The following is a 70,352-nucleotide window of genomic DNA, read 5'->3' on the forward strand; positions in this document are numbered from 1 at the left end:
CTGGAGATTAGGTTGACTCCCATTAAGTGCACACTGACAGGCTCATTATAGATAATATATTGATGCTCGTCATTCATTTTACATTAATGTTTCAGGAAAGTAGTTTGTTTTTATGTGGAGAAACCTGCAGGCATTGTTTCAGTTTATGCAGAATGTACTTAAATGTCAAAATGTTAATTGATAATGTTGAAAATGTAATTAACCAAATTATGTAATATTCAATCTTCAGATGCTATCAGTTTGTCATTTGTGCAATATAAATATAACATTAACATTATCTATATATTATTGCAACAAATGAACATTAAACATTTACTACTTTACAGTAGGGCAACAGTATGCTTCATTTCTATATCTCAATAAACGGTCATATTTATCTCAGTAATGGTAAATATAGCCATCAAAAGTACATGACAGCTCCTACGTTTGTCTGGATTAATCACACTGGGGATTCTTAAAATGGAGGTCCCAGCAGAGATAAATCTGAGGGGTCACAAGATGAATAAATGAATTAGGCAGAAAAGAAAAAATATTTCTGTTGCACATATTCATGTGTTTTCTTAGCTTTTCTCTTGGTCAACACGAGTTACTTTCAGCTCCTTAGAGCCTCTAAAAATCCTTCAAATACAACAATCTGAGAAGGAAAAACAACGCAAACCCACACTAATGACATGGTCTGACAAAACCCCGCTGGGAACCCATGATTATGACCAGTCAAAGTGTCCGCTTACATGACATTATTTGTTGTAGCTATAACTGCAATGAGTTTAAGTTGGTCATTTCATCAATTTGATGAAGTTTACAGCCGTACTTTGCAGTATGTGTGCCACTATTTATAACTGGTGAGTTGTTCAGTATCACTATAGTTTTCAGCAGCTTACATATTAATTATTAGTATTTACTTACTTTTTCTAAAGCAATATTAACTGATTTTTGGCCACTTGGGGGCAGCACTACACTGACATATTACAACCTTGTAGCTATAGTTATGTGGAGCAACATTAGCATTAATTTGGATTGATGTTTGTGTCCACCTGATGAAAGTCACATATTCATACTCTCCTTATGCTCTGTTTTGGTCTCCACCAACTCCTGAGGGAAATGTGGGGCTCTTTAGCTGCTAAATGCTTCACTGTGGCTATGCCATTTGGTGCTGGGCCGGTAGTGTACAGTGGGTTTATCACAGACTTTTCACCGAAAACAGCTGCCTGCAGCAGCTGGAAACAACTCTGGTGAGAGTGAACCAAAATATTAAAGGGGCTGTAAAACCAAAACTGTTAGCTTAAAGATGCTAAAGATGCTGGGTTTGTCATTACAAGCTGATCAACTCCTTTCGCATTACACATTAGATCCATCTGATTTACTCCAGAGATACATTTTATAAAAGCTTGACAACTTAATACTCTCTGCTCACTTTCAATTTTTTTTAGGAGACACACAAGCGGGTTTTCTTTATGAAACAAATTTGAAAGTTTTCAAAAACAACCAAAAAAAAAGGTTTACTCAACATTTATGACGAGTGAGTTGAGAAGAAATTGCATTGCATACGTAATCATTTTACAGAGAACTTCTTCAGAAGACTTCACAAGATTTTCTGAGGTGGTAATAAACTTTGACATTTAGAAAAATAGGAATCGGGGCAGGGAAGTGTGTTAAAATGTGTGTGTGTGTGTGTGTGGCGGGACAAAGCATGTTTTTCCTCACAGACCTTCAACTATGTGGTTCAGGTTCAGATTCAGGAAGTGAAAATTTAGATGCTGCTGGTGTGTGTGTGTGTGTGTGTGTGCAGAGGACACTCGGGATTTGATGTGTGTGTGTGTGTGTGTGTGTGTGCGGTCGGTCTGATCAGTGCTGACAGGGAAATATGAGGTGCATGGGTGTGTGGGGGTGGTGGTGGTGGTGGTGGGGATGAGTGAGACACAAAAGGGAAGAGGAAAACGATGAGGAAATCAAACAGGATGTAACGTCTACACTTCAAAATCTGACATTTTTCCATTTGAAAACATGACTGTTTGGCTCCAATTAAAAACTACGTCCGCTGCAGTAAAGTGCTGAGGAGAAACCAATGCGGTCCGTCCACAAAAACTACTTATAAACAAGAGTGGGAGTGCTGAACCCACTGCTAGAAATACACACTGTTTGTATTGTAGCAGGGAATATTACAGAAAAGCAGCGGCGGCATATGAGAGAATGGAAGAAGTTTCATTTCTAAAAAGAGATAAAAATAAAGAAGCCAGTCTTACAATGTGACTGAGGAAACAGAACAAAACTCAGGAGCTTAATGTGATAAAGAACCTTCTAGTTATTGCCTGCGAGGTTATCAAGGTGTGTATGTAACCCAGATCTGCTCCACTGACAATAAACAGCAGACTTATTTCCCAGACCCATGGGTGCCAGTTGGATCTTTTCTACGTTATTTCGGAGCTGTGCTTTGGTTGGGACGAACTCTTCATCTCTGACTTTGAGAAACTAATTCAATTTGAGTCACCGAAGGACAAAGAACACACAAAATATATTCTATTATTTATTTTAAGCAACACTAACAGTGAGGCTATACGGATGGCAATGTCTGATTGAAATATCTCAACTACCTGATGGATTGAAATGTGGCACAGACGTTCATGTTCCCCAGAGGAGGAATCCTGATGACTTTGGTGATTTCCTTAACCTGTTTTTTTTTAGCACCATCATCAGGTCAAAATTGTAACTTGTCCAATTCTTTGGTTTCTGACCAAATATCAAAACCAATAATTTTCCCATCAGCCTCAGCTGTACTTTGTGTTCAGTGCTAATTAGCAACATTTTAGCATGCTAACATGCTAAAATAAGATTTGTATGATAAACATTATACCTGCTAAACATTATAAGTAAGCGTTTAGCTCTGTGGCTGCTACTACACCTTTCCCCTGGTTAGGTGTAGGCTCATATTAAGACTATTCTTAATACTACACTGGTATTAAAACTTTTCCTGATGATCAGAAAATCCCAGACAATGTTCTTTTTTCACTTCAAAATCTGTGTAATATTTAATATCAGCTTTTACTTACAGCTATAGCTTTGGATGTATGAGGGCCTCTCCCATACTATTTAATGACTGACTCTAAATGGCAAATAAACACGTATCTGATGATTTACAAGATGGCCTGGAAGTGAAGATTATTGTGTCATCAAACAGGTAACAAAAGCAGAAAAGAGAGATAAAGCTGTATTTAAAGCCGTACGCTTACTATAACTTGCAACTACTTTCCAAAAGTAAAGCCAATACTATACATAAAAATACCTCAATCAAATTTGACTGTAGAAAAGAGCACAAATTCACATCCATGTTTTTTTTTTAAATGTTCCCCTTTCTTTGCCAGCTTCTGACTTGATATGCACCTATGTAAAATGTGTGTGAAGTATACACAAAGAAAAGGCTTGCAGTAATTTCACACACGTTGCATTGTAAAGATCATAAAATCAGTATAAACAAGAATTGTTTGATTCATTACATTTCACATACACGCACAGACGCTGTATAAAATGTCATTGACGACTCTTGAAGGCTGTTTATAGTGTCGAGATCTGACGCTTGCAGACGTGCACTCGGCTTCTCGAGGCACCGGTGATATAAAAGTGGAGGGTGCATGCACAGCTTTACTGTCAGTCTTATAGAGAGAGTGTAAGCACAATTTATTACACGATACGAAGGCTAAGATGAACATCCAAGTATTTTTTTTCTTTTTATATGAAGCCCTTTATCTACCGAACAGCTTCCATCACATCTGTTCTCTCGGCAGACACTCATCGAGGCATTTTCGTCCACTTCGGGTCTTGGTTTTAATCCAAAAGTCTGTGTTTTGCGTTCCAAAACAGCCCTGCTGTCCAGAGAGAAATTCCACAACAACTTCCACAAATGTCAGGTTTGTCTTTCAAATTAACGTCTGTGGGAAGAGGATGTGGCACGATGTGACGCCCACGACTGCTTATGACCGTAGAAAAAAAATCTCATCCATACAAAAACAAAAAGTGTGTGTCTCAGATGAGTTTGCGTACAAAGCGATTCCAGGCGTCAGTTGACTTTAAAGATGCTGAAGACGTGAGGCGAGGCTGAAGGATTGCCCAACGTTTGGAGTCTGAAGGACGAGCCTGTGATGGCCTGCAGCTCCGTGCCTTTGTCCAGCCGCAGGAGGCCAGACACCTGGCAGGGCTTCAGGAAGTGGAAAGGGTGCGCCCCGGCGGAGGGGGTCGTCCCGTAACCCTCCATGCACTGCAGCTTCTGAGGCCTCAGGCCGCTGGTCACTACATCCAGCTTCACATACTGAGACTGCTGCTCATTGAACAACACCTGAGGAGACAGAGACCATGATCTACATCACATCAAGACAGACTAACAGAACTTGTTTCTACTAAACTATTCAAATGAAAACTAAACAGACTGCCTACTGATTTCCAAGGTCCCGCTATCGTTATTCTTTCTTTCTTTCTTTCTTTCTTTTGGCTAGATTTTCTCCAGACCTCTGTCAACTTGACAAGACCAAAGTCTGGCTACATGAGATTACCCGAAACCTGATATCCAGCGCTCCAAAAAACATGACACGTACCAGTACAGTATGACTGATGTTTGAGCAAAATAAAGGCCGCGTCCCAAGACTCTGCTGATTCACTCTAGTTCCAAATATTAAATCGGTCAAAGGTTGCTTCACCACTTCCCCTCAAGAAGGAAGGAAGAAAAATTTAACAGTAAAATCGATTTTTTCCTTTATCTATGTTTTTTGAATTATTGTCCAAATTAAAACATTAAATCACAACGCATGTGACTACTAAAAGACGCTTGTTTGAATTGCTCAATACCAGTACCAAGTATCTGAGTTTTGGTACCGATAACACAATCGCGCTTCCTTCATTATCACATGTTTTTACACAAAACCCTTTTTCCCATGTGACAAAATGGTGTTTCGTTTTGTCTGGCTGCTTATGCAAGGAAGTGAAGTCTAACTTCATAAAATGCAGTCTATAATAAGCACAGTTGTTTATTTTAATTAAGAAACAGTTCTTTCATCAAATATTTCTTAATTGAAATCAACCTCTTTATTAATATTAAAGAAAAAAGGCAGACTGAGAATCCGACCAAGCATTCAGGTTTTGTTTTTTTTAACAAAATATTATTTTTAAAATGGACGCTGAGTCATTTTGTCCTTAAATTGCTAAAACAGCAACGATTTTGCAGAATCCATGTCCTTAATTTTATGGATGATGTATGATGACATTAATTTCCAAAATAAATATATGGGCTTGTGCTATTTAAAGCTGTATAAATCCTTTTTTTTGGCCACTTGGAGGCAGCAGAACAAGTTGTAAACACAACGCTGACATATTGCCCCCTTATAAACTTGCAAACAACATTAGCATTAATTTTGCATCATGTTTCTGGCCACCAGGTGGATGTAAGTCCAATATTCACTCTACTTTTAGCTCTGTTTTGGACTCCTTAGTGTAATGTCTGGCTCTTTAGCTCCGCTACGTTCACCAGCTAGTTGCTAACTTTGTTTGTTAGCTGGTTTGCTTCTGGAAAGGTAGTGTCGCCTACATTGAGTTTTTTTGTTGTTGCTGACAACAGGAAATGCCGCTAATGAGAGCTGAGAGAATGAAGTTGCGGGCCTGAAAACCAAAACAATGAGCTGAAAGATGCTAAAAATGCTCTGTAGAGCGGAGGGGAACTGCAGAGTCAGGTGATAATTCTCTACAAGCAACTCCTTTAATATTACACAAATTAATTTGATCCCTTGTTGATATAAAAATATTCACTAGTTCAGTTTTAAAGTGGAGATCGGACCAGAGGTGTGGCATGTGGGGGAATGTGAGGATGACGAGAGGGATGTTGGTGCAGTTTGGAGCCAGTTTGTAGTTCAACACTGTTAATAAACCACAACTCCCAGCACAAACTCACCTGGCAGAACAGGAAGTAGACGCCCGCCTTCTCCACAGTGAAGGTGCCTTGTTCCTTGTTGTACCTCACCGCTTTGCTCATATTCAACGTCCTCTCTTCCCAGCCCTTTATCACACCGCCCTCTCCCACTGACACACACACACACACACACACACACACACACACACACACACATCCAAGATTAATCATCTCATAGACCACAAATTTCACAGATTATCCTCCATCCTTCATTTTTACGACTCTTACCTTGCTGAGAGGAGACTTTGGTTACTGGTGGAAAGCAACAGAGACATTGAAAGAGAAAGAAAAAGGGAAAGTCAATTAAGATTTTATGTGCAATCGTATAGGGGTATACAGTATGATTGAAACCACTTCAGCAGATGCTACACGAGACGGCTTTAAGGGATCTGCCAAGCCACTTACTCTCAAAATGAGACGCCGCTTTCTTTCCATTTCCATTCCTCCCTCGCGCCGCCCCCCCTTTCGGAAGGCAAGGAGAGACAGAATATGAGTTTGAATGGCAGAGAAAATACGTCTGTGGTTTTTTTGATAAAACAATCACTCCCATCTGTATCTGTCTAATAACATGGTGTGCTAATTTGGAGCCCCTTTAGATTCAACCTGCCTAGTTTTAACGCTGTTAGCAGATGGGCAAAGGATTTCCTTTCACGTGCTTCAATATATTTCCTCAAACTGTTATTTTCAGGCAGACGCGTGTGCCTTTTTTTTTTTTTTTTTTTTCCTGTGGGGGCTAATCTTAATGCCAGCTGGTCGCAGTCATCTAGAAAATACAGAATGCAGAGAAAGAAGAGGAGAGAGATGGAGTGAAGGAGGATGGAGAGCTGTGTGGAGGGGAGGGGAGGGGAGGCAGGAAAAGACAAGATAGACAGGCGGAAAGTGAATGAGAGAGCATTAAATGTGGCCTGAGAGCTAAGATCGCTAAATAAGAGAAATGGAGTGCCGGAAAAAGAAAGTCAAAAAGGTCTTTGGCTGCTCTGTGACCCAAAAGAGTCGATTAAGAACAGAGTGAAGCAACAGCTACGGGCCCCTGCTCGGGTAAATACAATAAATAAAACACAACAGTAAAAGGCCAGAGCTGCAGAATGCCTGCTCTTGTTACTCACTAAAGGTTTATTTTAGCTTCACAATCTGGCCTACGGGGAGTGATTTCGAACACAGATACAACTGGAATACTGTATGTATGAACTGTGAAATACATACGGAGACGGAGCAGCCAAACACCGGGCCCCCGCCGTCATACAGGAATATTAAGTCCCTGCTAAAATAACTCGCAGGTGGGTGACCCTGTAGATTTAGGATTTGCTATGGGCGAGTGTAAAGCCCTCAGGCTGTCCAGAGTTTCCTGACTGAAGCTGTCAGTCATCAGGAGAGAACATAACAGCAGTGTCCTGCTGGAACGCTGCACCGCGGTGGTCAGCTCTCCACAAACTGGAAAAAGCTGTTTGGGCTTCTTTTTTATCATTGATAGCCATGAATTTCTGAACACTGTTTAATGCGTTTTGGAAGACAAAGTCAGATATCAGTTACTGAAGAAAAAAAGCTCATATCTGCAGGATATCAATATAGATGTTTTGGCGCGGCATGCGGCTCTCTAAATGAATCCTTTTGTCAAATTTGGATATTCATCCCTCCACTGAAATCCAGCATAAAAGCGCCTGAGGGTTCACTCTCGGACAAAATGTGAACAATCAAGCAATCCCGTGATGGTGACGCAAGCAGGGGCTATAAATACTGCAATGATAGGTCATCAAATATCACCGCTTTCACAACAAATCATAGCTGTGTCAGTCGTGTGCTCAGGGGGGGGAAAAAATAAATTTCATTGCCCAAAAGCGTGCAACAAGGCCTCACTCCCGCGCCAGCTGGTTTTCTGGGCTCCGAGGCCGCTCTGGTCAGACCTGTAATTTCTGAAGCAGTCAGGCAGCTGCCTACTTTTTCCTGTGTCAACTTTTAGCAGCGGGTAGTGCCTGCGGCCCGCTAGACCCGACCAAAGTGGCATGTGGGCCAAGACTGGCCAGCGTTTGTGTTAAATGTTCTTCCCAAAAAAACAACAGAGTGCAGTTGGTAAGTATTGTGTCTGTGGTGATTTTGGGCGGCTAAAAAGACTTCTGTATGTTGGTGATGCTGAAATCAAGAAAATGCAGCTGTGGAAGACTTTTGATTTGCACTACCATCTCTCTTCACTCTCTGCCCCACCAGCAGCTCTCTCTTCTCCAGAATGAGCTGAACAATGGCCTTCCTCTGTGTATTGACCTGTTGAAAGAGAGAGAGAGAGAGAGAGAGAGAAAACGCACCATTAACAAATGTCCAATAAGCTTATTATGACTTTTTTCTGGCGCAGATCCCACACAGCCACAGACGGCCTCTTCCAGCCAGCCAGCCACATAAACAGGCTCGTCTCTTCCAGTATCCTGCCCCTGCTGCCATGCTAGCTTTAGAATAGGTCTACCACTTCCTCAGAGACTGGTTGCGACACCTAATGCATGTTTTTAGTGCTTTGCATTCCTCACATGTCTTTACTCCCTTTCTGGTGAAAGAAATGAATTTTGTCAAGCCAGCAAAAGTTTGAAATCCTTGGCTGGGGGCCCACTGAGTGACCGAAGGAGGACTATATGAAGTAAGAGGAGAAGTGGATCAGGGAGAGTATGTTTAAATTTACTGCTACTGTGGAAATGGAGGCAGCGAGTTGCTCTTTGCTCTCCAGACGTTCACTCGCTGGCTCTCATCAGGAGTTGGCCAACGGTCAAATGGACAGATCGGGGGCCCCTTGGGGAGGGCTCCAGCGTCAACACTCCACGTGTCCAATTTTGGGGTGTTTGTGTGTGTGTGTGTGTGTGTGTGTGTGTGCAGGTTCTGTCAACATGATACACAGCCAACCTGTCCCCCTGATCTCAAATCCAGTGCAACCTGGTTTTGTAAATACTGTGAACTTGAAACCAGAAGAATTTCCATCAGCTCCTTCTGGCTGCTTTTAGAGAAATCATTTGCCCTCGTGATGCAACCTCACGCTGCTGCAAGTGCAAGAAGTTTCTAAACTGCACTTTGCATGAGATTGCACAGGATCTAGGGCTGGTTTCTGCACATCTAAGCAGTGAAATGATCTGCTCCTGACCTGCAGGAGAAGTAGCTGTGTTGCAAATGATTTACACTTGCCACACTTCATCATCCTCCTCTGCTTCACTGTGCAGCCAGTTGGGTATAAAGCCCTCACATGCCAAATAGTTGAGGCTTTCCAGTAAATTGAGATAAAACTGGAGCACAACTGGCACCAGAGTAATTAAACACGGCGGGGGGAGCCGAGGGGGGTTGGACACAAAAATAAGCTGCAACTCTGCACAACTTGACTGCACTTATTGGTAAGCAATAAAAGTGCCAAGCAGAGAAATGGTGCAATAGAATAGAGTACGTGCAAGGGGGGAGAAGGGGGGTGAAGTGTGGAACTGCATTTTTCCGTATACCCCCCGCGAAGATTCCCCTTAACCGCAGCCACAAAAGAAGTTACATAACAAACACTTGAAGGTCTGTAATAGTTGCAGGCGAGTAAATATTATTGTTGGGACAAATATGCATGCTATTCGGAGAGGGGGTGTAGGGGTGTTTGCAGGCTTGGTTGGTTTTGAAGTATGACACAAACCTGCTCCAGTCGATCCTGCAGGATCTTAAAGGACTGAGACAGGTCCCGCGTTTGTCGCCAAGTCCACGCCGTGAACAGCGCGCTGCATGCGGCCAGAGACAGAGCCACCAGGGCCAGAGACGCCCAGACGACCCGCAGCTTGCGCACTCGCCTCCTCTGCAGAATCCGATGCATAATGGTGCAGACTGCACTGCTACTCGCCGCCGCAGACCATCCGAAACCCCCGCTTCAACTCCATTCCAGCAGGGCATGAGGTCCCTCCAAATGCGTTTCTGTCCAAATGTCCATTTTGGCAAGAAAAGCGCGCGAGTGGACAGCCTACGACTAACTGCGTTTTAAACGCGCAGACCTTCCCGTTTAATTGTTGTTGATTCGTTGATTATCTGACAGCTGAGGGTTTTTAAAGCAACAAAACATCCGATCCTTCCTCCACACAGATCAAAGCCACCATCCTCCGTGAGTGCGGGTCGTCTCCAAACACAAGAAAACTGTGCAACTTGCGCACATCAACTGTTGCATCCTTCTCCTTGTGATTCGTTGACTCAGCTCTCTTGTCTTCCCTTTAAACAGCGTGCTGGGGGGTCACTCTATTAGACAGGCAGACTGAGCACACATGAGCGCGAATTCACACACACACACACACACGCACGCAAGCACACACACACATTGGAGGTGAACTTTCCGCGCGTCCTCGGCGAGCTCTGATGTTGCGATAGCAGCGTGCATCCGCCGTAAAGAACCAACGAGGTGAGCGCAAGAAAAACATACGAGGCGCACCGGGACTTCCTCCGCGTCTCAGGTCACTTTCATCAACTTGCATGCCTTGAAAATATGTGCCATCCACGCGTGCAACAGTCCCGCTTGTAACCGCACGGTGGCTGTAGTGTCTCGGTAAAGATAACAGCAGCCTGCTGCAGCCCTGGACGGTGTGCTCACACTGTGTGTCAACAGGTGAGCCGAAGACTGAGTTTGATCCCTTTGACCAACTTCTTACATCTAAAATCTTAAAGAAAATCCCCCACATAAGCCACATTTATTAGGAGTTGAACCTCTCCTATAGATCCATAAATGCATTAAAATAATAAAAGTTTAAAATCTTTTGGGTTTTTTTTGCTTCAGAAGGCAAATTAATTTAAAAGCCAAACTTCAAATTCAAAGTGTAAAATCTTCTGGCCTTAAGCTCATGTGATATTTCCCAACCGTGTGTGCTTGTGATCTCTTCACACAAAGCAGAGTCTCCTTGTGACCCCTCCTGACAGGGTGCATGTCAATGAGTTGTGAACAGTTCACGTGAACTTCCCATCTCAGGTTGTTTCATTTGAATACTTTCTTAGAAGCCCGAGGGGGGTCAAAGCTTACAGTATTTAACAAGGACCACTGAGGATGTCCTGTCTCTGAAGGTTATGTTTAATCAGGCCAACACTAAACTCATACTGACACTATAGCTGGAAAGACACGCCTTACTTTACCACCTTAATTCAGTGCAGGTAATTAAACATACAATGTGGATTTTTAAAAACAAAGTTATGTTTTCTCACTTAAAGGCATTGTGTGTATCGTCAAGGCCTTAAAATCATTTGCATAGCAGATACTTGGAAGAATTTGAAACCTTCTTTGTCTATATCCATGTTTGTTTGCTAGCAGTCGTCTTTCTTGCCTTTGTATCTTATATCTTACCCCCAACAACTGTCGATCAGTGGAATAACGTGAATATATCACATCGGCGGGAATGTGTATCACACGTGTACATGCGTCCTCATGCATGTGCATGAGACAGTAACTCCATAGCACTCCTAGTGATCAAAAACTCCACAGGGTACCTTTAAGTCATGCAATTTATCGACCAAAGATCAGATAACTCTGATCTATGCTTGTTATATATAACATTTGTAACACTGTGACACTGATGCACCTTCCTGTACAGTTTATTTTTTCATCTCTTTGGGACAGAAGTTCTATCTTATCTCACTTATTTTAACACTTATTGGAATTGAGGGGACAGGTGGTGTTAGTAGGCCCCCTATAGGTAAAATCCAGTAGCACACGGCTTATAGTTTCACCTCTGATTAGCATGATTTATTTCAATTATTTAAGTTCATACTATATATATTTTTCCAAATGTGAATAATTTTAAATTTACATTTTAGTTAAGTTTATGAAAAAATAATCTATACACCTGTTATTAACTTAATAAGATGGATAAATTCACTGAGACTCAAGAAACTATGATGTGGACTCAACACAGCTACACATTCACACAACACAACACTTCTGACAGGTTTTATTCTTCTGTGTCAACAGAACAGAGCAGTCAAAACTAGTGAAGAGTAAACAGTAAAACACTTGGTTTCACACAGGAAGCCTAAAGTACTTTTATGAAACCAACATTTGACTCTCATGCAGGTTCAAGGCTAAATGTGACATGGCTTTTGACATTTTCTACTGCATCAGGATTCCTGGTACACCAAAATGACACTAAACTGTGTTTTTGTTGGGTGAAATCATGGCATCAAACATTTCGCTGGTCATGTGAAAAACCTATGAATCCATTTTTGGTGATTTTAATGTTCCAGTTGAGGAATTTAATGCTCCTTGTGTGGGTGGAGGGGGTTTATTTGATCTTACGAAGCCCTTTTAAAGCCCGGAAAGAAAGTGGATGAAGTCTAAAATGCATTGTGTTCCTGAAAGGTTTACTTTTATGGATTCACAACTATGACCATCTTTATTTTCAGCCATTTCAGAGACAAAATCAGACACTTTAACATGTAATAACTGAACACACTGGAAATATCCCATCATGTGAATGGTACACTGGGTGACAACTAAACAGCACCAAAGCTGTGTAAATGAGCCCAACACATCACTTATACAGTCACAACGTGTGTTCATTACATACACATCCTGCACACTAAAATCTGAATAAACATTTCAAACATTTAACTCTCTTTTCTTGTCTTTTGTATGCAAAGTTGCTCTTCAAAGTCTGGTTTATTGCAAAGATTTGACAGGAATCAGGGTTGAACTTTGATTTTGAAACCGTTTGAGGAATCCACGCTTATAATTTATAGCTCAGGGTTTGGCTTTCTGATGGGAAGCTGCAGACAAGCGAGGTTATAAATATCTTCCTTTTGGATTGACTTTTGGGCTCACATGCTCTGTAACAGCACGATGACAGCCCATTAAATGTACTTGATTTTGCACAATAAAGCAAATATACATGGATATTTTACAACCCAATGTGCCAAAGATTAAAAAACAAACAAAAACTGCACATTCTTTACTCAATTTTTGTAAACAAAGTATGAAAAGAAATGCAAATTGCAAAAGCAACAAAGGAGGGTCAGTGGTTCTTACTTGTTTAGAGTGAGAGAAAACAAACTAAATATAACCCACAACTCAGATTGTTTTTATTAAATTGTTGGAAATGATACAAAAAGCTTTCTTTGTGACTGGATATGAAACAGAAGTGCAGACCAGAATCGTGCCCCTTTCATTTAACAGGACAGGTCCAAAGACACAAACTGAGCCCGGTCCATGACTTTTATTTTTTAAATTCCACCAGATGGATTTTTTTTTTTTTTTGCCCGATTCTAGGCTTCATCCATTTCTTTGAAACCAGCCCCAAGAGTTTGTTGTGTGGCTGCATGGAAGTAGATTTAGATTGAGTCCAACTGATTCTTTCACAATTTCATCACTTTCAACTTACACAGCTTAAAAGGAAGAAAACAGTGCAAATACCAACAGTGTGCTTCACAACAGCTTTACAGTACTCCTCATCTGAAGGAGAGAGGAGAGGTGACTGACTCTTTGGCTGCTGTTGTCATAATCTATAATACATTTAAAGGGATAAGATACCAAAAACTCAAGTTTCCCAACAGTCACATGATGAGTCATACATCTTGGCTTTTCAACGCATAAGGTTTTTCTGGATTTTTGTGCAAAAGAAATGATTTAGTTTCTCGATGATTAATTGTTTTACTGTATGTTAAGACTAAGTCTAAAAAATCCCACCACTGCCACACACACATGCACACTCCTTACAGACCTTTCTCATGCCCGTATATTCCCATATCATTTTCACACTTTAAGCAGAGAGGTTAGATTATCTGATCCATTTAACACTGAAATCAAAAGGTGCTCTGGGTCATAACATATCACAAGGGGAAAACCACAAAACTCAGATTTCAGTGCCTCGGATATGTACTATGTACTGTATCTAAATGTATTGCATAGGCCCCATTCCAATACTTAAAAGAATCCTTGACGCTACATAATAAGCCAACTGACTGTTCGCTAAACCCCTTTTCGAACCATAACAAGGCACAGCAGGTACATGTTGAAGCGGTGTGAGGATGTAGTAAGAGCGACACCTCGTGTATAAAGAGTTTGAAGGGTTGTGTCTTTTGTTTTTAGGCTTACCAAAAACCCAACAGCAAAATTGTAGGGAATGCATTAAAAGTGTGTTTGTCTGCTCTAACGTATGTTGCAAACCTTCGCATGTCTGGCTAACTAGCGTACTATTAGTAGTTGCCTAACTGACCATTAGTTTCGAAGCCAAGGAGCATATAATTTGCTAACTGCATTACTTTGTGGGGGCTGAAACATCCACTGTGTTGGAGCCAAAATGCTGCTATTGAATTTAGGCAAACGTTAGCCTTTAATTACATTTTTAATAATAGTATACTATAATATAGCTCCTTATTTCCATGTCTTTCTGCCTGGAACATGTAGCTTTAGCCTCAGTCCTTCAGCCTTAAATAATTTATATAGCCATCATGTGTAAGGTTGGCTGAGAAATGAGAAGCCTGCTTTTGTTTACCTCTATGTGAAATTGAAGACCCATTGTTTGAAAAATGGTGAATTTCAGGCGGTAAATCCGCCATTGTTATTATTGTTAACTGCATATGTGCTGTGCTAGCATGGAAAAAAGTGATAGTCGTAGTAACAGTGACTAAGGGGGGCAGGGCTTAACGAACAGTCAATTATGTTAATAATTCGTTTTTTGAGAAATCGGCGTCTCGATTGTCATTATCAAGTTTTGGAACGGGGCCACTGAGTGGTGCTCTATCCCTGCACTGTGTGGGTCGACCTCATGGTTGCAAAGGTCATGCCGTCAGGAGCCCAGTGTTGGGTTAGGGTTGGGCCAGGTGCTCCAGCGCCTCTCCCTCGCAGCGCATATAGTGGTAACCCATGTTAGCCGTGATATCGAAGCAGCCCTGGCTGAGGTAGAAGTCCAGAGATGACTTGTTCCAGTCCAGAACGGTGAAGTTGAGCTGGTTGCAGCCAGCAGCCATGCCCAGCTACGAGACAGCAATATGAAGCGGGAAGACAGACATGAGTACTAAAGGTTCACAAGCTCCTTAGTAAGAAGTAAGAAGACCTTCTTTGTATTACGAGAGAAAATGCCCAAAGTCTACAGTACACTTCCTTTTCTTATCAGCCACAGTTAAATAATGGATTGCTGTTCGACTCACCTGTGCTACCTTGCTCATAAGTGCTTTACCGATGCCCTTCCCTGAAAGACAGATACCACGTATTACTTGAATTTTCCTGCACACACAAACATGCAGACAGCCCATTTTCACAAATTTACTTCATAACAACAAACACAATGTACCTCTGAACTCGGGCATCACGTACAAGTCCTCCATATAAACGGTTCTGCCTGACCATGAGCTGTAGGAATAGAAGTAAAGTGCATAGCCTATCTTTGTATGGCCTGAAAGCAAACAGTGAAAAATGTGAAGTCAGTGCAACGGGAACTGGTAGTAGCAGTTGATTTGAGTCAATCAACTTTTAAAAGCAGCATAAAACCTTCAGCCAAGAAAACATTTCTCATATCAAATTCAAATCACTCTTATATATTCCCAGTATGTTTTTTTTCCACATCATGTACATAACTGCATATCATTCCCTAAACATTTTCATTTTCTGTAGTAAAACAAGTAGTCATGATTTATTATCCATGCCCGCACAGACACTGAATAGGTGCAGCCTGGTTGGTTTGGACGGATTACAGATTTGAGTGTGATGAACATTTTGGAAAAAGTAAGGCCAGCATATTCATTAAGCTAAAGGTGATGGGTCATCAGTAGTAGTAGTAGTCATTCATCTATACAATTTTTAAACTTTAGACGTTCAGTTCGACTTCTTGCAGCCGGTCAGATTGATGATTTTAAAACAGTATTTACAGCTAATTACTTTTTTGGGCATCAACGTTGACATATTATCACCTTATAAAGTTGATATGGCTAACATGTTAGCTAAAAACTGTCTATTCACCTGTTACATCACTTGCCTTGTATATTGTATATTCCAGTAGTTACTCTCCTTCCGGCCTGGTCTGGTTTCCAACTCCTCCTGAGGGAAATTTCTGTCTCTTTAGCTGCTAAATACTCCAGTATGTTCATAGCTACTCGCTAACTTTATCTGCGCTGGGCAGCTTGCATGCAGTCGGTTTATCAAAACTTTTTTGATTTGATTTGAGCATTGAGACTGGATCGTAAAACCAAAACAATGCACTTAAAGACGCTAAAATGCTCTGTAGAGTTAGGGATGGGGTTTCACAGCATTTTTGCCAAACTGAATCCTTTCGATGTGTATGTGTGTTGTTTTTATTTCACTCAGTAGCATTTGGCAGGTGTTTCATCTGCTTTGAAATTTTTAAGTTAAGGTGATCCGTCACGTTCAGCTAGTCAGTCTCGTTAACAACTGTGCTGAGTTTGCACGTGTTTGCATAAGTCAACCGTTGTTGTTTGTTCTGTGAATCAGAAAGATTCAATGTATTTGTTGTCTGCTGAGCTTAAAGAATGCAGACATTTCACCGGCTATCGTAACCCATCCCTATGTAGAGTTGAGGGGAACAGCAGAGTTAGGCCTCGTGGGTTCGTCATTAGGAGCTACCATTTTTACGTAACATGTTGTCATTTGACCCATTTTTAATATAACCATATTGACTAGTGCCGCTTTAAAGGTGTCTACTAAGAACATACTGACATGTTGACATTTGTAACGAATATTGTGTTGTATTGCAGTAATAAAGACCCAGAGGGACATTGTTGTTGTAGTTGTTTGTGTTTCTATAACTCATTGCTGCTAACAGCTAGATTTCAGGATGGTAACCACCAGCTTGCATCTTTTTAACCCGTGGAAGTCACAGATTTTTGTCTTTCCTCAATTCGATGTGTTTATTAGGCTGATTTTCGCTACGTTGGTGGAGAAGCTGTTTGGCTGCGAATGTGCTCAGTTATCAGAGTCATGGGATATCTACGTGTGGTAAGTCAAACACAAATAAACACGCACTCATTCCTCAGTATGGAGTCGGATATCTGAGGCCAGTGGAGAGTGGTGACTGTATGGAAAAAGGGCTGTGTCATGGAAGGAGAAGGCCCAGCTGGGCAGCAGAGCGTATGTTAATGTTCTCATTACTGTATTCTGAGGAAAAGCAGTGCGCTAGCCTTGTTATGTAAGTGGTGTGTGTGAGGAGAGCGGCCACATCAGCGGGATGCTGTTACATTAGGTAACAGAACTAATAAATATGAACTGATGAACCTGGTGACTGTCTGGTGAAGCATGTTTGGCACAATTATAAAATCAGCTTATCAATCAATATTTCTTCTATCTCTATTAAGTCTGTAATGATGAAGTGTTTGTAACTTGTGTCTGAAGGATCTAATTTACTGACCCTCTTTACTAATGTAATAAAAATTTGTGCAATCATTAATTAGGCCTGAGTACTTACAACAATTTGGATACCAAACCAAATTTAAAATTATTTGTATTGTAAAAGGAATCGACATTTTTCACAGCAGATATTTCAACTTGTCAAGCACCAGTGTGATTAATAACTTTAATGTATCTGTTGTGTTTCTGTGCCAGCATTGGCTCACTGTCATGGACCTGAGTTAATGTTATTTGTTGCACATCTGGTTTTCCTACTAATTTTCTGCCGCGAGAGAGGTCTGTTGAAGCTACGCTAATGCAGGACCAGATTCACAACAGTCCTCTTAAAATACGGTGGCACTTAAAGAGTAGTAGATTTGGCAAATTAGCCTAAAGCTGCTTTAATTCATACTGTTTTAGTAATTGATTAAACATGTAGTATTAAACAGGCCAAATATTTCCCTCAGGAGTTGGTAGAAACCAGACCAAAGCTAAAGGAGAGTGAATATTGGCCAGAAACACAACTTCAAATGAATGATAATGCTGCTCCGATAAAGCTCTTCATGATTGAATACGCAACCGTTTCATAAGTCTGCCATATCAACTTTATATGTCAATGTTGCGTTTACAAACAAAAAAATATGTTAACGCAGGTTTAAATTCAACGTAGTGTGTATGACTTCACAGGGCCTAGAAGACGCACATGAAGACAGACAGCAGCAACAAGAGTTTTATGAGTGTTCAAAATGGACTCTCATGTCAATTGTTTCCTTAATAAGTACCCGCACATTACAACTGTCTCTCTTGATTTCATAGTAACAAACTAATCAAAAAGCAAGCAAACAAACACAGGTGATGAATTTTTCATCCTTGCCACATTTATCCTGGTGAGCTAGACCTCCTATGAAGCTGTCAGTGTTTGGGTTATCAAATAATAGTATGAGCCACTTTATGAGCCACCTTCCATAACTGCCAAGACAAACTAGTACAGAAAGAAACGCTGCTGCACTGCAATTTATGGTCTGAAAACATGCTAAGTCCAAACAGTGATAACAGTGAGTGTTATACTGTAGAGATCTGGTTTAACTACCTGCTGTTGCAACACTGACCAGGGAGAGGCTGGACGTATGACATGCTTGAAAAGGCTGCAGGTTTCTACCAAGTGAGGCTTTAAGACAATGATTCTTGGTCACTAGAGGGTTTTGTAATCTTTCGTTTAGTTTGTATGAAAATGAAGATGTGTACAGCTCTATTGTTGCAAGTGAAGTAAACAGTGTCACTGAGGGTTCTCACTCACCTTCTTTGGTTTTGTGCTGTTCTGGCACCTCGGCGATGATCCCGTGGAAGAACGGGTTCTTGGAGAAGCCGTCCTGCTCCAAGTCTGCACATAAAATACAAAGACACTGTTAACTCATGTGTGATGTTCTGGTGATCGTTTGAAACTGAATTCAACCATTTCGAAGCTGTTCTGGAGCTTTCGATCATGTAATAATAAACTGGCAGACATGGAGGAAAAGTCCTAAACATGCTCAGAAAGAAATGGAAATCTCAACGTCTAAAATTTCATGACCACTGGGCAAAGTCCATCTGCTGAAGAAGATCATGTGATGCGATCAAAAGCCCCAGAACAGCTGCTAAATTGGCCTGCTGGTGAGGTTGTTTTGTCATCTACTTTTTCCAAGGTCAATAATTCCACCTCCTTCCATCTCCACTGGGATGTAGTCTGGCCTCGATTGGATTTCATCTTGCTTTTCATGAAGGTCAGATACATTTCAACGTAAGGTCAACACACAGAACTGTATATATACACACACATACACACAGATGGGTTAATACAGCACCTCTCTGCGTGACTTTCACGTGGTCTGCGAGTTTCTCATATTCAGCCAATTCCTGTGGACAAATACAAATAACATCAGCTCTTATTGACTGTCTGAAACATCACTGCCCTTCAGCCTTTGCACTGAAACAAACTACTGTCCCTCCTGCTGCGCGTGCGCTCGAATAAAACGGCAGGTCATTCAATAACATGTCAATAGTCCAATAACAACAACATCATGTACATGAAGCGATCTACCGATGTAAGCCCGTGAGTCACTGGCTGCTAAATGTCTTCCGAGTCTGCGACGCGCGCACGTGTCCGCTCACCACGATCATCCGCGCGATGTCCTTGCAGTCCTCCACGTTGGCTGCACGGATAGAGAAGTCCATGTTGTGCGGGTCTGGTGATATGAAGCTCACAGTGCGGCGGTTCTCCCTTTGGTTACAGTGGATCCGGACGGATGTTACGTGAACAGGGACTGAGGGGACCGCAGCTGTTCAACACAACCCCGCGACGCAGGCTGAGAACTGGGCTGAGAGCGCCCTCCTCCAGCAAGCAGGAGACCGGTGGAACCATCTCCCCGTGTGGACTGATGGGTGCATTATAAAACATCGCATATTATGGGATTTATCCACTCCTCACACACTCTGCATCAGGTTAGGTGTCTTGTTGCCTTTAAGTGCACAGTACACACTGCAGATTAGCAAGGCAGCCATTATATTAATTATTAGTATTAGGATTTCGCCCAGATCCTCAGAAACCTCCCTGTATGCTGGAATAATACCCCTCCCAGGTGTGTGTGAAGTCAGTTAGTTTGTGGTAATTTAACACTGTGTTCTTTAGGAATATGCAGTAACAAAAAGTATTAAAACTAGAGTTTTACACATTACAGGGCCTCATTATCAAGTACAATGCAGGTTACAGTCACAGACATATTTACAATCAATCAAATTAGAACAAGTTTATTGCCACATGGTAAACCTGGGGGCCTTTAGGGGCCTCAAGAGTCTCTCCTTGCCTGTTTTCTCTGATTGGTAATCTAGCCTAATTGCACTAACTGTGGCTAACTGCAGAATTGGTGGTTTATAGATAGAAAGACAGAAAGTTAGAGCCATTACCATTCATTGGCGAGTGGTTTTTCCTATACTAACTAATTGATGCTCTGGAGCCTTCGGATGGCGCTGTTAGTCAGTCAGTCGGTCTGTTCAACACTGTGGTTCAGAGTGACACATCCTCAAACCACTGGCCACACTGCTGATGTGTAAGGCTTCCCCATGACTCATTACTTGTTGTTTCGCCCCGTTTTTCTCATTTCTATACCAAATCTATCTGAATATGCTTTATGCTGCCCGGAGAATGAACCTTTTCCATTCTCCCAGCGCCACCCTCAGGCTAAAAGTTCATCTTTGCACACAGATTACGTCATAATTTACCTGACAACTTGTCATGAAATTAAACCCTGTTTTACATGACCCCCACAAAGAATCTTTACATTTATGTCTTCAAATCAGAGGAGCAAAATCTTTAATATTTTGTTTGCTCGCATGCTCCATCCAACACTTCAGTTTGGTGGGGTGTAATAACCATTGTAGCCGCTAGGGGCCCCTAGCACAGTTTTAGACCTTTGGTCCTGGTATGTGTCTGGGATCAGTACAATTATTGTAAATCTTTGGGGAAGTTTTAAGATCCTAACTTTTTTAGTGGAGCTTTTTCATTTCAAACTGCACACAGAGACATAAAATGGGCAGTTTTAGACTGAAATTTAGGCAAAATGTCTCTATTTAACACTGAGTTTAAGCTACTATTTCAAGCTGAAGATTATTTTTTATTCATAATGAAGCTGACACACACTGAAGGCATCTCTGTGTGTCTGTGTGGGTTATTATTGTGGGTGGAGGACTGTTTCATCACACTATAAGATTTCTTAAATCTTTTCCCCCAGAAATCATTCAAACTAAAAGCAGCTGAATATCGCAGGAGGTGTCAGTACTGCAGAGGTTATATTTAGTTCAAACTGCCTGTGATACAGTGTGGACATGTCATCAGACTGTGAACTCAGAAATAAGAATGATCTCATTAATTCACGGTGTTTCACACAGGCTTAACAGGAAGTCCCTGAAAACCATAGCGCTGAGTTTGAGGAACTGAGAACGCCTTGAGAGAGAGACAAGTAATGCACCACAGAAGAACAAATGAATCGGTCACATATATCTGTAAAGAACCACGAATATCTGAATGGAATTGATATAACGATAGAAGATAAGTTAGTAGTATCTCTTAATGATATAAGTAATTCAAACATAATCCATCTTGTGAGAATGACAAATGTGAAATGAATTTCCCTGACAGAAAAATCACATTTTCTCATAAAAAGAGAAGTGGTCCCATCAAAATACCTCATTCATGACCTCATTCTCAGATACCAGCTGTTAAATGATGAGCTTCAGCAGGAATGTCAGTAAACTTAGACCCCACCCACAGCCCTAAAGGTGAGGGTAACGCTCATGAAAGCCCCTCCGAGCATCATTTCATAGACTTAGTCTTTATTAGTCTGTCTGTCTCACTGCAAAACTGAAAGAGAAGCTGAAAGCACAAGTCTAATCACCATATGATGGCATTAACGATGTTCACAGAGTATCAGTCATTGTTAGGAAGACAGAAAAAAGATAATACATTTGTTTAGTTTAGCACATTTCAAACACAGAGGCAATTCAAAGTGCTTTACACAGGCAAAGAAAAGCATTAGAATAACATTCAAAAACAATATGCAACAAAAATAAAATCAATTAATAATAGAATAAAATGGGATTAAAAAAACAACATAAAATTGAATAAAATACATAAAATGAATAAGAAAAATAAAATCAAATACAAATAGAATAGACCAGAAACACAGTTAGAGTGCAGTTTCAGTGAAGCAATAAGCTGTAAGTTCCCCCAAATTCAACGAAGGAAATTGTGTGACATGATGACACTTTATACCTCGAGGCCAGGGAGACGCCCTACAAAACTTTAAACTCCAAACTGTGTTGTGAGACCCATATTGTGAAGCTGAGGCACTGACTGTGCTCAAGCCAAACCTTTGTGCTTACACAAAAACAAAAAACGCATTTTCATTCACAACACTTGTCTTAGAATACAAGGCAAATGAACTCAGCACAAATGTATATATTGTTTACAGTGTTTATGAACTACTTGTTGATGTATTTTCATGGTTGTATCTCTTCACAAAGCCAAGGAGCTTAGAGTTTAGAGTTTAGATTAACCTTTTGTGCGATCCTTTGGTTAAAGAATAGTGTAATGATTCTCAGTGAAACCAGACGACACAAAAACTACAGCTGGTTTAGCTCTGTGTGAAGTCTGGTTTGAACTAATAATTGATGAAAGATTCAGCAGTCAAATATCTCAGAGGGGTCACTGGAAATTCTCACATAAAGTCTTGATGTCTAATGTTTTACATTTACCAATAACACGCTCATAACTAGGCCTACCTCACTGCCTTTGGTTATTTATGTGTTGATTCTATACACAAGTCACAGTATAATTAGACGAATGTGGCTGCTCAGGGCTAAAAATACATTTATGAGAGATTTGTCACAGTACACGGCATTCTGCAGACTGAAGGGTGGGGAGGAAATGAGCAGGGAGAGGGGGATTTCAGCCAGCTTTCTCCTGAAAAAATAAGGTGCCTGTGTGGCTATTAATAGCTCTCGCAACGCCGGTGTGGTTCTTTAAGACTGACTAACGGCTCCTTTCATACGACAACGCGAGCAGAAAAACCAGAGCATTGCCACCGTTTTCATCAGCTGCCCCTCCGGCACTGCTGATGACGTACGTAAGACACCCCTGACAGTTTTTACAGACGCACTTGAGGACTCACAGGCAGCGAGAAGCAGAAACATTGTAGACAACATTAGTCAGGGCTGTGAGTAAGGAAGCGTGGGGCCTCTCGCTGGGCTATGCGCGTCAGACAAATGCTACAAAAACCATAAGAAAACCTATTTACTTACAGAGCATTATTGTCGCAGAAGAAGTAATCTCAGGTTATGTTATTCTGTGATCTGTGTCGCTGGGAAACAATGCATGAGTCTCCCGAGCGAAGGCGTTAGATGTTCAATGACCGGAAACACCCAATGACCCCCAGGTTACATCATCATACATTACATCTCCAAATCAAAAATCGTTTGTCATATCTATTCTAAACCCTTTTCCTTACAAGAATAGTTTGACATTTTGGGAAATACACTTGCTTTCGCTTTCTTGCCAAGTGTGAGATGAGAAGATTGACACCACTCTCAAATATATACATTAAATATAAGGCTTCAGCTAGCAGCCGGTTAGTTTAGCTTAGCATAAAGTCTGGAAACGGGGAAACAGTTAGCCTGACTCGGTCTGAAGGTAACAAAATCTGACCACACAGCTCTGAAGCTCACAACTGAACATGGTATATCTTATTTAATGCAGCAATAACAAATCAATGCTGCCTGAGTGAAAAGCACACATTGAATTTTAAGTGTTCCTTAATGAGTTGAGAAAATTATCTTCTTAAGACAAATAAACCATTTAAAAAAACATTGGATTATCTGAAATTTGCACTGTCCCAGCTTTCTTCAGCTTGTGAAAAGTTGTCATTTGTCACTTCAGGACACAATATTGTTGTCACACACAGTATTATGTCTGTGATGCAGACTGATTCTACGCAAGATCGCGTCACTTCCATTCAGCAACTAATGAATAGACCACTTATTACATCATTCTGACATTATTCACACCTCTGAATAAATAAAAAAAGAAGCTGTTCTGTGTGCCAACTTTAGAAGGTCAACTTACAGACCTTACTTCACAGCCAAGTTCTGTTAGCGTCATTAAAACAACCCAATATGCTGCTGAGATAATTGTCCTGGCGTTTTAACAGAAAGGTAAATATTTAAACCTCGCTTTTAAAAGTCATTTAACATGTCGGCGTGGTCATAGAATTACAGTATTTTGAGTTTTAGCTTTTTGTTGACCTGGCTACTTTTGATTTTGTCAAGCTATTGTTTCTCTGGCTGTCTGTTGGAGAAAGTTGTTCCAGTACACTGCTGTAAGGATTGAGTAGAGTCACATACTGGATAATGTCAGGCCCGGACAGGAAGCCGCCTCCTCTTCCTGTTTAGTCTAGATTCTGATTGGTCCCTGGGCTCGAGAGCATTTCCACAACAAAGCAGTCAACACCACATTTATCAATTTCTAAAAAATAGCTAAAAGTGACCAAAACAAAGGCAGTGGAAGGGACTGAAATACAGTCAAAACAAAAGAGGAATCGCTGCTGACACCATCCTCCCTCCCTCCGTCAGCTTCCATAAATTCCATTTTTGGACATTATTTTGCTTTCAACATAAGTGCTCTTCATAACTAGCTACTTCACCACATTTGTGTGTCTGTACATGAATAGAAAGCACCGCCCAGCGCAAGGAAAGCATTGTGATAAGAGCTATTCAAGTAGCTTGACGCCTTTTCTGCTTATCATGAATAGCTCACTCTGGGAATACAGTGGCCACAAGAGAAAACATTAAAGTCACATTTTTGATTTATTCTAAGATGTTACATAATTAGTTGGTCTCCCTTTGGCATAAAGTTTCCTGCTGCAAACGGCTGCAATAATCACCTATTTCAAGATTGATAAAACTTGAAAATAAGCCTCCTGATTTAAGGAATTCCCCCAGACAAACCCTTCCTCCTGTCTGGCCTGCCCATGTTGTACTTAAACCCAACCAGTTAGCTCAGACCAACAAAGGGGGGGAAAAGGAAATTAGATCATCAGCAGACTGACGCAACACTCATGTAAAGATAACTAGAGGAGAAAAAAGCAGACACGGTGTCATTCCCTCTGCTCCACACGGGCCCATTAACATGCCTTATTAGGACATCTGCAGCCGGTTGTGTGTAGAAGCAGTCAGGCAGGCAGATGCTGCTTTTTGTTTTCTGTTTTTTGATCTGTCAGCCTGCCTCTCATGACTTCCCTCCGACAGTCTGAGTCATGTGATCCCTGTGAAGGTCGGGTCACTTGGCCACTTGCTCACCATGGGACTCTGGCTGAGAGGGGAGGGCAGTAGAAGATTAAACAATAACACTGCAGGTACATTTCTGGTAAAGATAAATAGACAAGTAGCTTTCCGGGAAGGAAAAGACTGAAGTTTCTGATTGTGGCACAGCTTCATGTTAGTGTCCAGTGAAATGTTCTTGGATGAGGTACAATTATGGCTCCAGGTTCGCTTTTTGTAAGCTACTGGCAAACATCCCATCTGTGCTATTAATATGGGATAAATGACCCTCTTTCACTCACAACTCAAACAAAAAAGTGTTATTTACAGACCTCATATTTCTATTTCACTGATAACACCTCCATTGACCCCCCCACCAGCTTCCCTTTTTGTTCCCAGGTCTGTGCAAAAGGTAAATTTCTCATACTGTTTAAGCCTTAAGGGCTGAGGTCAACCCAGTTTACACACAACACAGATTCATGCGTAAACCTGTTGCCACTGCAAACATGCATTACTTTTGAACTGTTTTGAAGCGTAGCAATACTCCTACAAGGGCTACTGTGCAAATGTTAAGCTGTCTTGCATACTTGCACACAGGTAAGCACATAGATTAGCACTTCCTGATATAGACCTTGTTAAACTTTGAAACGTAAACTTTCTAAATGCATCTCAGTTTGTTTGTTGTTGCTGATATGAGTAGCTGGCAGGTAGTAAAACTGGAGCCAGGCAGTTCCCAAGCAGTAACTACACTAAAAGGGTCAACAGAAATAGAAACAACAACAAGAAGAGTCTAAAGCCATGCTCGTGGCTCTGTGAGGCTGTATTTTAGGAACAGCTATGTGTACTATGACAATGTTAGCATGCTGGTATTTAGCGTGTGTAATGCTTTCTATGTTCACTATCTTAGTTTGGCGTACTAGCAAGCTAACATTTGCTAGTTAGCACCAATGGCGCATTCACATCATATGGGACGGATGGTGAAGATGAGAGAGTCCCATGTTACTGGCCTGTGAGCGTTCAAGTCACCTGACGTGACAAGACGGTTGCATGGTTACAGAGTTAAATTTGGGTTTAATTGTATTGCATGACGGGCTTTTTGCAGACATGAGGTATCCATGTTTGTTTGATTTTCAGGCACTTCTGTATCATTAAGTAACAAGTTGGATATATGACTTGCATATTGGATGTCGTGATGACTTGGGCGTGACATAAACGCTATTTACAAGTTGGAAACTAGTAATTACAATATGACATGAACACGGCATACATAAAGTACGACTGAGGCTGATAGGAATGTCATTAGTTTTGCAGCTATTTGGCTGTAAGTGTATTGAACATACAACAAGATGAAGTTAATCATGAATGTACAAAAATTCAATGGAAATTGTCGCTGCAGTGTTTACAAAGCCAACACCCTCTTATGTTCACAGACCGCAAACAGTAAACAAACAAATGGCTGTACATCAGCTCCACAAATTCCTGTATTTCCACAAAACCAGCAGCTTGTGAAATGCATGTAGCGTATCTAAACGCCAAACACACAGAAGCACATACGCTACTATAGAAACATCCTGAGGAAATCACCTCTCCCTTAAAGCTTCACTGTAACAAGGCATCAAAGCTTGGGCTGCAGCCAAAAAATGGGATGTGTGTGTGTGTGTGAGATTAAGTAGGTTTTTAAGTGGTAATAAAGCCCCTGTAAAGATGCAAAGCCTCTCAGACTATGAATTCACAATTTATCATGAGTACTTTAGAATTTCCAGTTTATCAAAGTCAGCAGCAGTTCTTTTCTTTCTCCCTCTTAAGTAATTTCCTCAGATTTGATTTCTTTGAATTTAGGCAAATAACAGGAAAACTTGACTATGAGGCCAGCAGACACAATGAACCCCCTACTGAAGACTTCTCTTTTGAGAAACTGAGCCATTTCCTTCTCTGAAACCAGAGGCCTGTTGTACTTGTTCAGGAAGGTGTAACCTGGGAGTGGATAAAGACTTGGATGGATGATTGAATCTGGCCACTTTCACTGGAAGAGCAGCTCAATTTAGGAGGGCCAAACACACGAAAGCATGCAAATAAACGGTGGGGTTAATTGTTCACACGCATTCTCTTACTGTCTTACAAGAATACCAACTTCCTGTATTATTTTTATTCCTCCACCACCAGTTATAACACGAGTTGTGTCATATGTGCAACACTGATGATCAATATGAACTTGTGATCACAATCATTACGTACAAGTGGGATTAACCCACCAACTCACTGGAACTTCAGCATTCATTTTGACATCAACAGAGAGTTAGCTATTGTTTTCCGCTGTACTTAGCCATGAAAAAGCAAAGTCATGCTCACAATCAAAACACATAACAGCTAAAGATTGACAGACATATTTATGCAATGCACTTCTGCTGCAACTAGACCTGAATTGGATGACACTTATCATACGGGACATTTGTCATACCATACATGTACCAAAGAACTCCTCTCATGTTCTCTATTGAAGTAAATATTTGAGTACAGTGCAGAACGAATCCATAAATGTACAGTTACCATTCCTGTTTTCATATCTCCACGTCTGAACTTCCCCTTACAGGTAAACGCTCTGCTGGAACATACTGTATGGGTGTGTGTGGTATTCAAGTCAATAACAACAAAGGCTGGTGTGACTTGAAATGATGAGGTTGGCAAAATGACACTGCTATAATAATCAGACATGACGTTTGGCTCCAATTTGGCAGATTGTAGAAGGACAGATTTAATGATTTTGAACATGAATGATGATTTTCTACGATTACTGTTGAATTGTTTTGTTCAGACATGTCTTTTCTTGGCAATGCTAGAGGAAAATTGAGGGGACCACCAAGTCAGGAGGCTTGTTGTTGAGATATTTCAGTCTGGACCAATTGGCAGACGGACCAGCCAATAGGCTGACAGAGCCATCCACGCTTGCAACATAGCTAAAAAGTGATTGACAGTTCTGTTATTTATCATATGAAGGTAAAAGTTTGTGGCATTCCTTTGATAGCAGTGGTTGTAATGCTGCCTGGGACAGAATGTAATGTGCTTTTTGCTTCAATAGGACTCGGAGATTGCAGACTGGAATGCTGCCTTCATTGTTGACAAGCCTAGCTGCTGTAGATACACATCCGTAAATGCCGATGGCATTTGATTTGCTGCAGTTTAGAAAAAGGGAACTGAGCATAAAACAGTTCTACCACGAATTTTTTAGTTTGTTTAATGTCAATTTACTTCCTAAATCTTCTGTTTGTCCTGCTTCCAACAATAGCAGTGTGGCCTCCGTGTTCAATTTGTTAAGACACCCTATGACAACCAGAACAGGAGTCCCAATCCTGTGAATATGATGGCAGCTGTTCTAAGAAGCAAAAAACTCTGTAAACCTGCTTCTTGGAACAAAGCCTCCGGTTTACTAGAGTTGTAATAAACTTCTCAGTCTGGGTCAGTTATTTGCTTTTCATCTTTAGTGTCATTTAAAGGGTAATCTCATCAACAAATACTTCATTGTCCCTTTCCCAGTGACTTGCTCTTTTCTTAAGAAAAGTACACTGTGATTTTGTGCCTCGAAATCCCCAAATCTCCTCCCAGCTCAACTGTGAACTGTGTTAATTTCGTCCATTCGAGGAACTGTTTTGTCGTGAAGTGTTGTAATGTGTCATTTTCCTTCACCCTGCCTCTTGCTGTAGTCAGAGATTGTCTTTGTTTTCCCACAGTGACTTTTGATGACCGTCTGAGATGGTTGTAAACGTGGTTGGTTTCAGTCTCAAGTAGCAGTCAAGGCATTTGAATTAATGGCTGCCAATTAGCTTCTGAACAATTGGGTGTGTCTGTAGCGGCACACCCAGTGATGATAATGTCTTGTGGCTGATTGCGGAGTCTAAAACAAGACTTTAGTCTTTGATTCTGAGGCAGTGACATTTAATAAGGATTTACATAGCTGCAAATTCTTTACAGCCATGCTAGCTGTGACATCTGTGAGGCTGTACATAGTGGTGCTAAATGCTAACATGCTAATGTTTTGCAGATATGATGTTAATAGTATACATAATGGTAAAATGTTCACGATCTTAATTTAGCATGTTAGCATACATGCTGATGTTTATAGCAGGTATAATGTTTACCGTGTTTACCATCTTAGTTTGGCATGTTAGCAAGCTAACATTTGCTAATTAGCACTAAACACAAGGTATAGCTGAAGGTACTGTAATTAGCTTTTATGGTATTTGGTCATAAACCAAAACATTGGATAAGTAAAAATTGTCTTATTCATCTTGAAGGGAACATTGATATTTGTACCGAATTTTATATCTAATCGCTGTCATTTCACTGAAAAACAAAAATGTCAACCTCATGGTGACACTATATGAAAAGTAATAGGATCACCTGGGAACCATAAATATCTGTACCTAATCTAGGGGGGGGGGGCAAGATTTTATGGCAATCAATCTGATAGTTGTCAGAATATTTCCCTCTGCCTTATAAATGTCAACCTAATGGTGGCGCTAGAGGAAAAGTCAGTAGGATTCACATTCACATTCAGGAATGTCTGTACGGCAATCCATCCAATAATTGTTGACTAAAACATGACTAAAAATACAATATTGCTAAACAACTGCATAGCGCTAGAAATACAAGGTGCATTGCTGATTGCTTTTAATAAACAATGAGTTTGAGGGGGATTAAACCTGTGAAGTATCCAGTATTTCTCTGCTGTCTGAACAGTGCTTTGACCCCTACAATCTTTACCAATCAAGTGGGCAATAAGACCTCATTCATGTTTACACTCACTGAATGGTTCACTCGATGGGACCCCAAATACCTGCAATGCAACATGCCACAGCAAGAACTGCAGCTGCACTTCTGCCTATGCCACAGTTTGGATGCTGACTCTGTTCTTGCTGTCCTGATCCATAGGGAGGGTGGGTGCCCGTCTGAGATGGTCCATTATGTCACCGGTGCCCCAAGAATAGTTCCAGTGTGTCCTGCTAGGCACTGAGGCGAGTGTGACGTTCAGAACTTAACTGTTGTTGGGCCAAACCCAGAAGAAACAGGGGCCCTACTGTTTCCCCACATCAGGCACACCCAGCCACACACATACATACGGATGCACAGGCGCATGCACACATGGAACCGTTTAAGGTTTTCCCTCTGCCTCTGTTCAAAATGCCCCCAGAATAAACACTTGAAGCAGATCTGAACCAGTGAGGCCAGTGATCCCCGTTACAGACAGGCTGTGACGCAATGTGATGGTAATGAAAGGCAGTGGGTTTCAGATGTTTCCTCAGCCTGGTGTTGTACATGCACTTATAGAAAGTAATGTGAAGCTGGTGGAGCACAGTGTCATGGGCTTGTGAAATGATGACGGCAAAATATATATTGTCATAAAAAGCCTACATTTTCATTTTAATGCAATAATTTAATGTTTTATCAAAATGCTTTTATGCAAAGCCTTTCAATTAGTGCTGAAATTATTATTATAGTCGATTAATCAGTTGGCAACAAATAAACTTGTCAAATATAAGAATTTGCTGCTTCTCTCAGTTTTATATCACTGTATAATCTTTATATCATATTTGGGGTTTTGAAATGTTGATTGGACAAAACTAGACATTTGAAAATTGTGGGAGATTTTGGCAATTTTTCACTATTTTCTGATGTTTTAACAGACTAAATAATTAGAGATTAACTGATAATAAAAAATTGTTGTTTGTTGCAGCTTTACTCTCAATGAAAATAGTATCGATGGATTAACTGCCTTACTCAGCTACTATGTATGTATGTACCTCTCAGAAGTCGTAATCAGATTGTTTTTCTGCTTTTGGTTAATAAAAGATGATAAGGCAAAGACTCAATTATATTTTGTACTAATGTATGCTGCTTTTTAAAGACCCACGTTTTAACAAGCAGTGGTCTGTTGGTAGGCCAGTCATTACAAGGCTCAGTCACACATTGATCCCATAGTTTCCAAAGAAAATACCAAATGTCTGAATTTTGGTGGAAATAACATGTAAAATGCTGCACAAGACATCTAAAATATTTCCATTTTAAAGAACCACAAATACTATTGAGTCTTGCAGTTTAAATAATAAATGAAGAACTGATACATAATGTACAGTATAGATACTGTCACCGTGTGAAATGAGATGTTTTTAACAATCCTAAAGCTACTTAGACATAAACTGGAAAAAACTATGATAAGGAGTTAATGTGTATGTAAATATGTACATAAAGAGGTATGCCATAAATTATCATTAAAACACCAATGCCAGTAACCGACTAAATGTTGGTCAATTGTTATCCACCCTGCCATGTACTGTAAATCCCTCTTCTCTTGTAAATCATCGCTACTTTCCCCTCCAGACCTCCCTCTGCTCACACACCAGCCCACATGCATCCACGCACCAACCAGCCTCCTCACTGCTCAGACGCCAAGTGCTCGTCCACGTGCGTGACGAGCTCGCGCCTACGCTGTTTAAAACTGGTCTTCCCACGAGCCCTCTGATTCACTCAAGTCATACAGAAAGCAGAGAAAGGAGAGCGTGATTCAGTCAGTGCGTAGACCGTCTCCGTCAGCGTGCGTCTCCCTGTCGTTTCAGTGCGCACGAGGAACACTAAGCCCACAGGGGAAGAAAAACTGAATGAAGTTTGACGTTTGTCGATACCGAGAGCGCAGTTAATCGATGTATTATTTAATATTAATTGACAGTCAAAGTGGTTTCGTGTGAACGTGCTGTATAGCAGACCTCCACCTGCCCGGTGTGTTCAAGAAGGTCACGGGGATCGCGGTTCACCTGAGGCGCACGAGGACATCGTTTGCATGAAACTGTGGCCAGGTAAGTCTAATTTTGCAAAAGTAACTTAGGAAAGGATTGTTTGAATAGATTTTATCTACGGAGAAATGTTACTGTTTTTGACAGTGTGGCAGTTGATTACGGGACGCTTCGGGGCTCGCCGAACCACACTCTAAAATATTACAATTTAAAGTTATCTCGCTTATTCCTGAAACTATACATCGCGCAGCATAGTTTTGAGTTGTTTAACTAGTCACTAGGCTCTGTTGGTTATTTCGGCATAAAAGAAAGGAGAACATGACTTGAAGAAAAGTTCTGTTAGGGTTAGGGTTTGCCATTGCTTCATCAATTGCTTTTAAATCAGGTGAGCTACACTCATTACATGTATCCTTCCATGTATGTTTCATGTAAATAACACGTCCAGCCTTGTTGATTGTATCCTCAAATGAAGAATCGATCCTGAATATAACCTTAGTTGACATTCTCACGAGCTGTATTTGTACTTTTGCTACATATTTAGAATAAAGTATAGGAAAATAATCTCTCCGTGAGATGTTTAAGGTGGCTCCTTGCAACAACAGGATAAACTGTTGGGATGTGACAGCTCATTGCACATGTCAGAAAACTGAAGGATGGTTGTTTATTCAGATCACACGAAGTTACTTTGATGCACGTGAGATCTGACCTGGATGTAAATTTGGATTGTACTTATTTGATTATTGCTGCTTAGCCTTGTGCTCAGTGACAGAGAAAACCAGTGTTGTAGAGTATCCTTGGTTTAATGCAAAATAGGTAGATGTGTGTGTATGTGTGCAAATGAAAGTTGTGCGTCTATCAGTACTTGTACATGTTCGTAACCCACACGTGTAACTGTATGTGTGCATGTTCTGGGTCGGCCCAGGCTCTAGGTCAACTTGCATCTCTTCTGTGATGTGACACACTCTCAAAAGCTTGCCATTGTTTGTAGGAGAAATATTTAGGGGGGAATGCAAAGCTGTTTCCTGCACAGGGGGTTGACTAACAATGGCCACCACTGTGGAACAGTCGGTGGTTCTCGCTGCAACTCACTTCTGAGGATGGAGCTAGGATGTTGAAAGAATGGCCAAGAAAAGAGAAAGGGGAAAAAATAATGTTTGACACAATGGAGAACAGGCAGTTCTGTGGGTTTGTAGGATGGGAGACAATGGGAGACCAGATGTGGAGGTTGCATAAGACTTGCATTAACAAGGTCACAGACGCCCTCCAGTAACTAATAGTATGGTGATATAAGTCTTGTTTGTAATACTTGAGTTTGAAGAAGGCTTTGTACATGTGATTATCTTTGTGTTACACTGATGAACTGGAAGCTTTCCAAAATAAATGGAAGGTTACTGTGTTTGTACGTCTTAAGGGTTCACTGCTGTGAGGACAAAAGCTCAAGCCAGACCAGACTGTAAATATTTAATGGCTGGTGTCTGTAGTGGATGAATATTCCTCACTGAATGCGTCACCTTTGTAACCGATCCTGTTTGGTGGCATTTTTTTATCCACGCTGTGGCACAAGTTGTGCTGACTACACGTTTCATTTTTCCCCTCATCGAGGAGCTAAAAGCACGAGATGGCACAAAATCTGTAACAAATGAAGAGCTGCTTCATACCAAAGAAAATCCTCAGTGTCAAAACAATCCGTTTCCAGGATGTACCCTCTCCTTCACCTTATTTAACTCTGAACAAAGATGACGTATCTGTCTCGCTCAATTATTCATGCTTTTTTGCTGCTAACGTCACTTCTTTATCTGACTCATTCCAGATAAAAGCAGTGGATGCAACTACGCTCCATTTATAGAAGAAAGGTGGAAGAGTGGGAGAGGCTCTGAAGAGGACCAGCTGACCACCGGCAGATACACCTCAGCTAAAATTTCCTCCAAACCCAGCCTGAAACATACCATGTCCCTCAGCACTTTTCACCTCATGCAGACTCTAAAGAACTCTCCTGCTGCGCTGCGTCGCCGCTTTCGGCGCGACCGCACAGAGTCTTTATCCCATGGTGACCCTCTCTTCAAGGTTCACTACCTGGGCACGGAGAAAATCTTCTCTCTGGATCGAGAGCAGGCCCAGGACGCCATTAGCCACTTGTTAGAAGGTATTGCCAACGGGAAGAAGCTGAGCAAAGATCACGCATTGGTGGTGCGCCCAAGATACGTCGAGGTCAAGGAACTGAGCACAGGCCGGCAGCTCACCAAGACTTACCTGCAGGACATTGCTTACTGTGCCGCGGATGCCAACCGGCCCAATGTCTTTCTGTACATCTGTAAACATCAGGGGCAGCAGCTGCAGTGTCGGGTGTTCTGGTGCAGCCGGGCAGAGCGGGCGCGAGACATGACGGCATGTCTGGCACATTCTTTCCAGCGGGCGCTGAGCGACTGGCAGCAGGACGGCTCGGCCACGCTGCAGCCGGGAGACGTGAAGGGGAAACGAGTGGAGGAGTCGTCCAACTCTGCTGCCAACACGAAGAGCTCCACGCTGCCTGCCAGTCTGGGAAAAGGTGAGATGACAGTACTGCCTTATAAAGGCAGAGAGCAGCAACTACAGAAACACTGACGTAGAAGTTTGAAGGCTCTTAGTAAAACCTTAATTTAATGCTATGAGCTTGTTTAATACATACATTTTTGATGAAATACATTTAAGTAAATGATTTAAAGGTAGCTTGACCACATCAAATCATGTAAATTCCACTGGAGCCAGAGGCTGCAGGGATGGCAGTCACTGCTACTCTGCTAAGCTAGGCTAGTTACCTTTTTATCAGGACTAGTTAATAAGGTCTTACTTTTTTTCCTCCATTAGGTTTACATTTACTGCCTTATTTATGTGGTATAATAAACTCAGTTTCTAAGATGTTGAAGCATTTGTCACTAAATTAGCTTTAGCTAAAGCTATCTTCCCAGGTGGCCTAAAGTTGCAGGAGTGCAGTTTGGTTTTGAACTCATTTATAACTGTTTTCTAGTTCTTGCAAATTTTACAGAGTTTGGATAGACTGTGACACATTTTTATGTTAAATATATATTTTTTAATATTTAATTCTTGGCTCAATTTTGATCAGATATATAGTTACTGCGTTTTGGCTTTGCAGGGCAGAATAGCTGTTATAAACCAAAAGGCCCTTTTAAGGGTTCAAGATTAAAGAACCATTTCCCTGATTCATTGTCCTCATCATACTCTGTGGTTTGGAGAGCGAGCGATAAGATTTCTAAAGGTACCACTGAAGCTAGCACATTTAGTGAAAGTAATGAAAACCAAGTGCTGATGCAGGTAGTACGAGGACACTTAAGAGTCAAGGTTGACAAACTACTGGGGCTGGTTGGATGTTCATCATTAACATTTAAACACCAGTGTTCACTTTTCCTTTGCACCTTCCAAGTTAGCATCCCTGACTCTGTGTCTTTTATTCTTTTCAGTTCGCTGGAAGAAGAGGGGCTCTGTGTCCCGCAGCCCCCTCAGGGGCATCAGCAGAAGGGGATCTGCCTCCGACAGCTGGAACTGAACCCTCAGCTTTAACCCTTTAAAACACGGGACCACCTTAACCTGACGGCAACCTCAAGGATGACAGCACAGACGGGAGGGAGGGAGCGATTACAAGACAGAAGGAAAGGACAAAGGGGATGAAACTGGGAAGTGGGAAAGTCCATATTTGGACGTGAGGACTCTGCTTGTGAGAGGATGTTGGCGTAATCAGTGAGCGTATGGACTTGAAGGTTTTTGACGCAGCAAAGTTGTCTTGACTTTTTCAAGAGTGGCGTCCATTGCAGCTCAAAATGCTGCTGACAGCTGCCTTTGTTCACCTGTCAACAGCTATGTGAGGACCTGTAACTGGCTGCAAGCCGTTTGAGGACTGGACTGGTTCATTTCCAGGGCTCTTTTTTTTTGGTTGGCTTGTTTTTAAGCAGTCTACTTGTTGCTTAAGCCACAGAAGAGTCTGGTCTGTTGGAAAGAGACAATTAAACCAACAATGACACCAGCTGTTGGCCAAATGATCCACAGATGACGACCAAAAACTGGAAAAAGACGACGAGAGTCTTGATTTTATTTTTAAAGGCTGATTTTTATTTAACTGACATGTGTGACAGGTCATGATTTAATTTAATTTAACTTAATTTAATTTTTAACCCTGTGGCACTGACAAGCATGTTTCTCTTCTTTTTATTTTTGAATTGGGTGTACAAAACCACACTGAGAGTTTTGGCCAAGACTACATAGATGTCAAGATACAGAGGAAAAATGCAGGCCTGATTAAAATCTGTTATGCACACGAACGCAGTTAGTAGTTTCTGAGCACTTTCTAAATTTCCAACTGTAAAATTTGACATTTGAACACATCACAGTTAAACTCCTAGTCAAGAAATCACAAGTTTTATGATTTCTTACATTAAGAGGAGGACATTTAAGAGTTTCCATGGTTTGTATGACCAGCCCAGCCCCTGTTTTATGAATGGAAAAAATAAACCCTAGCGGAACCTGCCGGATAAACAACATCCTCCCCTCACGCACCACCACAGCAGCATCCTGCAAACAAAAACAGATCCTAACTGTCCGCCGCGATGAATTATTTGCATCTCTGTGGAAAAACACACTCTGCCGTGACTTGCAGGGTGTGTTTGTGTCCGAACACTGGGAACGCTGTGTTCCCGTGTGGAGCCTCTGTGTGGAATGTGTGGCCGTGCACCTGCATTCCTATTGGGGAAATTTGAGACTGACAATCTTCCTTAAAGCTCAAAACTCTTCTCATGTCCAACCATGACTTTGCATATTGAGCAGTGGATGCTACAACATACTTTTAACTCTGACTCTACCAAAGCCATAAAAGGTGCCCTAGCTACTTAAGTTGCTGCGACTGTTAAAGGCGTTGAGAAGTGCAGTATTGCATAACATGCTCTCATGATGGTAATTTCTGTCTTACGGTTTACAAATGAGAGACTTGAGGATTAGTGGTACACCCTGAGGTTACCACTCGCTTGTCATTTTGTGTTTTCTGACCAAAACTAAGCTAGAAATGTCGCCTTTTTTAAAAAAACTAAACAGGAAAGGTGTTTTTGACTGATGTGCCACTAGGTTTTTATCTGTTCATTTTAACATTTTGTACTCATGCTGTATCTTTTCAATTACAAACGGCACAGCCCCAATCTCTGAAAAGGGGCTGAAGTGCCTGCTTTTTAAGGCGTATTTTATCAGTGTACTGTTTTATGTCATTATACATATTTAATTAAATATGTATTTTATGAAATATTAAAACTTTTTATACAACATCCGTTTGTCTAATATATGTTGTTCTCACACTGCTGTGACTTTTCAAGAAGATAAATATTTAACCAGCTTTAACTTCTGCAGCTTTTGACCCTGATAAGTGATTCTGTGTCCAGGCTTGAACCGCTCAACTTTTAAAATGTTATATTTGGCCTGAAGAAAACAGAATTCCTGTCGTTAAGTTTGTGTGTGGGAGAGCGGGATTGAACGGTTTTGGGGGGGTTGGCAGGGCAAGACATTCAGAGAGGTCCTGGGATGTTTAATCTCAGTCATGTGACTTATTTCCCAGGGTTACTTCTCCAGTGTTTTCAAAAAGACTCTCATACACGTGACTACCTTCCAACTGGAGATGCAGATAGAGCTCCAATTTGGCAGTGCGGCCTTGAAACAAATAGGTTTGTACAGTGTGTCAAGACGAGCTCTCTTCAGACATTTTGTTCATACAGGTTACATAAACACTCAGGTGTACTTTTTTTTTTACAAGAAGTCAGTAAAAGTTTCTCATCTTGATGTGGATCATATACGAACAATCAAAGTCACTCCTCCCCAGAAGAGTCCTGCGCTGTGGGACCGCCGGCCAGCCCGGAGCTCTCTCTGTGTTGCTGCAACTCCAGCAGGGACCGGACGTGAAGACGCCGCAGAGGCTTCACCTCCTCTACCACTGGAAGGAGAGGACACCATCAAAAACATTCACTGATGCTTTAAAAACTCAAATGCAGCTAAAGAGCAGAGTGGTAGAAAAGCTGTGCGCCTGATCCCTTTGTAATGTAGCTAAACAGCATCACCTGCTGGCTTCAATGATAATAATAGTGTATTAAAAGTCTTTCTCTATGACTCCTCTGTGGGACAAAATCTGACACTCCCTGCTGCACTCCGAGATTTCCTACCTTTGTCGTAGTGCAACTCGTCCCGGTTCCCGTAAACCACATACGTCTCCAGGAAGTTGAGGAGAGCGCCTGTGACGAGGAAGCGGTCAGGGAGGGGAAGACCTTTGATGTAACGCATGTCCATGGCGAAGGGGTTGGAGGGAGAGGGGACAGTGCACAGGCACACCAGTTCACTGACGACGTCCCACACGCGAATACCTATAACACAGAAACACAAGGAGACATCAAGACAGAAAAACATACTTTTGAACTTTTGTATGAGTCAAACAGTGTATAGTCATTTTTATAACTAAAGCACCTAGAGCTTTTTCCACAAGCCTAATCCACACCACACAGTAGTCTCTCAGAAGGTTTAAACTCAAGCAGAGACATCTGCGTCTGATTTAGCTCATGGAAAATGGTGTAATTATTGAATCAGTGCAGTGAAACAATAACTTTCTCCTGTTTGGATTCCTCACATTGTTTCCATACCTCGTGTCTGCCAGTCTGCAATGGATTTGAGTTTCATGGGCGTGTCCTTGACCATTGAATCGGTGCCGCCGATGTTGACCAGGCGCTCGTGATTGGAGCGTATCCAGGCGTAGGGCCGCCCGTACTTGACGTAGCCGGCCAGTAAAAACAGAGTGCAGTTCACCTCCTGTTGAGGGACAAAGCGGAGGCTGTGAGACCGAGTTTAGAGGTGGAACAGGACCGGGCTTTCTGACAAATATGTCTCACTGTCAGACTGTCACTGTTTTTTTTGGAAAAACTTACAGGCACTGCTATCTCTCGTTCACTGGGAGAGGCTGGGAGAAGGTGCTCCTCACTGCTGGGGTCCCTGAGGACACAGAAAAGTGTCTCAAGTCTGCATGCAAGACATTATTATGGCATGGGTTTGATGGCCCTGGAGAGCTGTCACAAGTCTGTTAGAGGGTTACATACATACATACATACAAAGCCTAAATAATAGTCTTTACTTATGGAGAGCGTATCTGTGTGTCCCATAGAAATACATGTAAAGAATGGACATTAAAAAACTACACTGCAACATTTAGAAAATCCTCACATTTCAGTGGAACCATTCTGCTTGTCAAGCAAGCTGGGAAACGTTAGCTAATTCTAGGCTTTTTCTATTCATATTTCAGTTTAATATGCTTCTTATTATTTACTTTCTCTGTTTCTCTGATCAATAAAAATCTTATTTTCACTCTACAGTCAGTGTAAAACAAAGTGCCACAGATCACTATTTTGTTTTGTTTTGTACAGCACTAACAGGAAGTGGTGCACCAATGGATGTCAACACGCTACTTCATAAAACTGTTGCAGATGAAAAACATCCCAAATGTGAAAATGTCACAAACATGAAGAGCTTCCCTTGAAACTAAACACAGTATATACATGTTGCTATTTGCACACACAAAGTGGCATCAGTCACCTGGCGGGCTGTGGCTGCTGCGTCTTAGTGTGTGTGTGCTGTGAAGGGGGGTCTCGTGGGCCCGGAGGCTCCCCAGGCAGGGGAGAGCTGCTCCGGCTGTCCAGGCTGGGGGAACTGCTGCTGGGGGAGACATCACTGCTGTTACAGCTGCTGCTGGAGGAGTAGGAAGAGGCTCTGGACACCACAAAACCTGGGGAGCGCCAACCCTGCAGGACAGGACAGGTAGGGGGGAACAAGGTCATTACAGGAGTCCCTGATGAGGATGATAAATGCATGAGGAAACATGTAGATCAGTCAAACCAGAAACCAACCAGATCCTCATTAACGACCGTCAGCAGCAACTCCTCTTTCCCTCTTAGCCAAGGCTGGAAGTATTTAAAGCCCTGAAACAGAAACAGGATTATTTGCAGGAAACAGAACATGTTAACTGTGTGTTAAATATGTAACCTACATGTGCATTCACTGACCTGTAATGATCCAAGCAGAGCCAGGTCACTGAGGAAGTGCTGCAGCTTCCTCCTCTGCTCCCTCTCTCTTTTCTGTTCACACACAGTCAGAGAGGGAAAGTATCCACGTAACACACAAGATACAATCAGTCGTCCTGAGCTAAAATTCCTCCAGCACCTCAGGGAGCCCCATCCCTCCCAGTCTTGTATCCTAGCAACACATGCAACGCCTCCTCGCTGCATCCCCGCATCTCTACAACAATAAAGACCTCACTCGTTATATTAAAACATGCAAAATAGCGATACGACAGAGGCCGAGTACAAAATGTGACATTCACGTGCAACAAAACGCATGAGGCCGACTCGCTTCAAACACAATCTTTCGATCCAACCATCCTGATTGAACATCCCGCAGCTGATCAGGGAGCACATCATGAAGGAAACGACTTACGCTGCTCATCTTGGACCGAAATGCAGACAACGTCGTGTCCTTCACAGGCGATCATGACTGAAGCCTCACATCGTGCTGTCTGGTTTACATTTCTGGTTGGCTGCTGCGGTGATAACACCGACAGACCGGGGTTTTTCTTTTTTTTTGTTGTTGTTCTGCTCGGGTGTTGCCTTTTCGATAGTCACTGTTGCAGCGTGAAGCTGGTTTGAGGATGGGAGTGTGGATGCCCCTAGCGGCCATGTTGAAAAGCTGCAATGTGACAGAAAACATGATACAGTTTTGTTTGTTTGTTGAGGCAATGCAGCAAAAAATACCACTGACCGCACAACTGACATGTTAAAGTATTGCCATGAGAATGATAAATGTATGGTTTAGCTTTAGTCTTTATTTTTAGCCTCAGGCTCACCAGTCAAACTGTAGGTTACCTGGGCCTCTACTTATTCAAAACAATAGTTTGACATTTTGGGATTTACTCTCTGAGAGTGAGATGTGCAGAGCGATATCTCTGTCTGTCCGTTAAGAATGAGCTTATTAGCTTACCTTAGCATGTGTTAGCATTGGGGACCTAACTCCCTGTAAAACCACAACCTCTTGTTTTTACATTAAGCAAATGAGATGTAACATGTTCACGAGTGAGCTTTAGAAGTGCTGGTGGTTTTAAAACCATTTGGACAAAGACAAGCTCCCCCTGCTTCCTATTTGTATGCTAAGCTAAGCCAGGGCTGTGACAAGACAGTTTCCATAGGGACTTAAAATATTCCCATGAAAATTTTGAGAAAGTGGATTGTGGCCCTGATTCTGGGAAGACAGGCTGCATTTTAAATGATTTATTTAAATGCTGTGACTACCTCAAATTCAATTCCATTCACCTACAAAACCTGGACAAAAATATGGATGGATTGATACCACCAGAGGCTATTGAGAAATTTAGCATTTTAGGAGTAGGCTTATCTGAGTGAACTGACCCTTTAAATAGATCAGGAGGACAAAGGCTGCAGTGTATACTAACAAAACCCAGATTACCCGCATGTGACGCAAGCAAATAAACTATGATGTTAGTAAAAGCTTTTTCCACCTTTCTGTGTACTAATAAATGAAATAAATTGCTTTAAAATGCTTTTATTTCTCTTTGTCTGTGACTTTTTGTTTGTGGATGTCAGTCAGCCCGCCTTAGCCTGCCTGCAAATGCACCATCTCCTCTGTAATAACCGGCTACATGTCATACACAAAACAGATTTTAATTTACGTTTTAAGACATTGACGCAAATGCGCTAAAGGCATCCATGGTAGCAGAGAGTTTTGAGCAGCTTTTGAATGGGCCACCGTGTTTGGGTTCCTCATCCATAATTTAATACAAATCCCCAACATGAGACAAGCTTTACTGCAGTGTTGGTTGGCCTGTGTTGGTGAAGTTGAACAAACAAGACACAAATAAATCAATATTCATTGAGAGTCAACAGGGACTCAAAGTGGTAATTCTCACACAAACACGTCAATGCTTCTCAACAAATGAACATAATGTGCAAAAAGAGCATTAATTAACAGTGAAATCAAAGGATCAAATCTTTAAAAGCATTGTCATATAATGTCTAAAGACTGGCTATCTTCACAGAAGACAAAGGGCAGTTCAGGCTAAACGTTCCTGGAGGCAAAGTGAATGTAAAAGGTCCTGATCTCTTTGGGGGAGATGGTCACAGTGAAAGCTTCACCTCCACAACTCCAACACCTTCCGTTGTCTGAGATAAAGAAAACACAAACAACAAGGTGTGTAAAAGAGATGAGGAAACTAGTATTAAATAAAATGTACATATTAATGCAAGTCTATTTAAATGTCTCTCACTTGTTCCTAAGTTATCTGCAGTCTTCCACTTCCATCTCTGCAGACTGCTGATATCCCAGGTTCCTGTGAGAGAACGCTCCTCCAGCACTTTTACTTCCCCTATGCCCTGCAGAACATCCTGTTCATTGAAAAAGAAAAATATGAATTCTATTTTAAGGCTTTCCTCTTACAATACTATGATTTTAATGTGTAGAAATTAAAGTTGTATTCTTATTAACACCTTCAAGTTTATGGTGACTGGCTTTGAAAGCTCGGGATCTTCTCCCTCCTCGAAGAGATGCATGATTCTCAACAGGACCCGATCGTAGTCTGGCTCCGAGTGTAAATCCTTACCTAGATGTATATCATACACAAAGAATACACATTTCAGAATTTATTGCCCAGGATAAACAAAAGTCTATCAGTTGCCTGAGAAAACGTCACAATATAACCACTAAAAAAGAGTGGACCCGAGTGTATGTGGCTGAGGTGAACATCGTGATTAGAGCTGTAGTTCCATCCGGGGACACTGAGGCTGAGCAGGTGGAGGTTTGGCGGCAAGACCACCGGACGCATAGGAGAACCTCTTCTGGGTTCCTTCTCCTGCCAGGGCCTCTCTAAAAAGGAACGAGAGAGTCGGGGGTTTGGTCAGCCAACACAAAATATGTAGTAGTGAGGGCGTCAAAATGAGACAGTAGTGCTGAAAGCACTCACGAGGTTGGTCTATGGGCATGACGACAGGTGTGTGCTGCAGCTCTATTGCCTCCCTCTGGTAAAGCCTGGAGGTGTCACCGATGGAGCCCAGCATCATCCACAGGGTGGGCCTTACGACCGAGCTGTCGTTGAGGGTCAGGTTGTAGCCGAGGTTCCAGGCTAAGTTGTTCCAAAGACGACGATGGAGCATGACCTGAAAAGAAACACACAGGATATTAACATGTTTTTAGAGGGGGTTTTATCTTCATAGTTTTGTTTTTTGTTTTCACCTCTAGTTGTCCGTCGGCTTGGCTGGACACGCCGTGGGCTCTGTCGCTGACGAACACCAGTCTGCTGACGTCATCCTCAATGTAGGCCGCCCGGACCATGGGGAAGTAGTTCTGCAAAGTGCACATCAAATATAATAATAATACCAGTACTCTTCTCTGGAATAGGCTTGTGAAAATCACTTGCAGTCTAAAGATTAAAAGTTCGGTTTATCGAAAATCTCACTCTTGCTAAAGTGTTATTGGTGAACTTCCTGTACGTCCTCTCCATCATCTGATAGCCATTGTCATCTGTGTACAGGGTCCTGTTGTTCTTCAAGGAAGAGCTGGTTCTGAGGACGACCTCTGTGTTGAGATGGAGGGGGCCCAGCGAATAGGTCTGCTCCAGCCTACGACACCGCGGCCTACTCCCAAAGCATTCTGGGATACGGCTGGTGATGGAGTAGGCGTAGTCTTTATCGCTTTCCTCTCTAGAAGATGGATGTCACAATTAGGGTTGACAAGAGAAGAACAGAATAACAAAACGGACTCTAATAAAACCTCAAAAGATGCAAGAAGCAAAACAACTGGTTCATTTCACTCGCCTGTAGAAGTGCTGCCTGATCTCAGTCACAATCTTCCCGGGGACAATCTCCATTTCCACGGCCTTGTAGGCTCGCACGGCTGAACCGTTGGCGCTGAAGATGTAATTATCAGAGATGGGCCCTGCTTTTACATCTCCGTTTGCGTGGTACTCCCAGAAATCCTGGGTCATCCTTACTCTCCTTTTCTCTTGACTGATGACAGAGAGGTCAAAGGTCAGAAAGTTACATTAGCATTAGAGCATTTTTATGAGCCACAAGAGGGACAAGAGCAAGAGATAGAACTGTAACAAAAAAAAATTTCACGAGTGATTCATCTGCTGATTGTTTTCTTGATTAATCGGTTAATTGTTTGGTATTTAAAATGTCAGAAAATAGTGAACAATGTCCTTCACAATTTCCAAAAGCCCAGATTGAAGAATTCAAATTGCTTGTTTTGCAAATATTAGAATATAATATAATAAGATATGTTTATAATTTAATGATCTAATCTTTACCAATATAGTATAGTATAAGCATATCTGCAAGGGGTGTGACATGAGTCGTAAGAGGCTTAAAATCTTACAGATAGGTGATGCTGTGCAGTAGATTGGTGTCCTGGTCAAACATGAGCTTGTAACATTCATTCAGAACGGGCAGGAGCCTCCTCCCCGTGTTCGTCCAGTCCGGGATGTTGCGTCTCTCAAACAGAACCCCTTTAGCTTCATAAGTCCAGCCACACTTGGACCTCCCAGAGCATTGCTTCTCAGATAACTTAATCAGGTACTTCCTGTGCTGAAGGCCTCCGAGTTCCACCATGATGAAAAGGTCATAGGTCACATTGGACTGTGCTGACCTCTGGATCTGTAACAGACAGTGGAAGATATTATTGAGACGATGTAACCTTAGAATGAAGACTTATCACATTTGTTTTTCTTTAAAGGCTACACATTTAAACACTACCTGTGCAGGGACAGGCTGTCCGTCATCATCAAAGACAGCTGCAGTGGGGAAGGTTACAGTGACGTTGATGATAGTGGTGATGTTCCATGCTAATGGGTTGTAAACGATGACATGTTGCTCCAAAGCCTGATGAATACCTGGCATGAGCAAATTTATTTAAAGCTAGTGTTTAGCATTTAGCTTAAATCATAAATGATTCTGAAAGCTAATTTTTCAAGTTGATCTTTCACCTTTTCTGTGGTAGCGCCTGCTGAGAATGCTGGGGATGTCGAGGTTGTGGGGCAGCAGGAAGAGTGCAGCCAGAAGCTCCTCTGCTCCCATCATGGCCTGCATGAGATGCTGCAGGTACATGTCTGCCACCTTGGGAGACTCTGTGCCAGTGATGCCGTCATGGTGCTGGACCTAAAAACACCAGTTCATGATTTGTGTTAACCTGAAACCAATCTGAAAGAATCATATATCTATATGACAAGCGTATATATGTCTATAATGGACAATGTGTAGTGAATGGCAGGTATTAAACTGGCTTAAGAATCACAAACACATACTTTTCTAATCATGTATTTGACATGCTTTATTTTCTGTTAAAGCGCTGAAATGTTTTTACAAATGACCTCTGAGACAGCCCAGCGAAGTGCCCTCAGTTTGTCCAGGGCCCAGTCTTTAGCCACAGGTCCGTCAGGGAAGCTGATCCGGTACCGGGTAAAAAGAGTCTCCGCTGCATGCAGCTGGGAACTGGCCCGTCGTGCCACTCCTTTCAGAACATTTCTGGAGGCGTAAAACCCCGTCCATGCCTGGTACGGCTCTAGGAAATAAAATACATCAGCCACAGGAGATGAAATCAGCAAGAAAAGTGTGTTTATTTTATGTTTTAAGATACAGATTCTCACCAGTGGAATATGGTAGAAAATCTTCACTCCCACGGAGCTCCCAGACAAGATCTGATTGGTAGATGGCCTGGAAGTATTCACTAAGAGTGGCATACTGGACTGTCACCCCAAACTCATTGCTGTTCTGGTTGATGTACTTCATCAGAGGATCCATGTTGCTGAACTGGACAGATGAGTTGTAGAACTGTTTGTCACAGCCCTGAAACACGAAGATAGTGCAGGGGATGTTAGTTACATGTTCATCTACTAATTAGGTGCACAAAGGACCAAGGGTATGTTGAAGAAAAACTATTCCAATGAAAACTGATGCTTTACGTTGAATAAAAGGATCACAAGTTTCTATTTACTCACCCATGGCCAGAGCACATGGTTCGTCCTAAACCATGCAGCCCTCTGCTTGATGTTCTCCACCATAGTCTTGGCGTAGGCATGCACTGTTTCTTTGCTGACAGGCAGGCTCATGTTGGGGTAGACTCCATTTTTAGGGGGGTCGGGGAACAAGGCAACTCCATTCCAATAGAAACCAGAGCTGAGACGTTAGAACATTTCCTTTTAATGAAAAATCTGCAGTTTGTCAATTCAATAATGCTAATTTTATAAATATGGATACAGAATTATGGTAAAAGTAATGCTGATTCAGAAATACAGAATATTTTGTATACAGAAATAGGGAGCATTACATGATAAATAAAGAGTCTTAACATGGACTACCTGTTGGAGAATGGCAGGTATGATGGGGTGCAATAGCTAAATTGGTCCATAGTGTGAGTGAAGATCTGCTGCTTCTCTTTTAGAGAGGGAGAACCTCTCCATACAAACTGTAGTTTCTGTACCAAAAAAATACATAAACAACATGCGGTTGTTTCGTACCATTTTAAGGTTGTGAATTTTGAAATAGTACCGCCTTCACTGATGGCAGTAGTATTTGGACTGAGGCATCAACTAATACCTTGTTATTCTGCATAGTGTCTTTGAGGTCATAGTCAATGCGGGAGATGAGGTGGGCGTTGAACCCAGCCAGGGCAAAGAGGACCGGTGTGGTGGCAGAGGCTCCAAATGGATCCACGTGCCAGGAAAACTGAGGACGCACCCCGAACGTCTCATAGAGAAAACCGTGTCCCTCTGAAGCAGCACACAGAGACACACAGAGTGAGACAAAACAAAGGTTACTACATATCTCTTCTCTCTCAAACTGACGTTTACAGGGACAGGAAATGTGTTGGACTACCTGTCATTTGTAATATCTCATCATCTAGATCTGTTACAGCTTCGTCGTGCATCACTTGGCCCCCAATGATGAACTCAAGTCGACCCTCCTTTACAAGCTGTCGTACCTAGAGAGCCAAACAAGCCATAGCATGGTCATTACTTCTTGTGAAGATCAGTCAACTTGTCATGGGAAGAACTACTCAGCCTTTAAAATCAGGGAGAAAAATCAGGATATCTGCCTCTGCTGCATTCATTTTGACCACTCTTAAAGTATCCCTTTAGGAGAATTTGGGTGATTTATCAAGACTATCTTGCATTATTTCATGTCAGTACTGTATATTGACCTATCATATGTCCTTACTTGTCTCTTATGGGAGTCTGTGGCCACAGTATCCCACCAAAGTCGGAAAAACTCTTGCTCCACAGCGATGAACCTGCGGTCTCCAGCCTTTGACAGCTCCTCAGTCACAGTGGTGTACACATTGGCTGCATAGGCGTGCATACTCTCCTATGGAAAATACACACTCATATACATTCTGTTAAATAAAAAAACATTCATCCATATTATATGGATAACAGTGGTTTGGTGAAAGCAAACAGCATGGTGTACACTATATGCTTGTCAGGTGTAACCCCTTGTTAAGAATATGGTGACAGAAACCTACCTGAATAGTGTAAACCCAGCCAACATCCATGTGACTGTGAGGGATGACAAATGTTTGAATTGGCTTGTTTTCGCCTGTCACTCCATACGAGTAACAGCAACAAAGAAAAAACACAAAAACGGCTAAAAATCTCATCTTTTAAGCCCGTGATAGAAGAGAAGCCTTTAATAACTTCACCCAGACTTCCTTATTATTGTTGTCCTGCAGCATGTGACTCTGACGACTACGGAAGCCCAGAGAAACCAAACTAGCTTGACACCTCTTTTCTTAACGCGTTGGTTTTGTTGACCTTTACACCGGAAACAATTATTGTAAACCCTGTGTACATTTGGAGGTGAGATTGTCACTTCTGATGTAACATTAAAATGTCAAAAAATAAGAAAATAGCATTGGTATTTGGAGGCTTTGTAACCGCTGTTGCCGCGGCGTTTTACCCCATATTTTTCTACCCACTCATGCATAACACTGAGTACAGTAAGTAGCTAATAGCTTTCCTAAAAACTCAATCAGACAGTTTTCAATGTCTAGTTTAATGTCATTCCGTAAATTGCTGCGTATAAAGATTTAAGGATTGTGCTAATTCTCTCCAGTTACAGCTAAGCCAGGTGTTGCTTTACTTGGCGAAAAATAAACTAAAGCTATAGCTAGTAGTTTTATCCAGCTTGCTAGCTTTCTAGCTAGCTAAGAGGATGTTTAGAGTTCGTACAAGTTTAAGTTAGCTAACCTCTGTTTTATGGCACTTTCACACTCTTAATTTCACTTAATGAAATGGGGGTTTATTTTCCAAAACCATTTAACGAAAGCTCTTCAGAGCAGCGAAGGGGGAAAAAACAGACGTGAACATGAAGTTACATGAACTGTTTAGCCTGCTAAATGTGGCCAACGTTAAACGTGTTGTCCACCTAGACTTGCAAGCAAGCAATAGGAGTTTCTAACAGGACACCCAGAGGTTTTACTTTGTACGTTTCCAATACCATACACATGTAGGTAAGACAAAGATAGAGTGATGCCAGGACAATTATTAGCTAAATAGTTGTGGTTTCAATATATGTCTTGTACAGTCCTTGTTGTCTGGCCAGCATAGATGGAAAGCTGTAGTCAGGACATACAGGAGATTGTGGATAAAAGTCTTCCAGTGTTACTGACAAGAGAGAACTATAAAGCTGCAATGTGAAAATCTTGGTCATTGACATTGATTTTGACCACCAAAGTCTTCTTATGAGTATAATGTACTGTTCTCTCTTTGCTAGGAGAAGTCCAAAAGATGAACCGGGCAGGAGTCAACCAAGCAGATGTTCAGCCCGTGGGTAAGAGCACGCACAATTTTCAATTTTTGCAATCAGTCGGAATGTATATGTATTGCATGTATTGGACTTTCTTTGATGGGATATTAATGTAATTTACAAGGATTGCTAATGCATGTGTATATCCAACACAGAAGGACTGGCTCAATGCATTTCTGCTTCCTTTTTTTGTCTCGCAAAGCACCTGCTGACATCTTGTTTGTTTGACTTAAGGAGCACCAGATGTATGGGGTTTACAATATCAGGACTATTTTGATATACAATAGTTTTACTTAATTTGAACTTGTAGGCACCATCTGTACTGTCCTATATGGTGAGCCACACTCAGCTAGTACTTTCAGTATGGTAAATTGATTAATTTAATTGCACATACTATGAATCAGGTGTGGTAAGAGCAGTGACCACTCTGTTATGTGTAATTCATGCCTTAACAGTGGTGTAATGTTGCAGTTACAAATATGCTGACACTGTTTGTTTTGTTTTATTTAATTGTTTTTGTCTAAAGGTGTGAAGGTATGGTCTGATCCATTCAAGCCTGCAGGGAAATGATGACCAGTGACAGCTTCATTAAATCCAGACACTGCTGCTGATGAAGACTCTGAGCAGAGAACGATGTTTTGATGAGTGCTTGGTGTGCGTGTGAATGAATTCTTTGCAGAATGTGTTTTATTTTGGTTGTTAAGTGATTCCTTAAATCCTGTGAATAAAGTTTAAAGCTCTTATAACTAAACATGCTTCTTTAAATGACGTGTTAATATAATTTTTGCTTTAATGGGTAAAGTATTGTGATGAGAGACAAAAAAAAAATCTGTACAAAGTGTGATGGACTTGAGACAAGTAGCATGAGCTTTTCTTTCAGTGTTATCATTTCCAAAAGTATTAGATGATGCGCTGTGAGTTCTCCACAAGGGGGCGCTCCATGCCTATCTTTTGATACAAAAGGCTGACTGGACTGTGAAATGTTTTGTTGTGCATGTAAGATATTTTGGAAAAACTTTTTTATTTCCAAAAGCCTTGCTCTGGTATGCAGCCTGTAGGAAATTATAATAAAATACAGTGGTTTGTTTACCCGTCCTATTCACAAGAATCTCTGTTGACATTTTATTTTGATTTAGTTGGTATGAGAGTCATAAAAACGGTTCAGCAGATGAGGGACAATGTCCAGTAATGTGCGGTGTCATCTTCCAAAATGGAAATAGAAGAGACAGAGTTATTTGAGGACACATCACTCTGTATTATCATTTCCCTGTCACAGACACAGGGTTTAATTGTTGCTCGGCTGTTTAAATGGCATGTGACTAGCTATGTTTTGCCCATAGGCTGAAAGGATGGGGCAGCGCTCCATGGTCGTCTTGTTCAAATCCTACTCGATGTGATCCAGACTCCCTTTACGAGTCCGTGGGTGCTGTAAAAGCAGGGAATTCCAAAACTACAATTTTTTTTCCCCGTGTACTTTTGTGGTTTCCTGACATTGACCAGCATCCCCTTTCAGAGTTTGGTCCATCAAAGTCCTTTTGGAGGAAAGATAGATTAAGAAAGAACTAAAGCATGTGTTTATGGTCCTTCAGAGATGGTGCATTTTTAAGGTGGCCCTTAAATCTTTCACAGTCCTCGATGTAGCCTGTACTTTCGGACTTTTAGGACCGTTTCGCGAGGCCGGCTGCCAGCAAAACTGACTGCATGGGCCAGCAATGGCCACTCTCCTTCTCAACCCCCCAATCAACAAGCCCCATTGTTTATGAGAGGTTGTTATTGTTGGGCTGCATTCAGAAACAAGAGAAAACTCAAGAGCCCGGCTGTGCAGAGGCATCCAAAGTAAAGAGAGCAAGGGGTGAGGGGGTGGTTGAGGGAAAAAACGAAAAGCAGAAATTCCTCTCATTCCCCGCTGGTGTTTTCCAGATTCCTCAAGCGACTGCTTCTCGGCTGTGAGTGAAGTAAGCAACCAGAGGGGAAATTGAAGAGAACGGCGAGAGGAAGAGAACCACATTCTTGAGGGGACGCGTCACCTACACACAGAATAGAAAGACACTCAATCTCTGTTACTTCGCCTGGCAAAGTATGTAACAGGTTGTGCAGCGTGGCCGTCAGCTTCTTAGTCTTGCCTTGCCATGAATCAGTGTTTGAATCACTGTGACACTGACATTTCATTTCAAACAGGCCAGGCTTTTACGGATCTGTGTTGTCCAGTCCTCTTTATGTGGCTGTTGTCCCATTGAGCTGAATATGTAGATAGACACCCATGACTATAAAACATTCAATAGGGTCACAGCGCACTATAAACCAACATGAACTCAACAATGTCGCCTCCGCTGCACTTTTACTATCCTCCTATTAACCCATCACACAAATCTCTCCCAGCTATTGAGGCGGTTTTCGGAAAGTGGTGGCACATCGTCTCTCTGAGCAGTTTGTTAGGCGTGTGTTCGAGAGTGACAGATAATTGGCCAAGGTTTCTAACTAATTGCCATGAGAACAAGGGTTGACAGACAGGTCACGGGGTTGTAGAAACAGCAGAGAGCATTCGGGGAAGGGGTGGGATGTAAAATACGAGAAGAGCAAACGCCTCACACTATGTCAAGTGTGGTAAACAGAAACAGAAAATAACAAGAACAAAAACAAGAACTCTGGAGAGCTCTAAGGAGCTTCTTGATGACACACTCTGAAATTAAAGACAGAGCTGTGGCATTCATTTCTACTTGAAGAAGTGTTACACTTCAGGAGAATTTCTTGTTCTGTTTTATGTTTATTTGCTAGTACAGAAATAATTGATGAGCTGCATGCTCGTTCATAACTCATTCATGACTGATGCAGTCGTTTTATTTTTTATTTTCATAGATCAACGTTTCCTTACACATTGCCTCTTCAAGATAAATGCCAGTAATCTCCTAATTGACATATATAGTGTACAGCATGGGTGATTCAAAGCAATGAAAGTCAACATAAACATGAAATACAGTCTATAGGGAGGTCATTTGTAGCTAAAAAAAGGACTCCAACATCAATACATCAAATACAAAATAGAAATACATCCAGATGTTTACAATCAGTTAATGTAACACAACTGCAAAAGAATACAGATGTGAATAGCAAAGGTTGAATCTAGATATATGCTATTTGTTGGTGAAATAACAGGAGTGTAAAAAAGAAATGTTCCAGAAATGAAGACCAGAGCTGAAACAGTTAGTCCACAGACAGAGAGACAGACCAAACAATGAATCCCTTAATAAATAATCATTAGTTGCAACCCTAATTAAGACAAAGACAAAGTGCCTTTTTGCAATTTGGCATTGCACTCCTATAACATTGTTGGTCTCAGTTTGTTTTTTAAAAGGATCAAAATCGATGCACCAGAGATATCTTTATTCCGCACATTCTTCTTCCTTGTTTAAACCTGGTGCCTACATTACCCACAATGCCACTTGACTTGATTCTCTCTACTGTACAGATTCAGGTGTGTAATACTAGTAGCGACTGATGTAGCTGCAAGCCTCAAAACCTAATGCAGGACAAAATTGATGCACTTCATTTTTCCAACTTCTTTGGAAAACAGATGTAGGGGTACAGGATATACACGATGCCACTTTCTGTGTCCGAGTGATGCGTACAGTACATTGTGAGCATTTCACTGAAGCAATGACTACATTTCACCAAACAAGAATATCACAGATTATCAATAAAGAAATCAAATTCAGCGCACACAAGTGCAAACACACACACACACACACACACAAAACAAGCAAGAGTCTACATTTCACATCTCAAATACACTGCTCAGCCTTGTAAAACAATGTACCGGAGTGCTGTCCACATTCTTGGGTCAGCAGGCGCACGGCTGTGGAAACAGATAGTATAAGTCTGAAGCAATGTCCAGGAAAAAAGGCACTGGCCAGGCTCGCAGCAGGCAGGCGAGGCAAACTGCCCCAGTGACAGTGTGGTCTGGAGCGAGCTAGAGTTACATTTAGTGCCTGTGTGTGTGTGTGTGTGTGTGTGTCATTCAGGAAAGAAAGCGAAGAAGTTCAGCTAGGAGGAACCCAGTATCCCCTGGAGACTAAACTGTGGTTGTGGAACTTACTGGAACTCCAAACATCGTGTGTGTGCTTTTGTATTATGTTCATATTTGCCCGAAGCAGGACCACAAATAGATAATTATGGTTTGTTTTAGGTTGCATCTATGTTGCCCAGTCGTGAAGGCATTGCAGTTCATTGCTGCGGTGTGTCAGTTCTTAGTTGAAGCCGTGTGCATAGAGAGCCAAAGGTAAAAGGCAGATGATGCAATTTAGACTCTTACCGGAACTTATAAACAGTGTAAAGCTATTTGGCCACCCAGCGACTGACGTGTGAAAACATGTTGTGTGGTTTTTGTCTCTTTAAAGTCCGTTTTTAGCCGGGCTCATTATAAACATTCATTTAGCAATTAAGAGTTAACATTCGTAACATAGTAATTATCACAATTCTTGTTTTTTGATTCAAGTGACACGTTACTGGTGCTGAGCAATCCTGGCTGTTTTAGGTTAGCAATGGCAACATGCTAAAAACACAGCTAGACATGGCAGTGTCGGTCTGTCAGTCGGACGGTCGGCCCAGCCCTTTGGTCGAGACTGAAATATCTCAAAAACTACTGGATGGCATGCCAAAAAATGCGTACTGACTAGGGCTGCTTGCTAAAAGTCGATGAATCAGCCGAAAGGACCTCGAGTCGACTTGCATTTTGTCAGTTTAATAACTGCACTTTCTTTTTAGTGCGTCATTGTACGCAAAGGATGCAGGAGCAGCAGCATGGCATCCTACACAGACCTCTATCTGTTGCACTTAAGACCCGATCAGCAAGGGGAATGCATTTTCAGCCTGCTTTAAATGTGACCCGTAGAAAGAGATACATCTATATACAGTAAATAATCACGAAAAGACCCTACCCAAGTGGTCTCTACTGTGTTTATGGTTAAACGCAATGGGGCCTTCTTTCTTCGCGGCTCTTCAGGAAGCCAGTGAATGTGATTAAACAACACCTCTGAATGAGGTGAGTAGGAAATTCTCAAATGTGCCTTGAGGAGTGCCAAAAGCCTGTCGCTTGGCTCATGTCCACGTATGGATCTGTAGAGGAAATGTTTAAGCAATTAGTTGGAGTTTAAGGTTGGAAAAAAGCTATTATTTCCTCCATCTTTTTTTTTTTCAATGGGGAGGAAAATCTTTGTTATGGACAGACCTCATCATGCAGACCATCTTTTCCTCTTTCAACGTGTAGTCCCATGTTCCGCTGATTCTGTGGAACCAAAATGTTGAAACCACAATTACATTTACTGTTTGATTAACAGAGTCCTACTAAAACCACACACACGCATGCAGACACACACACACTGATTGAAATATTATTGTCACCCGTTCTAAGCACACACCATTACAGCACCGCTGTCTGAGCTTGTGTGAGCCTCGGCCGTCAATCACGTTATATAGCAGGTTTCCGTTTTACAGTCCCATTATAATCTTAAACATTTCTTAAGCACTAAAATAGCAGGGCGGCTGTTGATTTAGGCAGGGTTACTGTCAAAGAGGGCCAGAGCTTTAAGCAATCACGCTGCTCTTCCAAACCTCTCGGAAAGGTTAAAAAAAGAGGGGAGCCGAAAGTGAGGGAGAGTGATTTATAAGGCACCTTAATACTTGACACGTTCATTCGTGAAAATAAGTCTGCGGCCTATCAAAGCCATCGCTTACATTAAAAAGCCATGGAAAGCTCTTTTAAACAGCTTTTTTATACTCGGTGGGCCAGTTTTCATTCATATTTCCTGGCACGGCACATCACTCCCCCTTCGTCTGAGGGACTATATCAAAATAAACAGTTTAACCCCAAGACAGCATTTAAAAATTATATTGTAGTGAACAATACAGAAGGTATGCAATTTCACAGAGCTGTTTAACAGCAGGTAATGCAATAAAGATTGATAGAAATGTGTAATATTATGATCTAATATGACATACTGAGTCTTGTTTTAGTTGGACTCGATGTGTACCAGCAGGCTGAATGATTCACAGTGTTGAAAATACTCACAATACCCTGCCATTTTCATGCAGCTAGATGAACTGTATCCTGTCATTAGTGGTTTACACGCAGAGCAAATTAATTCAATAAGTCAGACCTATATCCTATGGCATACCAGCAGCTGTATAGAATGAAATAGTTTTAATGGATATTTAGCATCCACAGTGGTGCGTGATGAGTCATATTTGGTGTGTATTTTCATTTTGGTGTAAATGGCGTGTGGGTGAGCAGACATGGTGTGCCTCTGTGTTCCTCGTGGGTTTTCATTAGGGCCTTGTGGATGACAACAGAATATATGACTTGGCCCGGGCCGGGAATTCTGGGAAAGTCATGGAATTTTGGACGCCTTGACGGAACACAGGCTGTCCGCTCTTGGCTCGTTCCCCACCGAGGAGGAGGTGGAGGAGGAGCAATCCTGCTGCAGTGTGTGTGTGTGTGTGGTGGTGGGCCTTCAGGACATCCTTAGGGAGCTGACCCAGAACAATGACAGGTTTACAGCACAGCACCGGGCAGGCCGGCTCACATATGAAATAAAATCAAACAGAGACCAGGATCGCTCTGAGCACTGGAGCAGATTTGACACAACCAGATCGTCCAGATGATTAGTAAGGCTGGTAATCTGTATTTCTGCCTAGGCAGGGAATCTACTGTATCTGTTTAATGCATTTGCCTTTCAATCTTAAGACTCTTAAGAAGAAAATCCATGAGGAATCACTCAGTCTCTTGTATTTTGGAACAACTTCATTTTTCAAGAACTCCTTTAGAATTTCTCCTGACTTAAACTTACTGATATGATTCACATTATTGCTTTCAGAGCTGGAGACCTCAGACAAATTTAAGTTACAAAAATGAGGATTTGACTTGATCCTGACTGCTGTGAGACTTGACTTAAGGACTTGGCCTCACCTGAGACTCACAAGCAAAAACATTCAAGTCTCAAGTCTCAAGTTTTGACCTGGTAAAAATCCAGGATCAATAAAAAGTGAAACAAAATATTAACACAGCTTTCAGATTCAGAGTCTTGAAAGACGTATGAAGACTTGATTCTGACAAGTTACAAGACTTGAGACCTGTATTGGACTTGTCTTTAAGGACTTGAGACTTGATTTGAGACTCGCCATCACAAGACTTGACATCTCTCAAATGAATTGAGATTTGACATGAACTTGTCTGTAAGGTTTTGAGACTTATCTTGAGACTTGCTATTGGACTTGTGACTTGACTTGTGAGTTGCCATTACAAGCCTTGAGACATGACTTGACATGGACTTTCGTGAAAGACTTGCACTTACCCTCAAAAGACACAAAATCAGCTCTTGCTTGTCAGGTTTTCACAATATCCAAGCTGCTGAGGACAGCGTCATAAATGTGATATTAACATTGTGGAAATTGTATTATCGTATCCGTCTGAATAGCTTTAAAGCCTTGGAAAAGATTTTCTTTCCACAACTGCTCAAGAACTTCATTATTTCCTACATTTGTTCGCCTCGGCTGTACGTGCAATGGAGGGTCAAAAATAAACCATGGTCATGTCATGTGCATAACCCTAAACCTAACCACAGGATTAAATAGCGCCCATATGCACTGATGTCAGTAGGAAATTTGCAAAAACGATTGAATTGCATGCATAAACCTCATCCTCATATTCTGTCCAAAGGGTATACTTCTGCTATTTAATGCCATCCGCACAAGAAAGCCACCCTGAGATGAAAGCAGAATCATATCCCACCTGAGCTGCAAACGATCTCTCCCTTTGGGCTATGAGCTTACTTTGTGGTCTCCCTTTTCCCTGCTGCCTGCTCTCCTCATCCATCCATCCCTCCGCCGCTGCTCCATTCAGAGAGAGAGAACAAACCACATGTTTCAGGGAGGAATCCTGAACGGGCAGCATCCCAGACCAAAGTACCTCCAGCTCTCCTGCCCCCTGGCATCACTTAGCTCTACCCTGTCATTAAGGACAGGGTTGGATGATTTGTGTTGGAACGCAGCCCTTTGTTTGAGTAGGATGGGTGCAGAAGGAGAAAGACAGGGAGCAAGGAGGGGGATAGAGGAATGATGTCATCTCAGGTCGGCGCTGGAAGTGGGCCGGGACCTGTGGTGGCAGGAATGGTGTTGGCTTTGGGCTTCGGTGCAGGAAAAGGCGGATGGAGATGGAATGATGTTGAATATGGTGAACAGGAGTGTGTGTAATTTGGCATGTGTGTATGTGATGTGTATCTGGATGAGTAAATATGAGTCTTTTTTTTGTTTTGTTTTGTACTGTAGGTATGTGCACGAAATTTTCAGTGTATGTGTGTGTGTGTGTGTGTGTGTGTGGGGGGGGTTTCTAGTCTGTGTGCGAAGGCATGTGGTCGGAAAAGTATGGGCTGTTTTATGTTGCGTTCGCTCTTTGTTTCAGTGTTTCTTTAGTGGGTGGATGGTTGAATGAATCATTTGGACGGAGGCTGAGGTATCAGAAAGAGTGGTTTGGCTTGGGGGTGAGGGTGGGGGGGGGCGACAAGAGAGAAGGAAAACCAACTTGTACTTGTGGCTTCTGGATTCCTAATGCACACTACTGCACAGTGATGTCTGTCTCCCTCCTACTACCTACAGTATGCAGTGTGGAACGTATCAGATACACCACAGACAGCAAGGACTGAAAGTAATTATCCAAAGCATCTGAGCCTTGTGTGTTTTGTTTTACTTTATCTTAAAGGATCATTTTGGTTTATAACAAGTTGTTTTGGCCATTATTCCTATCCATCATGTGCTCACCAAGTTAATTGCTAATATCTGAGACAAATATTGACTTGTTTAGGACTTGAAACACAACTTCCTGTAGGGCCTGAATTGGGAGTTCACAGCCAAGACTTGAGACTTGAGCAACACAATCACTTCGTCTAGCTCTGCGTCATGTGGACCAGTGGTTTCCAACTTGAGGTTCAGGACCCAACCTCAAGGGGGGGTCACATGATAAATGGGTTCGGAATTAAGAAAGAATACCATGCAATATTTAAGATGTTTCTCAAACCTGGGTTGTTTTCAGGCCTCAAAATATTATTCAAATGATATATTATCCAATATATACAGTATATTATACCAAACTCTTCTATTATACCAAACTCTTTGGTTTGGGCCATCACAGTTCACAGGCTACAAGAACCACTACAGTATATAACCACTATAACCACCACTAAGAACAACTATATAAAGTACTGTAGAGTACTAGGGGGAGTTATACGATGAGGATGATGAAGTTGCTGGGATGAGTTATAGTTTATAACGTAACACTATCATTTACAGTCGGAATTTTGCACTTTATCTTATTTTCCCCAACAGTACATCTATCTGCGTGTCTGTGTGTCAGCAGTTGCTTTTGCAGTGAAAACCCACGTGACTTCTGCATAATGATGATGCATCTTTTGACTCTCTGCCACGTTTTAGAGCAAGCAATCAGATCAACCGTAAATGGACCACAGACAATTTAACGCGATGGGGAAAACTGTCCTTTACTCTGAAGTACGAGTTTTTATCGGCCGTGCACTTTTCAATGTCAGCCGCATTAAACGACGACTTACACTGCAAATTCTACTTTTAGACATACATTTGTTAAGCAGTTCCACTGTGCCAATAGTTACACATGCATACTTCACATATTAACACCTTCATTTCAAATGTAAAGTGCTGAGGAAATTGACTTGCTGTGCACTCCCAGTGTTATTTCACATATTTATTGCATCTTTTATTGTCTCTGCCTCCAATAATATTTAGATGGAAGGGGACTGATAGGAGCAGAGTTCCAATAACAGAGATTAAGTGCTCTGGGGGTGATTGTGCAGCGTTTTTGAGGAGAGAGGCGTCTGCCTAAGTAAACTCAGGCCCCAACACTGAGGAATTGCGCTCTGGAACGTGGTGGTGTAACCGGAGCGCGGGTTTGGGAATAGCCCAAGGGAACTGGGCTCAGTTTTCCAAAAGCCTCTATCTCCTGCGATATGTAGTGCGATTTGAGGAGAGGCGAGGATTGTGTGTGTGTGTGTGTGGGTGTATGTATGTGTGTGTGTGTGTGTGTGTGTGTGTGTGTGTGTGTGTAACAGGGGAAGTGGATGGAGGGCTTACAGAACGGCTAAGTCAGGAAAACAAGTCTCAGGAAACCCTATACCTCACTCTGGCACCAACACAGACGTTCTTTCTTTCTCTTCCTCTGTCTCACTCTTTTCTTTCCGTCTGTCTCTCTCTCTCTCAGCAACTCCTGTCTTGCTGTATCTCTCTCTCTCTCCCTCTCTCTCTCTCTCTCTCTCTGCCTCCCTGTACTGGAGAAAAGAGGAGTGAAAGCAGCAGCGGTCCGAGCAGCAACCCGAACAAAAGCTACCCTTGACACTCGGTGCTGTTAAGGAAACAGCGATGACCTTGTTGGGAGTTCAAGCCTCTTCATACTGAGTGTAACTCATGCTTTCTTTTCTTTTTTTTTTTGCTCTTTTTTCCTTTTATTTGCTGATTTTGGGTGTTTTTTTGTTGAAACATCTATATTGTCATCTTCAAGAGAAAACAAGATTATCAAGGCCCAAGCTTAGACAATTATGAAAATATGACAATTAAATGATTCCGTGGCCCTTGAGATAAATGAAGGAAAGAAAATAAGCATAAGATGCAAGAGGAGGAAAAAACAATCAAAAGGTCTTCAATTCCCTAATAAAATAAAATCAAAGCACCATCAAGTTCCCTATACAGAAGTTAAGTGCTTCACTGTAATTGTTATCCAGAACATTGTAGACAGTGTGCCCAATTTTCCAAAACTAATGAAAAGTAGCTTATCTTTGCTGAAGCAAGGCAAGAATCATCCCTCTCATCTCTCCATCAGTTCAATTAAAAGATGCTTTGAATGTCCTCAAACCACTAATGTATATCACATTAGCTATCTATCTATTTCTTTCTCTGTCTCACCCTCTCTCTCACACACTTCCTCTGCCTGCACTCCTTTATCTTATCCTTTTTTCCACTATCCCCAAAGCCCTTGTCTGTCTCTGTCAACCCCCTTTCCTTTTTCAAAAACACTCTCCAACACTGCTTTTCCACTCCACTCTCTCTCTTTCTCTATCTTTTCTCCTTATTCTTGCCCTCAACCCTCTCTTTCCACATCTCTGGACCCCTCATTGCACCTCCCACAACAAACACACCTACTTATAACACACCCCGGCCCTCTTTCTTCCCTTCTTTCCGTTTGTTTGCTGCCATCTTTTTTCCTCTACCAGTCGCTCTGCCTCTCCCGACACCTCATTCTCTCTGTTTTCCTCCATCTATCATTATCAGCCTCTGTTTCCTTCTCCACCTTATCAGCTTGTCCTCTCTCTGCTCTCCCCCACAGTTCATCCCTCTGCCTCCCTCCTGTCTCGTCTTGTTCTACCCTTCCCTTTTTTCAGCTCTCTCAGAGTGTCCTCGGTGTGTCTGTGGGGGCAGCGAGTGGTCAGGCCTGCAGGCATCAACAGCACAGGGCCACCACCTCGGGCTATGTGTGTGTGTGTCTGTGTGTGTGTGTGTGTGTGTGTGTGTGTGTGTGTGTGTGTGTGTGCGCTAGGCTGATTGGCACAGAGCCCAGACCCACCTCCTGTGGTGAAACTCACTCCTTTTTCTTCTTAGCAGTCTGGACTGCTGCCCAGGCTGACCCTCACAAACACACAGATACAGGCACGCAAACACATTCACAGATAGCCCGACTGGCACACAGATGTGAGGCATTAATACACACAGTAACACACACACATGGATAAGTCTCATGAATATCCAGAGAGCAGAAAATCAATGCTTCCATAGCTCTTTCAGTTGGCCTCTATGAACAATATATACATGCATCTAGATGTGTTTGAATGACTGTTTGCCTCCTCCTGTAGATGCATTGTGCCTGTAGTGTGTGTGTGTGTGTGTGTGTGTGTGTGTGTGTGTGTGTATTTGAGAGTTTCCTTGGCAGCCAGTGTGTATGCATGTCACACACAATGGGCCTGACTTCCACCAACTCCCATTCTACAAATTGATGTGTATATTATTCAATTTAGGATGTTTGCTTTAGATTCAATTATATATACAAACAAACTGTTCTTCTTTACAATGAAGGAAACTTCCACCATTTTTGAGGAAACAATATCACCACAAGGTCCATTTAGTAGCTCATCGGGGGCATTCGATCATATCACATGGTCTTCATCAGCAGATGGAGTTTGTCCAACAAATTTCAGTTTTTTAGCTTAAAAGCTGAAGCTCAAAATTTACACTTGACCTTGCAACAGTTAACTTTAACTTAAGTTTATGATCCCCTACATTTCCCAGAATGCATTTGACTACCCTTTTTCCTGAAACCAAAATGTGACAGTTAGGGACAGTTTGGAAATGATTACAGGGGGAGGGGAGAGCATGGGAGCACCTGCGATTTATATTGTATTTCATTCTTCCTTTGTGAGATTTATTGTAAAAGAAATTTAAAAAGATGAAATGATTACATCAAAAAGATCTGTGAGAACGCGAGAGATTAGGAGGAAGGTATTGCCGTCTTTTTCGAGGCAGAGGAGGCGCAGGGGAGGGCCTTGCTTTTTTATAAAATTAAATGTAAGATTCACCTACCCAAATATTTTTCATACAGTCCCTTAGCATTTAGTATTTAGCTGAGAAAAGTACTTTGTTGTAACTGAGCTAGAAATGTTGTGACGTGACATATCATGAAGTTACACTTATCTGTGAAAATAAGACATTTACTGCAACAAACAAACACAAAAACTGGCCCTTAATGTAAATGTTGTACAGCAATGACTTTAAACTGGATTCATGGGAGGAGCAGTTGGTGTTTTATCAGTCCTCTGGCACATCTTGCAAAGCCGTGTCACTCTTTCCATGTCATGGTCAGCTAGCGTGTGGCTGCTGGCCTCCACACTCTCATATCTGCTCCTTGAGGCATTTGAGCCAGACTCTAAAATGTGAAAAGCGGTGTTATTTATTCTCGCTGTCTGTTGCGGTCTTGGTGTTACTTTCTGTCCTTCTTTTTTTTTGTATCCCCATCTTTACTCTATTTTTCTCTTAATGACTTCCTACTCATTTATAACTCCTTGGAGCAATAGATGGAAGAATAATAGATACAGTAGATAGAGAGACAGATAGAAATATCGAGAGCTACCACAATGTGTCTCAGATCCTTTCCCCAGATGTAATTCAAACGGAGGCCAGCGGCGGGCCAATAGCAGCCCCGGCTGCTTGTTCCCTGACACTTGGATGCCAGCTCCTCTGTGGTTTCAACCAATGAGCTCACCCCTATTGAAAATAACAGCAGTGACATCACTGTTTTGGCCCATCGCAGCTCCCACCCAGTCAGGAGTCGGAGGTAACCCGCAACGAAAGACAGGAAGAGGCTAAAAATGAACAGAAAGAAAAAGAGAAAGGGGGAAAAGACGAGAAGATGGTTTTTATTTAAAGGTAATAAGGTTGGTTTATAGGCAGGAGAAGGGGAAGGAGAGGGTGAGGCCGGATTGAGCACAGACAACGGAGAGACACATATACACATATATAAATAGATACACATTTTTCTGTTGGCTTCAGCTGTGTTTTGGCTCCGTCCTCCCTCGTGTGTCGACCAACATTCAACTTCTGAGGAGCGGTTTTGTTTCAGCAAGTTTTTGTCTTAACCTTTGTACACAACTTTCTGTCTGTCTGTCTGTCTGTCTGTCTGTCTGTCTGTCTGTCTGTCTTCTGTCTTTCCCTCGAGGTCATCAGCTGATGTACCAGCTGGTGTTCATGACACTGCCGCACGTTGACCTCCTGACCTTTCAACTTTGACCACTGCAAAACACACACACACACACACACACACACACACACACACACACACACACACTTTCAATTTAATGGCCAGTAAGCCTCATTCAGACCACCTGACACTGACATTTACGAGGACATAAGAACGTCTTGTGCACACAGGACAATGAAAGCAACATTTAGACAAACATTAAAACTTACAAAACTGCAAATAATAGATGTTCATTTCCTGTTCAAACCGACAGTCTTGGTGTTTCCTAACCTTAACCACGTGTTTATTATTGTCACCGTGACGACGAAGCTCATTTTAAACCAAACCACTATGTTTCCCTACACCTGACCAAGTCGTGTTTGTGCCTAGACCTAACCAAACCTTGACCATTGTATTGTCACATCATAAAACGGATTTGTTTTTTCAACAGTGATTTGTAACGGTTTGGCGATATGGGCGTCATACTAGAGGACCGGGACAATTTCATAGTTTAATTTGGAGGACTTGTTGACAAATCCAGCTGGAGATCTATCAGTAAGGTAGTTCCTAAACAAGGAAGGAAGTGTGGCAGGAGAGATGACGCGATCTTAACTTTTATCACGGCACCTTCCGGGTAAAAACTAGAATCGAAATATTTGTATTTCGGTATGTTGCAGGCTTGACAAATACAGAAAAGAGGGACAATATTCGGTCTTGGTGTGGCTTGCAAGGATTTTTTCCAAGATGTCCGCCATCGTAATTTGAATCGCCAGCCCTGCGGCAGTCACAACCTTACTTCGTTAACCTTGAGAGGGTTAATGTCACCCTCTCTTCCCAGTGATGTCATGTATGGTGATGGGGCTCGGGGGGGGGGGGTTGTGTATGTGTGTGTATGTGGACCTGGTGGTAGAAGGGAGGAGGAAGACGAGGGGGATCCTATTTGTTTGTTTTGCCCTCCAGACGTGTCCGAGAGCAGATTAAGGGATTTAGCCCGAGGGGGGCGGGGGGGGGGGGGGGGGGGGGGTCGTCGCACAGGAGGGACTTAAACTCCTCTCCCATTTACATCCCTGGTTGATGAACACACACACACACAAACACACTGAGGAGGTCAAAGAAATCAAGAAGTTTTGTTTTGTTTACGTTAAAAGTGGCGGCAGTGAGACACGGATGGATGGAAGGATAGGTTGGACAGAATGATGAAGGGATGGTGGACAGACAGGAAGCCATGTGTTGACACGGTGATACCTCTTCCAGCCGTCTGATCTTCTCGTGTTTTAGTGCTAATCCCAACTTTAAGCACCAACAGAATTAGGGACCCAAAATCTTGTAGCTTTGCCAGGTCTTGCACGCAATGGCTTCCTCACAGAACAGGAGCTTCTCTGTTCTTCCTGTAAGTGCAGTAATACAATGAATCCTTTATTATGGCGTGATTTAAAATTATTATACATTTAGATTCCTTTTCATCTGCAAAAAAGGACTGTTGTGGAAACTAGTACATTTTCTCAAAGTGCAATTTTTAGGTACTTTTACTCTACTGGAGTATTTTCACTTAATGGTAGTTTATACTTCAAACTCAACCACCTTTCAAAGGGCAGTATTAAAGATTTGAGATTCTACCACTGGAAACACATTATTTTATCATTTTTAAAATACTTGACTAACGGCTTATTGCACAAAATGAAGAAAATAGTGCAAATAACGTGACGTCTTCAAACAGTCCAAAGATGTTACATTTACAATAAAATAAAACAGGAGCAAGAAACTCACATTTTAGAGGCTGCAACCTCTGAATATTTGGTATTTTTACATAATAAATTACTTAAATGATTAATCAATTTTCAAAACTGTTGTTGTCTTATCGACTAAACTAAACCTTAAGATTAAGAGGAATAGCTGCTTTTTTTGCTTCTCTCTTTTTCTTTTTTTTTTTTTTTTTTTACAGCATTTGGACGTGAACAAACAACACCACCTCCACCTAACACCAGTCTGCCACGCGCGTATGTGTGTGTATGTCATTTTGGTGGGGTTAGGAAGAAGGAGGTGGGATTCGGGTGGGGTTGGAAGGGGGGTTTGGTGGAGGGGGGGGGGTGCAAACTGCAAACAAACGAATGAACGCCAAGCTCAAATTCAACCGCAGGTCGCCGAGGCTGGGCCTGGGGCCTACCGTGGTGTGGCTCTTTTGTAATGTATATCAAGTTCACCAAGGGCCTTTTCATCTGACAGGCCATTGTTAGGGGAGGCTAGCCGGCGTTCCACTCCCCTCTTAACCCCACCCACCCGACACGGGAGCAGGTTGGCTTGCAATTGTTTTATGGAAATGCACGCGGGCCTGGCCGGGTGTCTGCCAGGCGAGGACGGAGGGGAGGGGGGACTCTGTGTCACTGTATGTGTGTGTGTGTGTGTGTGTGTGTTGGTGTGGGGGGGGGTGGATGTGACGCCGACCCCTTCGAACGCCCCTGACCCTGAGCAGATGGCGAGGCAGGGTCTCTCCGCTGAGCCAGAATTAATAGCGTGTGCCATGTCACATTGTCTGAGACGGGCCTGCTAAAAGCTCCCCACACCTCATCCCCCCTCCCGCTCCCCACTTCTATCCTGATTTTTGCTCCCCCCTCCCTCCCTCCATCTCTCTCTCTTACCCACCTTTCTTCTATCGCTCCTTCAGCATATCTCTGCTTCTTTGCTTTTTTTTTTTTTTTACTTGTCCCCCCTCCTCTTCTTCTGGGCCTTTTTACCTCCCATACATCACATCACTTGTCTCTTCCTGCCCCCCCCCCCTCCTCTGATCCCCCACCACATCCACAATCTCCCCCAGCTTCCCCGCAGAGTGCTTACTCTTCCAGGCACTCGTTTTCTCATTCACTCACTCATTCACACATTCATTTATTCACGTGCGCCTCATTCATCCTTCTTTTTAACAGACACTCATTCACAGGTTTGCCCACTCGCCGAGGCTTTATTGGAGGACAATTAAGGCACCTGCGTTTCTAAAGCTCCCCCGCTGAATGCCTGCCACCCCATTTCCTCACCCGTCTGTTCACACTACTACTACTGTTCACTCGCTCACTTGTTCTCGTATCCGGCCTCGCTCACTCGCTCATGTACAGAGTTGCTGGCTCAGCCCAATCTCTCTGTGTCACTCAGTCACGCCACATAAATGCAGATAAATCTGAAAACGCCGTTTTTCATCAGTTTTGGTCTTCCACAGAAAGCTTTTCAAAAATGCACCCCAGTGGGACCAGAAAATCCTGGTCTCACATTTCAGTGTAGATGGGGAGTTTTTGTCAAGTGCCGATCTCTGATTGTTATATGATGCATTTTTGAGCATCTTGACGTTCTGGTGCACACGCTTGCAAGACATTTCTTCAGAATCCATGAAAAGACACTTGGCAGAAATGGTGCAGAAGTGCAGGTGCAGCCTCAAGTGGCAATTTGCAATTTCAATCTGGACTGCAAACTTTAATAAAACGAACACAAATCACCCTTTTGGCGTAGAAACCCAAACTGTAATTTTAACTTTATCTGCATTTGTTAGGATGGGGCCTTTCACAACTTTATGTCTTAACTTCCTGTTCTCATATCACTCCAACTTTTTGCAACATTATTTTTATTGTCTGACAATAAAGTTTTCTCAGCTGACATAGAGATAGTTTAGTGGTTATCACGTGACCTAAGTATGAAACTGTGGTCATGTGATAACATATTATAGTGTTTTTAACACAGAAAACACAACACTATGGACTTGAAACAATACAAAAACGTAATACATATATATGATACACAACATGGGGATGGGATTTTTTTTAAAAAGCTTCCTATCTGACTTCACTGTCTTCAGCAAAAGGAGTTTGCTCAGTTGTCATGGCAACAGTGGTGCAATCTACTCAAGGTCAACTTTCATGCTCAACATGGTTGTTTAGTTTAGTAAACATAGGAGGTAGGAAAGAGTTTAACCCATATAGTCATAAAAATAAGTAAATAAATAAGTAAATATCTTCAGTTTAAAAAGAAGAGAGAGAAAATGGGTGAAATGTGGATGCCAAAGAAAACCTTGTCAATAAGTCAATAAGATGGTTTACCATTTAGTGTCAGCAAAACTCGTCTCAAATATTTCAAAGAGGTGAATAAATAAATAAGAGAAGTCTCCACAGAGGCTCTGTGAAGCTGTACTTGAGCTAAATGCTAACGTCAGAATGTTCACAGTGACAAAAAGGCAGGTGTAACATTAACCGTCTTAGTTTAGCATGTTGGCATGATAACTCTTGCTAATTAGCTCTAAAACGAAAATGAATGTCTCTCCCACATTTCAAGGCGATCCATCCAGTGGTTGTTTCAGTCTGAGCCAAAATGGTGGACTGATCGAATGACTGGCCGACATTGCCGTCTATAGAGTCATGCCACTAGCTTGGCTCAAAAAAAGTCGGTTTCCACTATCTAATCTGTGGGAGTGGATCCCCAACAAATATTTGCAGGGCCTCCCTCTCTCCCTCTTTCTCTCCTGGAGCGGCAGGGTGGCTGCCAAGAGTGGGACAGAGGGTCAGGAGTATGTTCACGCTCCCCCTAGTGCCCCCCCTCCATCCTAATAGCCAGTCCTCTTCCTGCCCCCCTCCGACCCCCGCCTCCTTTGCCTCTATCGGCCTCCAGACAGACAGCCTGGGAGATGGAGGAGGAGGAGAAGGGGAGGAGGGCGCAGTGGGTCATGGACTCAGCGGTGCAGTCACCAAGGAGTGTGTGTGTGTGTGTGTGAATGCACAATGTGTGGGCGCGCGTGTGTTTGTGTGTATGTTGCACTGTATCACCTCTTCCCCTTCGTGTGTGTCGCAGAGAATTTTTTTTGTTTTTGCGGAACGAGGCAGGCGCTGCAAAATGTTTGTTAGTGTGTCTGTGTGCAATATGTGTGTGTGTGTGTGTGTGTGTGTGTGTGTGTATGAGGAGAGAGAGCGAGTGTGTGGGCGTTAAAGAGGCAAAGGTCAAGGTTTTAGAGGTTCACTTGGCTGAGGCTTGTTCCCTCCAAACCCCCCACCAGCCAAATATGCTGCGGTTAACAAAGTGAAGCTGTCTATCTAAACACTATCTCCTAAACAACTGCAATGGCAGCCCAGAATTGTATTTAAAAAAGTCATATAAATATACAATATATCATGTTTTACAAGTTCACGAGTACATGAGGCGCAGGAAACACGAGAGCAAAACTTACACGAACATTAGTTTAATAATCGCAGGATTTTCATTTCACTGAAACAATTCATCGGAGATGTCCTCAAGAGGCAAAAATGTGTTTCTCTGGGTTTGGGTTGAGCTGACCAAAGTACTTTGTACCCACTAATTACTGTCCATCAATCTCTTTGTCATGATATAATACAGCCTGTCGCTCACTCTGTATTGTAACATTATCAGACTGCTTCTGCTATGAGCCTTCACCAAGCTTTGGCTTTAGAAGTCTTAACTGACAAGGGCGGCAGGCCAAGCTAAACGAGTTATGCTCTTAGTTTACTGGATGTGAATATCCCAGGATGGTTTTCACAAAGTGGAGAGCTTTACTTTTGTTGGAAGGTTCCCTTGTTATGACATTTTGACCCTGTTCCTGATTAGTCTCTTAAGGGTTTGAATTTTGGTCTTTGCTCTTTTATTTTTTTCTGCGACAAAGCCTCTCTGGAAAACACTGGCCCCCTGCCTAGCCGACCGCGATACCGAATCTTAAGGCTCAGGAGATGATGTTTCAACCACATCCCGACAACAAACAAAATAACTTGTGTTGAGGTTGGAGGATTCCTGCAGTCTGCACTCCTTATATCTTCCACAAATCAGGCTTTGGGCTTGTGCACATACAAAAGGGGTCGACAAGAGACTTTGTTTGGGGCTGCATGCATCGACTCAGATTTTCCGAGGTGGAACATAGATGTCACTCACAGTAACACGCATCCAGTGAAGCACTCCAGAAGTGAAAGTGACTGGATGCATCACAGCTGAGTCACCAGAGAAAGGAGAGAAAAAGGCAAAAGACAAATCAACTCAGATTTCCACTCTGCATGTTTTAAGATCAGCTTACCTCTTTTGTATCGCTCTCCCTTGTCTGATGTTATTAAAGTTTTTGAGGTGATTCAACAAACTGCATGCAACACTTGACATGTAAAATGGTGAATTTTGATCATTTGAGCTTTCTGACTATTTTCTAAAATGCTGATTCATCCAGGGAGGCTTCTGAGTGTATGTAATGTATTACATTTTTCACATTTTTGACTTCCTGTTCCCTTTCTTCTCTTTACTTCACAGCTTCACTTGAGAAACAAGGATTTATGCTCAATACACTGCTGAAGGGAGTCTCAGTGGTAGTTGCTTTCCTCACCAATGTTCTCACATCTGGACTGAGAATTGGAACCAACAACCTTTCAAGAAGCCTGTTTGGCTGTTCTTGTAGGTTCCCAATGCTCCTAATTCCTAATAGAGCAACTGAACTATCAGAATTCATCGTGTTTTTTTTAAGTGACCGTTTTAAAGGGATAGCTAGCTTATTTGCTTTTGTTACGAATAATATCAATATCATGTCTGTGTGTTAAGTACAGAGCTGGAGACAGGACATGGTTAGCCTAGCATAGCATAAAGACTGGAAGCACTATTTCTATTTCTTGACAAACAACAGTGTATTTATCCCACAAGCACTTCTATGGAGCTTCTCTAGCTATAGCACAGGTTGCCAGATCCAGTGGGTGAGAACAGGTTTTGGTATAGGTCAGAATCAGAATCAGAATCAGAAATATTTTTAATTTATTGATCCCGGGGGGGATATTGTACAGTACCGGTGCTCCCATTCAAGCGTAGAAAGCAGCATAAATTTAGAAATAAAAGTATGTACAAAATATAAAAATAAGAAATAGAAAATAAAAATATACACATTTACAATATTTAAGTGAAAAATAAAAGTAAAAATATATACAGCAGCAATGTATATGTTTGTCTATATATATATATATATGTATGTATTGCACATTTAAGAATAAGTAAGTAATAGTGAGGTAGGTCTCTGTAAAGGTACAGTGGTACCAAACCTGGCAACCTCACTGTGACGGCAAGACTCTGAGAAGCTGCACACAATCACTGCATCCAGCTATTGCTTGCCAAGAAATAGTTACATCACATAACTCCCACTAAAACCACAAACTGATTAGACAAATGAGATTCAATATGATATTTTGTAAGTTGTTAGTAGGTGTCTTTGATGACTTTGAACAGAGCCAGACTAAGCTAACCTCACCAGCTGCCTAGCATAGCATAAAGACTGGGAATGGCGAAACAGCTAGCTAGTCTAGTGACAGATTTTCTACCTTTGGACAGAGCCAAGCTAGCTGTTTCCAGTCTTTTTGCTAAGCTAAGCTGACCAGCTGCAGCGTCATATTTACCACACAGACACACTGTGTTGTATCATACTTTACATCCATGCAGGTGAACCAAGGGAGTGTTGATGAAAAGAGTACTATATTTTAAAGGATGACCCTAAAAGAATCCTTATTATGAACTGTCAGGGCTTCCGTAGAGCTCCATAGATATTATTCTCCTCCAGTAACATTATACAATGAGCTTCTTTTACAGCAAGTCAAAATATATGGTTGGATGCACACAAATGTGGGATTTCACTTCACTTCAGCCCACTGACATACTTCAATTCCACAAAAATCCCTTCTTACAATGTCACATGTTTTTCAATGGACAGTTTGCAAGCATAAATAAAGGCAACAAGCTGCTTTTATACTTTCCATAACATAATGCATTTGACATATTTTTCAGAGCTCATGATCAACTCTGCTTTTTTAATCAAAGTACAATA

The 70,352-nt window shown here is 42.0% G+C and overlaps 6 protein-coding genes across 7 annotated transcripts; 2 read left to right on the top strand and 4 right to left on the bottom strand.

Moving 5' to 3' along the window:
- Positions 1-3,192: 3,192 nt before the first annotated feature.
- tnfsf12 (TNF superfamily member 12) lies at positions 3,193-10,145 on the bottom strand. The gene is made up of 6 exons (XM_070929977.1): positions 9,585-10,145; positions 8,122-8,203; positions 6,353-6,409; positions 6,176-6,199; positions 5,930-6,057; positions 3,193-4,327 (listed from the first exon to the last, which is right to left on the bottom strand). Exons 1-6 carry the CDS (start codon positions 9,756-9,758, stop codon positions 4,052-4,054), a joined length of 741 nt encoding a protein of 246 aa, XP_070786078.1. The 5' UTR covers positions 9,759-10,145; the 3' UTR covers positions 3,193-4,051.
- A 1,723-nt stretch (positions 10,146-11,868) lies between these two features.
- sat2a.1 (spermidine/spermine N1-acetyltransferase family member 2a, tandem duplicate 1) lies at positions 11,869-19,501 on the bottom strand. Of its 2 annotated transcripts, XM_070929773.1 has the most exons (6): positions 19,395-19,501; positions 19,088-19,139; positions 18,544-18,627; positions 15,202-15,303; positions 15,059-15,099; positions 11,869-14,884 (listed from the first exon to the last, which is right to left on the bottom strand). In XM_070929773.1, exons 1-6 carry the CDS (start codon positions 19,455-19,457, stop codon positions 14,717-14,719), a joined length of 510 nt encoding a protein of 169 aa, XP_070785874.1. In that variant the 5' UTR covers positions 19,458-19,501; the 3' UTR covers positions 11,869-14,716. The 2 variants fall into 2 exon arrangements, with proteins under 2 accessions (XP_070785874.1, XP_070785875.1); XM_070929774.1 differs by lacking the exon at positions 15,202-15,303.
- Positions 19,502-31,627: 12,126 nt separating this feature from the next.
- LOC139306113 (low density lipoprotein receptor adapter protein 1) lies at positions 31,628-37,173 on the top strand. The gene is made up of 3 exons (XM_070930074.1): positions 31,628-31,936; positions 33,684-34,418; positions 35,329-37,173. The coding sequence occupies exons 1-3, from the start codon at positions 31,921-31,923 to the stop codon at positions 35,412-35,414; spliced, it is 837 nt and encodes a 278-aa protein (XP_070786175.1). The 5' UTR covers positions 31,628-31,920; the 3' UTR covers positions 35,415-37,173.
- Positions 37,174-37,707: 534 nt separating this feature from the next.
- LOC139306266 (uncharacterized) lies at positions 37,708-40,111 on the bottom strand. Its single transcript, XM_070930214.1, has 8 exons — positions 40,097-40,111; positions 39,940-40,011; positions 39,784-39,855; positions 39,473-39,678; positions 38,812-38,875; positions 38,530-38,695; positions 38,059-38,256; positions 37,708-37,832 (listed from the first exon to the last, which is right to left on the bottom strand). The coding sequence occupies exons 1-8, from the start codon at positions 40,109-40,111 to the stop codon at positions 37,708-37,710; spliced, it is 918 nt and encodes a 305-aa protein (XP_070786315.1).
- A 1,361-nt stretch (positions 40,112-41,472) lies between these two features.
- On the bottom strand, positions 41,473-47,590 carry man2b2 (mannosidase, alpha, class 2B, member 2). The gene is made up of 19 exons (XM_070929834.1): positions 47,456-47,590; positions 47,152-47,298; positions 46,810-46,915; positions 46,531-46,703; positions 46,293-46,408; positions 45,933-46,110; positions 45,582-45,780; positions 45,306-45,496; positions 44,922-45,093; positions 44,692-44,828; positions 44,315-44,592; positions 43,753-43,944; positions 43,395-43,638; positions 43,172-43,282; positions 42,903-43,095; positions 42,659-42,805; positions 42,430-42,542; positions 42,210-42,327; positions 41,473-42,105 (listed from the first exon to the last, which is right to left on the bottom strand). Exons 1-19 carry the CDS (start codon positions 47,588-47,590, stop codon positions 42,002-42,004), a joined length of 3,054 nt encoding a protein of 1,017 aa, XP_070785935.1. The 3' UTR covers positions 41,473-42,001.
- A 168-nt stretch (positions 47,591-47,758) lies between these two features.
- On the top strand, positions 47,759-49,824 carry smim20 (small integral membrane protein 20). The gene is made up of 3 exons (XM_070930048.1): positions 47,759-47,929; positions 48,706-48,762; positions 49,265-49,824. The coding sequence occupies exons 1-3, from the start codon at positions 47,821-47,823 to the stop codon at positions 49,306-49,308; spliced, it is 210 nt and encodes a 69-aa protein (XP_070786149.1). The 5' UTR covers positions 47,759-47,820; the 3' UTR covers positions 49,309-49,824.
- Positions 49,825-70,352: the final 20,528 nt, after the last annotated feature.

This window comes from Enoplosus armatus, chromosome 23, assembly GCF_043641665.1.
Source record: "Enoplosus armatus isolate fEnoArm2 chromosome 23, fEnoArm2.hap1, whole genome shotgun sequence".
Lineage (NCBI taxonomy): Eukaryota > Metazoa > Chordata > Actinopteri > Centrarchiformes > Enoplosidae > Enoplosus > Enoplosus armatus.

Bases quoted from the DNA above. Each gene is read 5' to 3' on its own strand.
- tnfsf12 (XM_070929977.1), bottom strand. From the start codon at position 9,758: ATGCATCGGATTCTGCAGAGGAGGCGAGTGCGCAAGCTGCGGGTCGTC. The intron at 6,410-8,121 runs GTAGTGCAAATC...GCCTTCCGAAAG, and splicing joins GCAGAGAGTGAAGAGAGATG to GGGGGGCGGCGCGAGGGAGG. The intron at 6,058-6,175 runs GTAAGAGTCGTA...TGTGTGTGTCAG, and splicing joins CAAAGTCTCCTCTCAGCAAG to TGGGAGAGGGCGGTGTGATA.
- sat2a.1 (XM_070929773.1), bottom strand. From the start codon at position 19,457: ATGGACTTCTCTATCCGTGCAGCCAACGTGGAGGACTGCAAGGACATC. The intron at 19,140-19,394 runs GTGAGCGGACAC...ATTTGTCCACAG, and splicing joins ACATCGCGCGGATGATCGTG to GAATTGGCTGAATATGAGAA. The intron at 18,628-19,087 runs GTGCTGTATTAA...TTTTATGTGCAG, and splicing joins CGTGAAAGTCACGCAGAGAG to ACTTGGAGCAGGACGGCTTC.
- LOC139306113 (XM_070930074.1), top strand. The intron at 34,419-35,328 runs GTGAGATGACAG...TATTCTTTTCAG, and splicing joins GCCTGCCAGTCTGGGAAAAG to TTCGCTGGAAGAAGAGGGGC.
- LOC139306266 (XM_070930214.1), bottom strand. The intron at 39,679-39,783 runs GTTGGTTTCTGG...CCTGTCCTGCAG, and splicing joins CGGTCGTTAATGAGGATCTG to GGTTGGCGCTCCCCAGGTTT. The intron at 38,257-38,529 runs GTATGGAAACAA...TCTGTGTTATAG, and splicing joins TGCAGACTGGCAGACACGAG to GTATTCGCGTGTGGGACGTC.
- man2b2 (XM_070929834.1), bottom strand. From the start codon at position 47,590: ATGAGATTTTTAGCCGTTTTTGTGTTTTTTCTTTGTTGCTGTTACTCG. The intron at 46,916-47,151 runs GTAAGGACATAT...TTGGCTCTCTAG, and splicing joins CAGACTCCCATAAGAGACAA to GTACGACAGCTTGTAAAGGA. The intron at 45,781-45,932 runs GTGAGTAAATAG...TTCGTGTTTCAG, and splicing joins ACCATGTGCTCTGGCCATGG to GGCTGTGACAAACAGTTCTA.
- smim20 (XM_070930048.1), top strand. From the start codon at position 47,821: ATGTCAAAAAATAAGAAAATAGCATTGGTATTTGGAGGCTTTGTAACC. The intron at 47,930-48,705 runs GTAAGTAGCTAA...TCTCTTTGCTAG, and splicing joins CATGCATAACACTGAGTACA to GAGAAGTCCAAAAGATGAAC. The intron at 48,763-49,264 runs GTAAGAGCACGC...TTTTGTCTAAAG, and splicing joins AGCAGATGTTCAGCCCGTGG to GTGTGAAGGTATGGTCTGAT.